Below are 72,089 nucleotides of genomic sequence, written 5' to 3'. Positions count from 1 at the left end.
TTCAGTAGGACTTATCAATTATTGCACTATTACTTATCAATTTATCCGCTGATATAGGTTTAAAAAATGTGAGTTCAAGTTACTTAATATCTAGATTAATATGTGAGTTTTTTTTTGTTAACTTAAGTTACTTTGTTTACTGTGATTTACAATAAAGACCACCTAATCCTTACATATTTTCTTTTTTTTTTAAGTGATTATTGTGATGTTCATATCTTGTTATGGTTATATTGTTTATTTTTTGAAAATAAAAAGCAACCCAATTCTCAAAATTACATATATTAGCAGAAAAATTGCCAAATTATGGTATTACTATGAATAAGTCAGAATATAGAAATTAACAATTGATGCATGAAATATTGATTCAAATTTGCAATTAAATGACCTTTTCTTAAAAACTTAAGCAAATTCATATGAACAAATAAATTGACAAGTTATAATTATGTTATTGGCAAGTCACTATGCTGCCATTAACAAGTGAAAGTACTATTAATGACAAGAGATTTCATAATTTTCATCAGTAATAATTGACTTTTAATAACAATTCTAGATCACATTATAATAAAAATGTATTAGTTTAGAAGAATTTGTGATATTATATGATGTTGTTTAGTAGTATGTAACTTAAAATCACTTTTTTTCTCAAACTTATATCAGCATATAAATTAACAACTGATGGTGCAATGAGTGACAAGTGACGAAAGGTGCATTGACAATGAAAGGTGCAGATAATGACAACTGATTATGTATCAGAATGTAATATATAATCAGCTTTCATTCACAACTTCATATAAATGTAATTACATCAATTTCACGACTCATTAAAAATAAAACATAAAATTGCATGTATCTAGTATCAAATGAACTATTTGTGTATATCATGACATTTACCAAAAAAGTTCATGCCATCACTTCTATCTACAAAAAAAATCCTTTAGCCATCATTTGTTTAGGTTCAAAGAGGCCTTTCTTTTTTGCCCATATTCTTCTTTTACCTCATGTGACTACTCACCCTTGTTCATTGTCTCTCCTTCCTTCTTTTGTAACCTCTGTCAATGAGCTAAGGGCATAAAAGCTCATCATCATTGTGTCAAAAGTGTGACAAAACCAATTAGTATACACCTGCACAACACAGTGATCAGTGACAAGTCAAGGAGCTCTATTGACAACTATCGCGGCCTATATTGACAACTTATTCTCCTATTTCGCAGTAAGGGTTTCAACCCACATCAAACTTCATCTTTTTCATCAATTCTTATTGAATCATACCAAAACAGAGTAAAATTGTCTTCAACCCACCCACAATACATCCAGAAATAGAGCCCCCATCATCACTTTACCCACTTATAATAAAACCCCAACTTAGATGACCAAGACACATCAAACAAAAGAACACAAGCATTTTTTTGCCAATGGTTGATGTTAGTGGAGTGGGCAAGATTTTCAGATGGGAGTAAGGAAGAAACATGATGAAGTTTAGGTTTTTTTTTCCTCTTTACTTTTGCAAACAGTGTCGATTTTCAGGTTGAAATAGAGCAAATTTTCAACAACTTTGGGTGCTTCTTACAAGGGCGAAGATGTCTTTTCAGCCTTTTATTAAATTGCACTAAGGTCTCTTTGGGACTTCAGATTTATTATTGGATTTTCTAGGACTTTTTTGTAGTATTTTATGTTCTATGGGACCCTAGTGTCATTTTTTCTAAAATTTATTGACAAGTGAAGAATAAGCAATGACAAATTCAGAGTAGGAAATGACAATAGGTTCAGGCTGATCATTTGTCATTAAGACATTTTAGTAATTAAATTTATTTTACAGAATTTCTTGATAATTCTCCTTTAAAACTTCTTTAAATGGAAATGTTGCTTTTCATATATTGGAAAAATCCCTAATCGCCTCTGACGGGAGCTCTATAGCTCCGTTAAACACTCTCTCTACTCTTATTTATAAGTTTCAAATTTGACAATGTATATGATCCATTTCATGAGCTTTAATTTGGGTTGGTCTTAACATTTAACATTTTTTTTTAAAATTTTACTCTTAATTATTTATTCTTTTTCTTTTGTCATACTCTCTTTTATCACATTTTTCATACATTCTCCTTCATCCTTTTTTCTATTTATTATAAGAATATATTTAAAAACAAAAATATATATAACCTATTTATTATTTTTAACTAATTATTTGTTATCTGTAAATTAGTTATTTGAGATCCTTCTATTCCATCCACTACACGACTTTAGAAATGGACTGCTTTTGATTCTAATTACGATGGCTAGCTTTGTTTAATGAAAAGACCTTCTGATCCCTAAGGCAACACTTCATGTTGAGCTGGAATTTTTAATGGTATTTTTTTTATCATGTAGGATGACTCAATGATAACTCGCAATGAATTATAAAGAGTAAGAATAAAATTGCCAAGTATGAAAGGAATAAATCATAGACTAAGCAAGTGATTTAAAAATTAAAAGATTAAGTTATATTGACTATAGTTAAGGAATGAGTTTTAATTGAGTATAAAAATTTAAAACTAAAAAAAAAAAAATTCCAATGAAATACTACCTCCAATCCTTAATATAAGAGTTAGTTGACTAATTTAAGTAGATTAAGAAAGTTTGTTGAGTTAGTTATTTGTAATAATTAGGTTTTGTCTTTCCTAAAATATCCTTGTTAATCATGTATTAGCTAAAACTACCATTTAATTGAATCTTTAACATGTGTAACTACTATAAGGACTACTTTAAAAAAATAAATAAATATGAGAGACAAAGTACTTCCTCTTTTTCTTATAAAAAAACAATTAAAACTTGGGAGAATTACGGTTAGGTTTTAATGATAGAATTTAATTACTCTAAAATTTATTAACAAGTAAAAAGTAAGCAATGCCAAGTTTAGAGTAGAGAATGACAAGTAGTTTAGAGTGATCACTTGTCACCATGGAAAAAAAAATCGGATCGGACCGGCTGGTTGAACCGGAAAACCGGTCAACCGGCCAAATGTCTGGTCTGATTTAACTTGAAAATCAGCTTTCAACCGAACCGGAACAAACCGGAATAAACCGGTAAAAATCGTGCAAATCGTTGGTTGGGCGGGTTGGCCGGTTATTATTTTTCACTTCCTTCTTCTTCTTACCGTTCACCGGACATGGATGACTCGCCGGCCGAAGACCATGAAAACTGCAATGGTAGAACCAGAGGAGATCACAGAGAGAGACAAAACTTTGTTTGGAAGCCCGCTGTGTGCCACTTTGAAGCATCAGACTTGTTTTGCTTGCAGAGGATCAGAAGAGAAGGAGAAAGATGAAACGCAGAGGAAGATCGGTAAATAAGAAGTGAGGAACACAAACCGATTTGATAGAGTGTTGCGTGTTCAAGCTTCCAAGCCTCCTCTGCTTGTTCATTGTCCAAGGAAGAAAGAAAAAATAAAAAGCTGCTTTGCGCATTACGAAGAGGGGCTACTCATGGGGTCACGTGGGAGAGAAGAAAGGGGAAGGAAAAAGGATAAGAAAATTAGAAAGCAAACAAAACAAACAATAGAATCTTTATTCAGTCAAAAGAAAAAAAAGAATAAAAAGGGAAAAAGTCATATATATAAATTATTTCAAATATAATTATCAATTCAAAGATTAAATATTATTTTTCATCATTAAAATATAAATATTTACACCTATTTTAACTAAATTATATTATTTTAATTATTACCGGTCTGACCACGGTTTGACCCGATCTGAACCATTAACCCTTAAACCAGTATCTAGACCGGTTCAGTGTCCGGTCCGGTTTTTTGTTCCTTGCTTGTCACTAGGACTTTTTAGTAATTAAATTTATTTTTTAGGATTTCTTGATAATTCTCCCTTAAAACTTCTTTAAATGGAAATGTTGCTTTTCATATATTGGAAAAATCCCTAAACACCTCTGGCAGCAGCTTCGTTAAATACTCTCTCCACTCCTATTTATAAGTTTCAAATTTGACAATGTATATGGTCCATTTGATGAGTTTTAATTTGGGTTGGTCTTAACATTTGATGTTTTTTTTTAATTTTGCCGTTAATTATTTATTATTTCTCTTTTGTCATACTCTCTTTTATCGTATTTTTTCATACATTCTCCTTCATTCTTTTTCTCATTTATTATAAGAATATATTTGAAGACAAAAATATATTTATAACATATTATTACTTTTAAATTAGTTATTTGAGATCCTTCTATTGACCACACTACTTTAGAAATTGACTGCTTTTGATTCTAATTACGGGACTGGCTTTGTTTAATGAAATGACCTTCTGATCCCTAAGGCAACACTTTATGTTGAATTAGAATTTTTAATGGTATTTTTTTTAATCATGTAGGATGACTTAATGATAACTTGTAATGAGTTATAAAGAATAAGGAAAAAAAATTGAAAACCAATAAATCATAGATTAAGCAAGTGATTTAAAAATTGAAAGATTAAGTTATACCGACTATAGTTAAGGAATGAGTTTTAATTGAGTATAAAAATTTTAAAACTAAAAAAATAATTTTCCCAATTAAACACTATCTCCGGTTTTTAATATAAGAGATAATTGACTAATTGAAATATATGAAGAAAGTTTATTGAGTTACTCTCTCTGTCTCTTATTATAAGATCTAATTTTTTGAATCGGTCTATCTCTTTTTATAAGACCATTTTTGATTTTGTCCGAGTATTTAATGTATTATTACCTATTTTGCCCATAATTTAATGCATTTAATACATTCTTTTTCTTTATTCATCTCACTATTACTCTTTCACATCTATCCATTTATATATAAGGATATATTTGGAAAAAAATGTATTTGTTACATCTTAATTGCTTTTAACTAATTATAATTGTTTTCTTAAACAATATAATTTAGTTAAAAAGATCTTATAATAAGTGACAGAGGGAGTAGTTATTTGAAATAATTAGTTGTTAGCTTTCTTAAAATATTCTTGCTAATCATGTATTAGCTAAAACTATCATTTAATAGAATCTTTAAGATGTGCAATTAGTATAAGGACTACTTTAAAAAAAAATAGATAAATATGAGAGACAAAGTGAATTGATGTCATATATTTAAAACCAAATTAAAATTCAAACTAGTTTTTATATTAAGGACCAGATATGATACTCTCTCCCGTCCTATTTATAAGCTTCAAATTGGGGGAATAGTATGGTCCATTTTATAAACTTCAATTTGGTGTTTGTCTTAACATTTAATTCACTTTTTCTAATTTTGCCCTTAATTATTCATTCTCTCTCTTTTGCCATAATATCTCTTATTATATTTTCCCACATATTCTCTTTTCTTTTTTTCCTCATTTATTATAAGGGCATATTTGGAAATAACAATATATTTCTAGTTTATTTATTGATTTTAACTAATTTTAACTAATTATTTATTATTCATAAATGAATTATTTGAAAGTTATAATAAAGGTGGGAGAGTATTACCCAAGCCCTCTCTTATCTTTTCATTTTTTCCTATGCTGAGGCTACTTAATCCGAATCAACCAAAAAGGAAAAAAGAAAAAGAACTTTTGTCGGTCATCCATTCTTTTTAGCGGTCTCTTGTCTATTTCTATGACAACATTAAAAAAATGGTAGGAAATCAATGAGAGCTGATCTGGTTGGGAAAAAATCGATTTATAACCCATAAAGTTATAAATTAGAACTCCACTATTGATGTGAGGATTTTATTGGTAGACAATCTGTAAATATTTCTGTAAGCTCTTTAAGGCTAAAAGTATACCATAGCTCTGATGAGCCATTGAAACCTAACTCAGTGAAATTTTTTTGTGAAAAAAAAAAAAAACAGCAGTGAGAGAAGCGCAGAGAGTAACAAGCAAAATAGTAGGAGTAGGAGTAAACAGCGGCTTTTTAACGAAGACCCTACGAACAACGAAAAAAATTAGAATGCCACCCTGTGAAAAAAATAATAAGAGAACAATACATTAAAATCCCAATCCAAAAAATTAATTACTAAAAAGTTTCTTGAAATCTTCAAATAACTAACTAAGAAATCCTAAGAAACTTGAGAGGGAGGAATCCACATTCCCTCATCGATTCGATGAGATACCAACTTTCTTTCTTTTCTTTTTTTAAATTTAATTTTATTAATTTTATTTGAATTTAATTGTATCTAGTACTAGTACTATAAAATATTTTTGTAGTAGCACCCAGTATTCTACATTAATGAATTTTTAGTGCATTCTAAAGAACATTTTCAGCACTTAGTATTGTAAATTAATTAATTTTTAGTGCCAATAGCACCTAATACCCAGTAAAAATTTTGTAGTCATCCGCTAAAAGTTAATTAATCTCTCTAAATTAGTCAATTGAGGCTTATATTTAAGATTATTTTAATTAAATTGACTTATAATATGGATATTGTGTAACTGTATATTTATTTGTATATATGGGATACACTATAATATCTTGACATATCTTGTCTTTGAATTAAAAGGCTTAAAAAGAAGAGGAAACACAGCCTAGTAGCCATTGGCGATGAGAAGCATTAAACCATTCTCTGGTCCATAAAATTTAATTAAGTTGACCATTATACCCTTATCATGGTTCGGTTGTTTTTTCCCCTTCCACTTTTATTTTCAAAAAGGCTCAGAATTCACCATTTCTTGTATGCATTATTCTTTTTACGATAAGAAAGGCTAATCTTATTTTTCTTCCTTGTTCATACTTTGCATCATATTGTTTTTTCTTTTCTTATTCTGTCACAATTCTTCTTCTTTGCCATCGATCATTGTTTTCAATAGAAACAAGGAGGCTGAGAATGAAGAAAGAATGAAGAAAATTTTAAACAGATAATAAAGTTACATAATACTTCCTCCAGTCTTAAATATAAGATCCATTTTATAATGTAAATTATATTACAAAATGAGTCTTATATTTAGGATCAGAGGAATAATTAATAATTTTCCATAAACCTCCCAATCACCAAACAAACAAACAAACATGGAGGTAAATTAAGTCCTATTTTATACATGCTCGTAAGTATATAGAAAGAGGTTCATTCATGGTGTTAGGAGATGATAGAAATTCTGCCCTCATTTTTGGAGTTGGGTGAGAAATCTTGGAAGTCGAAAACTTATCTATCTTCTCCAACAATTTCGGAGGCTCCCTGGGATCATATCCAGCTACAGCACTTAAACACATCCCAATGTAATCTGCTTCAAACTGTTGCCTTAAACAAGCACATCGCATTATTGCATCACAAAATGGCTATGCTACGTACATTTTTAGGAGAATTTTATCTCCAACCAAAAAAAAAAAAAGAATGAGAATTTTACCACTACCCTCACTCCTTAATACAAGAGCCATATAACTAATTTGCATATATTAAAAAAAAAATTGGTTAAATTGTTATTTGTAACAAGTCTGTGTACTGACTTTTCTAGAATACTCTCTTTAATTATAATATGTGTTGAAATTACCTTTTGGTAGGAAACTCTTTAATACTACTTTTGTTCTTTAATAAAATCCAATTGACTAATTTGGAAAGATGAAGAAAGTTATTAAATTATTTAATTATAACATATATTACATGATTTCTTTAAAATAATTATGTGCATTATTAGATTATATATTAATTTACAAGTGAGATAAATTAATTTGGAGAAAAATGATAAATATAAATATTTAAAGTAATTAATTAGTAACTTTTTTAATCTCTTCAAATTAGTCTCAAGAGCCTACTTATTCCCTTTCTAATTCTTACGAATCTCTCTCTCAAACAAAGGAGAGAATGTATTCAGCTCAACTGAGTTTTATATTAAGAATCAAAGATAGTAATATGTTCAATCAACAAGGATATTTTGAAAAAAAAATTACAAAATTAGGTGACAAAGTAAATTGAAGTCTTATATTTAAGACCAAATCTAACCTCCAACTTAATCTTTTATCAAGGAATGGATATAGTATTTCAACACATCCAAACCTAACAATAAAGTCATGGAGCCAACTAAAAGATGTCCAAAATTAATTAGTAATTGAGAGTGAATATAGCTTACTTCCAAAAGATACGCATGACCAAATCAACATAGTTATACATGAATGCATCCCGCAAGCCAATTGGATTGATTCGATTGAGTATGGTCTTCATAGCTGCAAAGCAATATGCTACTGTCAAGTTTTCAGCATAATGTCGAGCCAAGATATGCCCAGTCTAAAACAACATAACATACCAAAGATGAAGATACATAATTAATAAGGACCCAAACGACTGCAACACCATGTGTGTGTATATAGGGAAAATACTCATGAAATTTCTTATATCTATTTTGTCAAATTCTTTAATCACAATTAGCCTCATGTCCTTTTTTATTTTTTACTTGGGCTTACATTTTAATAATAATATTTTAAAACTTTTAGTATTAAGAAGCAAATTTATCCTGAAAGTTTTCACTCAAGAGCATTAGGTATCTAAAAAAATTTTAGAAGCAAATGTACTTTGAAAATTTAAAATCATTGTAATATTGCCCCATGCCAAAAAAAAATTAATGTTGATGGTCACGGTCCAAAAAGTTGATAAGAGTTTATAAAGAGAAGAATATTAAGTCAAATTATAAACCCTAGGTGAACATGCTCGTAGGTGATAACTATTTAAATAATATCTATACCTAGAACTAGTATATAAATATCAACCAAACAATTATTTTCAGAGCTACTTAACATGTGAAATTCAATTCGAATTACAATTTGTTTCTCAAAACAAGAATATTTAAATGATATATTCTTCAAAAGTAAGTTAGCACTAAACTTAGTTCATAACTTTTCATGCAATCCTAAAAATAGCATATTATAATAACATGAAATAATTATGAGAGGAAAACGGATTTATAAATAAGCTTACAAATTATAATTGAAAAAGAAATTCACATTAATAATCAAAAGAACCACATCTAAGGGTTTCAAAATCTAAACTAGAAAATCATAAAAACTTACATATGAAAAATTAAAACTCTCATTACAACTCTTATAGGTTAAACCATGGACTTAAGCCGCAACATCTGTCCTCAAGAATAAAGGAGACTAGCCACTCATGCCACTCGTGACTAGAATCAACACATCATATTGATAAAGAGAGAAAATGAAAATATAAAGATGAAAATAGAGAGAATCTGACGCTTTCTTCACTCACTCTACAACTTTCACAAGCTAATGAAAACTTTTGGGATAAACCTACGCCTTAACCCAAAATTTTAACTCAAGAATTTAACATAATAGGCATAAGTAACTTGACCTAGGTAGTATTGTTATATAACTCACGTCCAACGAGGAATGCTATCTCTGCGTCACTGGTGATATGCTCAAGCATCCAATCAAACATTACAATCTTCCCACACAGTACATAAAAAGGCATCTCCAGAACCACTCACCACGAATACCTCCCACTTTGATACATTCAAATGTGACGACGTAGTACTAAGTTGTGAACCTTATCATTGGATCTCAACCTCGTATGCATCAATCATGTCCTAAGCTATTCGTCTCACCGTATTGCTTTCAGGGTGTGTATCAGGCAATGTCTGTCTTCAAAAGACTCTTTCTTTTCCTGAAATACTTCTCTCTATTTTTCCTCAATATAGACTCAGAGAAGAGAACAAAAACGCCGTGCCCATATTCGGTTGAACCAGCTCTTACGCGGATCAAGTGAAAATGGATTCAGGGGGTGTTTGGATAAGGTAAAACCATGGTTTGTAGAATAGCTTCTGGAGAATAGATTTTGGAGAGAATAGATTTTGAAAGAATAGCTTTTCTGAAAAAGTGATTCTGATAAAGTGAGAGTGTTTGGATAATTATTGTCAAAAGTACTTTTTGATATGTAGAAATTACTAAAAAAGATATAAGTTTAAATGATAATTACATGTAAGATATATTTCATAATATATGTTTATTTGAAGTAATAAATTTGTTAATAATATATATTTTGGCAATATAATAAATAAGACATAAATAATAAAAAATTAATGTGTATATATATTAATAATATAATTAAATATGTTTTTAGGAAAATGATTTATTTTGCCAAAAAAAATATTTTTATTTCTTAAAGATGACGCCTTGTAACCGAGAGTGAAGGAATAATAATTGACGCGTTGTAACATTTCCTGGGCCCACCTCCAGCTATCAATAATTTGAAGGTAGAAGCTCCTCCGGATGGCTTTTTTCCAAACCAAGGTTTTGGAGGCCCAAACCATGGTTTCAAATTTTTTTGGAGTGTTTGGCTGATTTCTCGGACCCAAACCATGGTTTGGGGACCCAAACCATGATTTGGGGAGAAAGCCAAACACCCCCTAAATCATTTTGGGGGAAGAAAAAATGAAAGTTATCCCAATTTATTATCTACGACAACAGAAAAATAAAGCACCAATAACAGAGCACCAAAATCAGATGCAGCTTTGGACTATCATTAATCCCATAAAAACATAGCAGCAAAACTCCAAAAGCTAATGATAATGGTGATGCCCAGACTAAGGGGGTGTTTGGATGAAACCAAACCATGGTTTGAAGAATACCTTCTGGAGAATAGATTCTGGAGAGAATAAATTTTGTGAAGAATAGATTTTGTGAAAAAGTAATTTTGAGAAGTGAGAGTGTTTAGATAGTTGTTATCAAAAACACTTTTTATATATACAAATTACTAAAAAAGACATAAGTTAATATGATAATTACATAAAAGATAGATTTTATGATATATTTTAATTTGAAGAAATAAAATTGTTAATAATATATTTTTTATCAACATGATTAATAATACATAAGATAATATAATTAATGAATAATTAATATGTGTATATATATTTATAAGATATAAGATTAATATGTTTATAAAAAATTACTTGAGGGATGTTAAAGTCATATTATTGTTGAGATCTACTCTGGTAGACACAATCATACTCTCCAATTTGAGCCAGAAGCAGAATGGATTCACTTCTCCTGAAACCATAGTTTCAGATTATGGCATCAAAATTGATGCTATTTGATGACATTCTACCCAAACCATGACTTTGGGAGTCACCCAAACAGGCCCTAAGTGTAATATTGTGTACAAGATAAAAGGAAAAACAATAAAGTACACCACCTCTTTTATAGGTTGGCCAAAAAAAAAAAACGAAATAAAGAGCTAAGAAATGAAATGATGATATTATATTATATTATTTTTATTTATTTCGATTTATCCGACTGCAGCCCAAATCTTGAGCCTTCCAGCGGCGCCAATATCTCCTCCGCTCCGCGGACCAAATCCGGCATCAATCTTCGGCGAGTCCTGCCGCCGATTCCATGACCCTGACCCGATCCTCGACCACTGAAAGCGACGACCAGAATCGAAGCCCCACGGGAGCCACAGGCATGAGGCTCATAGTGCCTCTCCAAGGCGCAGTCCAAGGCAGAGGAGGCCTTCTTCTTGGTTCTGTCATCCCCCGTGCTCTCTTCTCAAACGGAACCGTTACAAAAACTCCTCGAATCCTCCATCCCCCTCTTCGTCCTCCTCTAATCTCCCGGACCTCCCTCGATCATCGTCCCGCACCAATTTGTCCAGCCGTGGATCCATTGTAGGAGAATCACAGGGCAACGAAATCAAATTATTTGACAATTCAAAGTGGTAACTCCAGAACGAATGAGAAACAAGATATACAAGAATTATCAGGGAAAATGATTCAGTCAAAGAGCATGCGTGAAGAGCAGCATTGCGTTTTGACCTTGATGGCTGCAAACACCCGTAGCTCCATAATTAAGGTGTGATTTGCTCTTAAATTTCGGACAGATTAGCTGTATCAATGTATAATTCAAACATCAGTTAACTATGACACTACTCAATTACGATTGACTTCAAAGTGCTCAGCAACATTAACAGCACTAAATTTGGAAAGTGTGGACCAGTGAATTCAATTATACTCTCACTTCCACAAAAGGAAAAGACAATCCAATCACCCAGCAACGTAGCCGACCGCCAGGTGATGAAGGGAAAAGAAGGGTAGAGGAGAGGGTGGAAGGGTAGAGGAGAGGAGGGGAAGGGTAGAGGAGATCTGAGAATCTGGGTCCTATAAAATCTGGATAACGCTCAGTGCCCAAACTCAGATCCCACGTTTTCAGAATAGCAAGGCAGCACGTTGAGGAACCCACAGCTCTAATCAATGTCGACCAAGCTAAGGTATGAGTTTTGAAAAGCCAGACAATGAACTGGAAATTGCCGATGACATTGAGAATAATTTCGTCTGGTTTCTGCAGGTTGGAGGGTAAGGTAGCCATAGTAACCGGAGGAGCCAGTGGGATCGGAAAAGAGTCGGTGCAGTTATTCGCGGAAAACGGAGCATCGGTGGTCATAGCAGACATCCAAGACGAACTGGGTCACCAACTCGCAGCTTCGTTGGCCCCACATAAAGTGAGCTACCATCACTGTGATGTGAGCGACGAGAAACAGGTGGAGCAAACTACAGCTTTCGCCGTCGACAAATACGGCCGCCTCGACGTCATGTTTAGCAACGCCGGCGTCGTAGGCTCCATGGAAGACATACTGAACCTAGACCTCAAGGCATTTGACAAAACCATGGCCATCAACGTCCGCGGCGTGGCTGCCACCATCAAGCAAGCGGCTCGAGCCATGGTGGCTCATAACATCCGTGGCTCCATCATCTGCACGGCCAGCGTGGCTGGTTGTGTGGCCGGATGCGCTCCCCATGATTACACCGCATCGAAGCATGCTCTGGTGGGCCTCGTCCGCTCTGCTTGCTGCGAGCTCGGAGCTTATGGGATCAGAGTGAACTGCGTGGCGCCATATGCTGTCGCCACCCCTCTCGTATGTGAAGCGCTTGAAAAGGGGGTAGATGAAACCGAAGCCCTTGCCGATTCTTGCGCTAACATGAAGGGTATTTCATTGAAGGCTTCCCATGTTGCTGAGGCTGCCCTCTTTCTTGCTTCGGATGAATCTGTGTATATCAGTGGACATAATCTGGTCATCGATGGAGGCTTCACTGTCATTAGTCGCTTCCCTTGATTTCTTGAGAACTTTCATGAAACGTTGGCTTTTTGCCTCTGTGATTGATGTGTTGAAGGTGTGGGAGAAGAGTGTGTGAGTGAAGTATATTTAAATAAGGTCTTTATCTCTCATTATTTCTAGAATTTGGGGTTAGCTGTCTTCCCAAAAGAGTTAATGTTTATATACATCGACTGCCCTATCATGGTCGATGCATTATATTCATCCTCCTAACCAATTGTTGTGCTTCAAATAAATCCATGCCTCATCATATAATAATTAGCCCGGAGTCTTATTTCACTCAGATTAAATCCACGCACAAATTGAAGTTTGATAGGCATGATTATTGTTTCTTTTAATACAGCCAGGTGATATTTATTAAATATTACTAACTAATTTAAATTTCAATATAATATCAACCCCTCTGTAGCAAGAGCAAGCGCTTCATCAGTTCATCCTACACCCACCCAAATCCAAAAGAGGTTGCCCATGCATTATCATACAAGGAGGGGTTTGATAATCCAAAGCACGAAATTTCAAATCATCATGAGTTTAATCTTTACAGGTACAAAAGTCATTGTAGTACAACATATATAGGAATGTCATAAACATAATTAATTGAATTGTAAGCTAATGAGAATTGATTTAAATAGTTTCAATGAGAAAAAGACTAACTATAAAATGTCAAATCTATTTATACGTAAGCATAAAAAACTATGAAAAGTCATGATATTTATAGGTCTGAGTATTACAATATAATGTTTTTGATTTTATAATTACCTAATTCATGAAAATTAAGTAATTTGATTATTTATCTATAAAAATTATGTGTCGGTTTTCTTTGAAAAATACTTCACTTTGTAATAAAGATATTTAGATGGGAGATATAAAGAGGATATGAAATATTATGAAATTAAAAAGAAAAATGTGATAAAAAAAAACTAAATACAGAGACAAAGTGACTCAAAATTCTAACGCGTAATCAAATTTCGTTTATCAATTATTAGGTCATATATATTAGAGCGAAGAAATGGTCTTTAAATTTTATGCAAAACACAAATTAAACGTTGCAGTGACATATAACTAGAAGTTTAAAAAAAAAAAAAAGATTTATAGTAAAACAATGTGCGAGGTTAATTAATATTGTGACATTGTTACTATTTATAGCAAGACCAGGTGCTTCGTCAGTTCGCTGCGCACCCACCCATTGGTCAGAACTAAAACTACCAGTCACGCACCAAGTGCTTGGCCATTATAACCCAAGCGAGCGACTTCCACAGCTTTTCTTTCTTCTTCCTCTTCTGCAAGATTAAACGCCAGGATGCCCGAAACGAGGTAATCTGAACATGACATTAGATTTCGTGTGTTTTGGCATTGTGGGAGTGGCCTTAAATTAATAGGAGCCTCATGGGTGGTGTGGAAGAAAATAAAGAAGCTGTTTCCCGAAGACAGTATGAGAGCAGATATGCATGAGAGCCTTCTGGTGATCATGAAGTAGACGCCACTGCATTGCCTTAAAAAGGTCATGTGAGCACCTCCCAGCTATGGACCAGTTGCTGGCGATGGAGACATCCTCCTAATTTGGAGTACTCTCGAAAATGGTTCCGTCATTGAAACTTAGAATTGATTTCTTGCAATTGAAGCATCACAATTTCTTTTTTAAATATTATTATTTGGATTGGTCTATTGCTCAAGTTAAATTCTGCTCGAGGTTGAATTTATTTATGTATATTGGACCTCACTGACTTGCTGCGGAATCAAGAAATACGATACTTGAACGAGATTCAACTCAACTAGTTCTTTTTAACTATCTCTTTTATATTTTTGTGACAGCACTAGAAAATGGCAGAGAAAGAAGCTCAGGGAGTAACAAGCAAAATAGTAAGAGTGAGGAGTAAACAGTAGAGGCTTTTTTAACAAGACCCTGCAAACAGTGAAAAAAGTTAAAATGCTACCCTGTAAAAAAATAATAAGAGAAAATAACATTAAAATTTCAATCAAGAAAATTAATTGCCAAAAAATTTCTTGAAGTCTTCAAATAACTAACTAAGAAATCCTAAGAACCTCGAGGGGGGAATCCAAATTCCCTCATCGATTCGATGAGATACTTAATTTGATTTTATTAATTTTATTTGAATTTAATTGTATCTAGCACTATAAAATATTTGAATTTAATTTTAGTGTATCTTGAAGAACTTTTTCAGCAGTACTCAATATTCTAAATTAACTAATTTTAGTGAAAATTTTTGTAGCACATCTGCGTGCACTAAAAATTAATTAATTAATTTAGGGCACTGGGTGTTATAAAAAATTATTTCAAGATGTTAGATACACTAAAAATTAATTATTAATTTAAGATATTGAGTGCTGTTGAAAAAATATTTTCAAATACTGAATACACTAAAAATAATGAATTTAAGACATCAAAAAAAAAATTAAGCATAAGAATATGGATGGGTGTGTTTTTGCGGGCGAGTGGATATATAATCAAAGCCTTGAGAATTTGTAATTTTTGGGAAAAATTTTGCACTCTGGCTGTGCATGAGATGTTTCTTAATTACCAATCATCAAAGTAAATAGAAATTAATATTTTACTATAATACTATTATTGATCCTTGTTATAAGATCCAGTTGACAAATGTGATAAAATTAAGGAATTACATGATCTTTCTAAAATACTTACACACACACATGTATCATTAAATTACATATCAGTTTATAAGCCCAACAAATTAGTTTTAAAAAAATGATCAATATAATATTTATTTAATTTTCTTAATTTTTTTAAATTAGTCGATTGAATCTTATATTAAAGACAGAAGTTAGTACTAAATATTTGAGATTATTTTAATTAAATTGACGTATAACTATTTAAATAATATCTATACCCAAAACTAGTATGTAATATCAACCAAATAATTATTTTCAAAATCACTTAGCATGTGAAATTCAATTCCAATTACAATTTGTTTCTCAAAAGAAGAATATTCAAACAACATATTCTTTAAAAGTAAGCTAGCGCTAAACTTAATTCATAATTACCCATGCAACCCTAAAAATAATATACTGGGATAGCATGAAATAATCATGAGAGTAAAAAAAATTTATAAATAAGCTTACAAATTATAATTTTAAAAAAATTATATTAATAATAGAAAGAACCGCATATAAGAGTTTTAAATGTGACGAACACCTCCTACTTTGATATGATCTTCCAATCAAACATCACAACGTAATCTTCCCACACGTTACATAAAAGGCATCTCCAGAACCACTCACCTCGATCACCTTCCACTTCGATACATCCAAATGTGACGACGTAGCACTAAGTTGTGAATAGCATGTTATTACTGTCAACAAACAAACAAGAAACCAGCGTCTAAGAAGCCGTGGCTTACGTTGTTGTTTCTGCACAATATAGACATAGTAAAATCTCCTAGCCTTGTTGAGAAATGGATAACATAAGTTCCTGTTGGAATTACCTCGTACAACTTGTCTCTGTGATACAAGAGAGCACTGCAATGAAATCCCAGTATGAAATTTTGCTCCGTAATTACATGCAGGAATCAACGAGTAGTGTTCAAGCTGGGAAAAGCTTTTAACAGGTAGCTAAGTTTAGGATTTGGCCATGATCCTCCAAGAACAACTTTGTAAAGAATCAAGGACAAGTTTTCCTCATATTCTTCCGTGCGACGCCATGATCGTAGAATGTAAACTGGGCAGATCGCCACATTCTTAGCTGAGATTGAACAATATGTAGTTTCTTGAAAGAAATAAAAGATGATATGCAAATGGTTTTCATGAAGTGGATATTGTGATTAGGGGAAAAAGAAGAATAGGCGTCTCAGTTAGAAAAAGGGGATCAGGGAAGTCGTCAAATTAGACAAGATATTAATTAGGAGATCTGATCTCGCCATCAATGACGGATCATAATAAGAGCTTTTTAACTGTTTTGTTTGATGGTGTCAAAAGACGGAGTTTCTTGAAATGAATTTTGAAGATGATCAGTACGGTCCAGGATATTGCAGAAGAATTGCTCAAATTCCCAGATGAGAATCATTGTAAAGCAAATTCAATAATTTTTGGGAATTGTCAATTATCTCACAGATTTTATCTCTCATGTATCCAATCACACTAGCCACCTGTCCAAACTTTTCAAAAAGAATCTTTCTGTATGGGGAGTTTTCTATTTTTCTCTCGAAGTTGAACTGTGAGAAAAACAAACATGAGAGGAAATTACCGAGACTATGCGCATTTTCATGGTAGAAAATTGTTTTCCTATATAAAATTTTTGAGAGAAAAACCTGACAGAAAACAAAAAAATGCTACAAAAAGGTTCTAGGAAATCCAGTAACAAATATGAAGTCCCAAAGGGACCTAAGTGCAATTTAATGAAAGGCTAAAAAGACATCTCTGCCCTTGTAAGAAGCACCCAAAGCTGTTGAAAATTTGCTCTATTTCAACCTGAAAATCGACACCTGTTTGCAGAAAGGAAGAGGAAAAAATACCCAAACTTCATCATGTTCTTCCTTACTCCCATCTGAAAATCTTGCTCACTCCACTAATATCAACCATTGGCAAAAACTGCTTGTGTTCTTTTGTTTGATGTGTGTTGGTCATCTAAGTTGGAGTTTTATCATACGTGGATAGAGTGATAATGGGTACTCTATTTCTGGATGTATTGTGGGTGGGTTGAAAACAATTTTGCTCTGTTTTGGTATGATTCAACAAGAATTGATGAAAAAGATGAAGTTTGATGTGGGTTGAAACCCTTATTGCCAAATAAGAGAATAAGTTGTCAATATAGGCCATGATAATTGTCAATAGAGCTCCTTGACTTGTCAGTGATCACTGTGTTGTGCAGGTGTATATTAATTGGTTTGTCACGCTTTTGACACAATGATGATGAGCTTCAATGATGATGAGCTTCCCTTAGCTCATTAGCAAAGTTTACAAAAAGGAGGAAAAACAGGCCATGAATGAGGGTGAGCAGTCACATGAGGCAAAAGAAGAATATGGGCAAAAGAAAGGCCTCTTTGAATTTTTTGTAAATATCATGATATACACAAATAGTTCATTTGATACTAGATATATGCAATTTTATGTTTATTTTCAATGAGTTTTAAAATTGGTGTAATTGCATTTATATGAAGTTGTGAAAGAAAGTTGGCTATATTACATTCTGATGCATAATCAGTTGTTATTATCTGCACCTTTCATTGTCAATGCACCTTTCATCACTTATCACTCATTGTACCATCAGTTGTCAATTTATGTGTTGATCTAAGTTTGAAAAAAAAAAGAAGGTGATTTTATGTTACACAAAGCTAAACAACGTCATATAATATCACAAATTCCCTTAAACTAATATATTTTTGTTATAATGTGATATAGAATCATTATTAAAAGCTAATTATCACTGATAAAGATTATAAAATCACATGTCACTAATGACACATTTACTTGTTAATGATTTCAGTAGGACTTATCAATTATTGCACTATTACTTATCAATTTATCCGCTGATATAGGTTTAAAAAATGTGAGTTCAAGTTACTTAATATCTAGATTAATATGTGAGTTTTTTTTTTTGTTAACTTAAGTTACTTTGTTTACTGTGATTTACAATAAAGACCACCTGATCCTTACATATTTTCTTTTTTTTTTAAGTGATTATTGTGGTGTTCATATCTTGTTATGGTTATATTGTTTATTTTTTGAAAATAAAAAGCAAACCAATTCTCAAAATTACATATATTAGCAGAAGAATTGCCAAGTTATGGTATTACTATGAATAAGTCAGAATATAGAAATTAACAATTGATGCAAGAAATATTGATTCAAATTTGCAATTAAATGGCCTTTTTTAAAAAACTTAAGCAGATTCATATGAACAAATAAATTGACAAGTTATAATTATGTGATTGGCAAGTCACTATGCTGCCATTAACAAGTGAAAGTGCTATTAATGACAAGAGATTTCATAATTTTCATCAGTAATAATTGACTTTTAATTAGCAATTCTAGATCACATTATAACAAAAATGTATTAGTTTAGAAGAATTTGTGATATTATATGATGTTGTTTAGTAGTATGTAACTTAAAATCACTTTTTTTTTTTTTCAAACTTAGGGGGTGTTTGGATATAACCAAACCATGGTTTGGAGAATAGCTTCTGGAGAATAGATTCTGGGGAGAATAGATTTTTTGAAGAATAGATTTTGTGAAAAAGTGATTCTGAGCAGTGAGAGTGTTTGGATAGTTGTTACCAGAAACACTTTTTACATGTACAAATTATTAAAAAAGGCATAAGTTAATATGATAATTACAGAAAAAATATATTTTATGATATATTTTAATTTGGAGGAATAAAATTGTTGATAATATATTTTTTATTAACATAATTAATAATACATAAGATAATATAATTAATAAATAATTAATATGTATATATATTTATAAGATATAAGATTAAATATATTTATAAAAAAATATGTTTATAAAAAAAACAACAAGATACATATCCTATAGGCTCTCACACTCTCCCTTTTTTTTCCAAAAGCAAAATTTTTTTGCTTTTTCCAAAACCATGGTTTTGACTCAAACCATGGTTTTGGTTTTTGGGTGATTTTTTCCCAAACCATGGTTTGGGTGATGGTACAAACACTTGATGGTGCAACGAGTGACAAGTGACGAAAGGTGCATTGACAATGAGAGGTGCAGATAATGACAACTGATTATGTATCAGAATGTAATATATAATCAGCTTTCATTCACAACTTCATATAAATGTAATTACATCAATTTCACGACTCATTAAAAATAAAACATAAAACTGCATGTATCTAGTATCAAATGAACTATTTGTGTATATCATGACATTTACCAAAAAGTTCATGTCATCACTTCTATCTACAAAAAAAATCCTTTTGTCATCATTTGTTTAGGTTCAAAAAGGCCTTTCTTTTTGCCCATATTCTTCTTTTACCTCATTTGACTACTCACCCTTGTTCATTGTCTCTCCTTCCTTCTTTTGTAACCTCTGTCAGTGAGCTAAGGGCATAGAAGCTCATCATCATTGTGTCAAAAGTGTGACAAAACCAATTAATATACACCTGCACAACACAGTGATCAGTGACAAGTCAAGGAGCTCTATTGACAACTATCGCGGCCTATATTAACAACTTATTCTCCTATTTCGCAGTAAGGGTTTCAACCCACATCAAACTTCATCTTTTTCATCAATTCCTGTTGAATCATACCAAAACAGAGTAAAATTGTCTTCAACCCACCCACAATACATCCAGAAATAGAGCCCCCATCATCACTCTAGCCACTTATAATAAAACCCCAACTTAGATGACCAATACACATCAAACAAAAGAACACAAGCATTTTTTTGCCAATGGTTGATGTTAGTGGAGTGGGCAAGATTTTTAGATGGGAGTAAGGAAGAAGAAACATGATGAAGTTTAGGTATTTTTTTCCTCTTCGCTTTTGCAAACAAAGTGTCGATTTTCAGGTTGAAACAGAGCAAATTTTCAACAACTTTGGGTGCTTCTTACAAGGGTGGAGATGTCTTTTCAGCCTTTTATTAAATTGCACTAAGGTCTCTTTGGGACTTCAGATTTATTATTGGATTTTCTAGGACTTTTTTGTAGCATTTTATGTTCCATGGGACCCTAGTGTCATTTTTCCTAAAATTTATTGACAAGTGAAGAATAAGCAATGACAAATTCAGAGTAGGAAATGACAATAGGTTCAGGCTGATCACTTGTCGTTAAGACATTTTAGTAATTAAATTTCTTTTATAGAATTTCTTGATAATTCTCCCTTAAAACTTCTTTAAATGGAAATGTTGCTTTTCGTATATTGGAAAAATCCCTAAACGCCTCTGACGGGAGCTCTATAGCTCCGTTAAACACTCTCTCTACTCTTATTTATAAGTTTCAAATTTGACAATGTATATGATCCGTTTGATGAGCTTTAATTTGAGTTGGTCTTAACATTTAACATTTTTTTTAAATATTACTCTTAATTATTATCTTTTTCTTTTGTCATACTCTCTTTTATCACATTTTTCATACATTCTCCTTCATCCTTTTTTCTATTTATTATAAGAATATATTTGAAAACAAAAATATATATAACCTATTTATTATTTTTAACTAATTATTTGTTATCTGTAAATTAGTTATTTGAGATCCTTCCATTCCATCCACTACACGACTTTAGAAATGGACTGCTTTTGATTCTAATTACGATGGCTAGCTTTGTTTAATGAAAAGACCTTCTGATCCCTAAGGCAACACTTCATGTTGAGCTGGAATTTTTAATGGTATTTTTTTTATCATGTAGGATGACTCAATGATAACTCGTAATGAATTATAAAGAGTAAGAATAAAATTGCCAAGTATGAAAAGGAATAAATCATAGACTAAGCAAGTGATTTAAAAATTAAAAGATTAAGTTATATTGACTATAGTTAAGGAATGAGTTTTAATTGAGTATAAAAATTTTAAAACTAAAAAAAAATTCCAGTGAAATACTACCTCCAATCCTTAATATAAGAGCTAGTTGATTAATTTAAGTAGATTAAGAAAGTTTGTTGAGTTAGTTATTTGTAATAATTAGGTGTTGTCTTTCCTAAAATATCCTTGTTAATAATGTATTAGCTAAAGCTACCATTTAATTGAATCTTTAACATGTGTAACTACTATAAGGACTACTTTAAAAAAATAAATAAATATGAGAGATAAAGTACTTCATCTTTTTCTTATAAAAAAACAATTAAAACTTGGGAGAATTACAGTTAGGTTTTAAGGATAGGATTTAATTACTCTAAAATTTATTAACAAGTAAAAAGTAAGCAATGCCAAGTTTAGAGTAGAGAATGACAAGTAGTTTAGAGTGATCACTTGTCACTAGGACTTTTTAGTAATTAAATTTATTTTTTAGGATTTCTTGATAATTCTCCCTTAAAACTTCTTTAAATGGAAATGTTGCTTTTCATATATTGGAAAAATCCCTAAACACCTCTGGCAGCAGCTTCGTTAAATACTCTCTCCACTCCTATTCATAAGTTTCAAATTTGACAATGTATATGGTCCATTTGATGAGTTTTAATTTGGGTTGGTCTTAACATTTAATGTTTTTTTTAATTTTGCCGTTAATTATTTATTCTTTCTCTTTTGTCATACTCTCTTTTATCGTATTTTTTCATACATTCTCTTTTATTCTTTTTCTCATTTATTATAAGAATATATTTGAAGATAAAAATATATTTATAACATATTATTACTTTTAAATTAGTTATTTGAGATCCTTCTATTGACCACACTACTTTAGAAATTGACTGCTTTTGATTCTAATTACGGAACTGGCTTTGTTTAATGAAATGACCTTCTGATCCCTAAGGCAACACTTTATGTTGAATTAGAATTTTTAATGGTATTTTTTTTTAATCATGTAGGATGACTTAATGATAACTTGTAATGAGTTATAAAGAATAAGAAAAAAAATTGAAAACGAATAAATCATAGATTAAGCAAGTGATTTAAAAATTGAAAGATTAAGTTATACCGACTATAGTTAAGGAATGAGTTTTAATTGAGTATAAAAATTTTAAAACTAAAAAAATAATTTTCCCAATTAAACACTATCTCCGGTTTTTAATATAAGAGATAATTGATTAATTGAAATATATGAAGAAAGTTTATTGAGTTACTCTCTCTGTCTCTTATTATAAGATCTAATTTTTTTGAATCGGTCTATCTCTTTTTATAAGACCATTTTTTATTTTGTCCGAGTATTTAATGTATTATTACTTATTTTTCCCATAATTTAATGCATTTAATACATTCTTTTTCTTTATTCATCTCACTATTACTCTTTCACATCTATCCATTTATATATAAGGATATATTTGGAAAAAAAATGTATTTGTTACATCTTAATTGCTTTTAACTAATTATAATTGTTTTCTTAAACAATATAATTTAGTTAAAAAGATCTTATAATAAGTGACGGAGGGAGTAGTTATTTGAAATAATTAGTTGTTAGCTTTCTTAAAATATCCTTGCTAATCATGTATTGGCTAAAACTATCATTTAATAGAATCTTTAAGATGTGCAATTACTATAAGGACTACTTTAGAAAAAATAGATAAATATGAGAGACAAAGTGAATTGATGTCATATATTTAAAACCAAATTAAAATTCAAACTAGTTTTTATATTAAGGACCAGATATGATACTCTCTCCCGTCCTATTTATAAGCTTCAAATTGGGGGAGTAGTATGGTCCATTTTATAAACTTCAATTTGGTATTTGTCTTAACATTTAATTCACTTTTTCTAATTTTGCCCTTAATTATTCATTCTCTCTCTTTTGCCATAATATCTCTTATTATATTTTCCCACATATTCTCTTTTCTTTTTTTCCTCATTTATTATAAGGGCATATTTGGAAATAACAATATATTTCTAGCTTATTTATTGATTTTAACTAATTTTAACTAATTATTTATTATCTATAAATTAATTATTTGAAACTTATAATAAAGGTGGGAGAGTATTACCCAAGCCCTCTCTTATCTTTTCATTTTTTCTATGCTGAGGCTACTTAATCCGAATCAACCAAAAAGAAAAAAAGAAAAAGAACTTTTGTCGGTCATCCATTCTTTTTAGGGGTCTCTTGTCTATTTCTATGACAACATTAAAAAATGATAGGAAATCAACAGAGAAGTTGATCTGGTTGCAAAGAAATCGATTTATAACCCATAAAATCATAAATTAGAACCCCACTGTTGATGTGAGGATTTTATTGGTAGATAATCTGTAAATATTTCTGTAAGCTCTTTAAGGCTAAAAGTATACCATGGCTCTGATGAGCCATTGAAACCTAACTCCTTGAAACCTTTTTGTGAAAAAAAAAAAACAGCAGTGAAAGAAGCGCAGAGTAACAAGCAAAATAGTAGGAGTAGGAGTAAACAGCGGCTTTTTAACGAAGACCCTACGAACAACGAAAAAAATTAGAATGCCACCCTGTGAAAAAAATAATAAGAGAACAATACATTAAAATCCCAATCCAAAAAATTAATTACTAAAAAGTTTCTTGAAATCTTCAAATAACTAACTAAGAAATCCTAAGAAACTTGAGAGGGAGGAATCCACATTCCCTCATCGATTCGATGAGATACCAACTTTCTTTCTTTTCTTTATTTAAATTTAATTTTATTAATTTTATTTGAATTTAATTGTATCTAGTACTAGTACTATAAAATATTTTTTTAGTAGCACCCAGTATTTTACATTAATGAATTTTTAGTGCATTCTAAAGAACATTTTCAGCACTCAGTATTGTAAATTAATTAATTTTTAGTGCCAATAGCACCTAATACCCAGTAAAAATTTTGTAGTCATCCGCTAAAAGTTAATTAATCTCTCTAAATTAGTCAATTGAAGCTTATATTTAAGATTATTTTAATTAAATTGACTTATAATATGGATATTGTGTAACTGTATATTTATTTGTATATATGGGATACACTATAATATCTTGACATATCTTGTCTTTGAATTAAAAGGCTTAAAAAGAAGAGGAAACACAGCCTAGTAGCCATTGGCGATGAGAAGCATTAAACCATTCTCTGGTCCATAAAATTTAATTAAGTTGACCATTATACCCTTATCATGGTTCGGTTGTTTTTTCCCCTTCCACTTTTATTTTCAAAAAGGCTCAGAATTCACCATTTCTTGTATGTATTATTCTTTTTACGGTAAGAAAGGCTAATCTTATTTTTCTTCCTTGTTCATACTTTGCATCATATTGTTTTTTCTTTTCTTGTTCTGTCACAATTCTTCTTCTTTGCCATCGATCATTGTTTTCAATAGAAACAAGGAGGCTGAGAATGAAGAAAATTTTAAACGGATAATAAAGTTACATAATACTTCCTCCGGTTTTAAATGTAAGACCCATTTTGTAATATAAATTATACTATAAAATAAATCTTATATTTAGGACCAGAGGAGTAATTAATAATTTTCCATAAACCTCCCAATCACCAAACAAACAAACAAACATGGAGGTAAATTAAGTCCTATTTTATACATGCTCGTAAGTATATAGAAAGAGGTTCATTCATGGTGTTAGGAGATGATAGAAATTCTGCCCTCATTTTTGGAGTTGGGTGAGAAATCTTGGAAGTCGAAAACTTATCTATCTTCTCCAACAATTTCGGAGGCTCCCTGGGATCATATCCAGCTACAGCACTTAAACACATCCCAATGTAATCTGCTTCAAACTGTTGCCTTAAACAAGCACATCGCATTATTGCATCACAAAATGGCTATGCTACGTACTTTTTTAGAAGGAGAATTTTATCTCCAACCAAAAAAAAAAAAGAATGAGAATTTTACCACTACCCTCACTCCTTAATACAAGAGCCATATAACTAATTTGCATATATTAAAAAAAAAACTGGTTAAATTGTTATTTGTAACAAATCTGTGTACTGACTTTTCTAGAATACTCTCTTTAATTATAATGTGTTGAAATTACTTTTTGGTAGGAAACTCTTTAATACTACTTTTGTTCTTTAATAAAATCCAATTGACCAATTTGAAAAGATTAAGAAAGTTATTAAATTATTTAATTATAACATATGTTACATGATCTCTTTAAAATAATTACGTGCATTATTAGATTATATATTAATTTACAAGTGAGATAAATTAGTTTGGAGAAAAATAATAAATATAAATATTTAAAGTAATTAATTAGTAACTTTTTCAATCTCTTTAAATTAGTCTCAAGAGCCTACTTATTCGCTTTCTAATTCTTACGAATCTCTCTCTCAAACAAAGGAGAGAATGTATACAGCTCAACTGAGTTTTATATTAAAAATCAAAGATAGTAATATGAAAATTACAAAATTAGGTGACAAAGTAAATTGAAGTCTTATATTTAAGACCGAATCTAACCTCCAACTTAATCTTTTATCAAGGAATGGATATAGTATTTCAACACATCCAAACCTGACAATAAAGTCATAGAGCCAACTAAAAGATGTCCAAAATTAATTAGTAATTGAGAGTGAATATAGCTTACTTCCAAAAGATACGCATGACCAAATCAACATAGTTATACATGAATGCATCCCCCAAGCCAATTGGATTGATTCGATTGAGTATGGTCTTCATAGCTGCAAAGCAATATGCTACTGTCAAGTTTTCAGCAGAATGTCGAGCCAAGATATGCCCAGTCTAAAACAACATAACATACCAAAGATGAAGATACATAATTAATAAGGACCCAAACGACTGCAACACCCTGTGTGTGTATATAGGGGAAATACTCATATGAAATTTCTTATATCTATTTTGTCAAATTCTTTAATCACAATTAGCCTCATTTCCTTTTTTATTTTTTACTTGGGCTTACATTTTAATAATAATATTTTAAAAATTTTAGTATTAAGAAGTAAATTTATCCTGAAAGTTTTCACTCAAGAACATTAGGTATCTAAAAAATTTTTTAGAAGCAAATGTACTTTGAAAATTTAAAATCATTGTAATATTGCCCCGTGCCAAAAAAAAAAAATTAATGTTGATGGTCACGGTCCAAAAAGTTAATAAGAGTTTATAAAGAGAAGAATATTAAGTCAAATTATAAACCCTAGGTGAACATGTTCGTAGGTGATAACTATTTAAATAATATCTATACCTAGAACTAGTATATAAATATCAACCAAACAATTATTTTCAGAACTACTTAACATGTGAAATTCAATTCGAATTACAATTTGTTTCTCAAAACAAGAATATTTAAATGATATATTCTTCAAAAGTAAGTTAGCACTAAACTTAGTTCATAACTTTTCATGCAACCCTAAAAATAACATTATAATAACATGAAATAATTATGAGAGGAAAACGGATTTATAAATAAGCTTACAAATTATAATTGAAAAAGAAATTCACATTAATAATCAAAAGAACCACATCTAAGGGTTTCAAAATCTAAACTAGAAAATCATAAAAACTTACATATGAAAAATTAAAACTCTCATTACAACTCTTATAGGTTAAAGCATGGATTTAAGCCGCAACATCTGTCCTCAAGAATAAAAGAGACTAGCCACTCATGCCACTCGTGACTAGAATCAACACATCATATTGATAAAGAGAGAAAATGAAAATATAAAGATGAAAATAGAGAGAATCTGACTCTTTCTTCACTCACTCTACAACTTTCACAAGCTAATGAAAACTTTTGGGATAAACCTACGCCTTAACCCAAAATTTTAACTCAAGAATTTAACATAATAGGCATAAGTAACTTGACCTAGGTAGTATTGTTATATAACTCACGTCCAACGAGGAATGCTATCTCTGCGTCACTGGTGATATGCTCAAGCATCCAATCAAACATTACAATCTTCCCACACGGTACATAAAAAGGCATCTCCAGAACCACTCACCACGAACACCTCCCACTTTGATACATTCAGATGTGACAACGTAGTACTAAGTTGTGAACCTTATCATTGGATCTCAACCTCGTATGCATCAATCATGTCCTAAGCTATTCGTCTCACCGTATTGCTTTCAGGGTGTGTATCAGGCAATGTCTGTCTTCAAAAGACTCTTTCTTTTCCTGAAATACTTCTCTCTATTTTTCCTCAATATAGACTCAGAGAAGAGAATTAAACGAGTCCGTTTGTGATAGGGAAAGATTTCCGAATGATCATAATATACCTTAACACAAAACCCTGAATAACATGTTATTACTGTCAACAAACCAACAAGAAACCAGCGTCTAAGACGTCGTGGCTTACGTTGTTGTTTCTGCACAATATAGACATAGTAAAATCTCCTAGCCCCGTTGAGAAATGGATTACATAAGTTCCTGTTGGAACTACCTCGTACACCTTGTCTCTGTGATACAAGAGAGTACTGCAATGAAATCCCAGTATGAAATTTTGCTCTGTAATTACATGCAGGAATCAATGAGTAGTGCCCAAGCTGGGAAAATCTTTTAACAGGTAGCTAGGTTTGGGATTTGGCCATGATCCTCCAAGAACAACTTCGTAAAGAATCAAGGACAAGTTTTCCTCATATTCTTTCGTGTGACGCCATGATCGTAGAATGTAAACTGAGCAGATCACCAAATTCTTATCTGAGATTGAACAATAAGTAGTTTCTTGAAAGAAATGAAAGACATTATGCAAATGGATGGTTTTCATGAAGCGGATAATGTGATTAAGGGAAAAGGAAGAATAGCCGTCTCGGGTAGAAAAAGGGATCAGGGAAGTCGTCAAATTAAACAAGATATTAGGAGATCTGATCTCGCCATCAAATACGGATCATAACGAGAGCTTTTTAACAGTTTTGTTTGACTTTTCAAAAGAAATACTATGTCCAGTCTTATATATAAGTGCTAGTTAACTAATTTGAATATATTAAATAAGTTTAGTTAGTTAGTAGGTGTTCTCTTTCATACAATATTCTTATTAATCAAGTATATTGGTTAGAACTATCATTATTAAAAAGAATAAAAAAAATGGATAAATATGAAAGACAAAGTGGATTGGGGTATTATATTTAGAATCATAATAAAAATTAAAAGAGATCATATACTAAGTACCGAAGGTAGTAGTATTTTGTTCTTGGAATTACTTTTTTGGAAAAAAATACCGACAGAAACTTTCTGAAAATTGGTACAGGACTTTCTGTTATTTTAGTTTTCTATTTTCCTCTCGAAGTTGAACTGTGAGAAAAACAAACATGAGAGGAAATTACAGAGAATATGCGCATTTTGATGTTAGAAAAATGTTTTCCTATCTACAATTTTTTGAGAGGAAAACCTGACAGAAAACAGAAGATGAATTAATATTCTAGTAAATATTCTCCAGAAAAAATTGGATAGAGAAAAATACACATTTAATCAAAGAGGAAAAACTTCACTTAGAAAATTTTAAGGAAAAAATAATATTATATTAGAGATTCTCTCATACTTTTTTGAGAGAAAATTTCCAAGAAAAATATTTGAGAGAAAAATACACACTTTGTCAGAAAGAAAACTCAGTGGGGTACTAGAGGGAGATCGCTGGTGAGTTTTGTAAAACACATTTTTTCTAATCCGTCAGATATTAGAAGGGTTAATGAAACTTTTGTAGTTCTAATTCCCAAAAAATCCACCTGAATATTTCAAAGATTTGCAGAATAAGTCTTTGTAATGTGGTTTATAAAGTGATTACCAAGATAGTAGCTAAAAAGCTTTCCTTCCTCAAGTTATCTCTCCCAGTCAGCGTGGATTTGTTCCAGAATGATATGGAACTGATAATATTATAATAGCACAAGAGGTAATTCATTCTATGCGTACAATGAAAGGGACAAGAGGCTTCATGGCCATTGCTCATCTTAGTCAAGAAAAACTGCTTAATGATGAATGGAGGCCAATCATCCTCACCAAAAATGGGCCACCTATTTCTCATCTTTTCTTTGCGGATGATATTATTATGTTTTCGGAAGATTTGTTAAAACAGGTAGAGACGATTAATCAGTGTTTGGATATCTTCTATAAATCTTCTGGTTTGAAGGTAAATTCTTCGAAAACACGCGTCTACTTTTGACCTCATATAAACCATATGCAGAAATTAGTTCATTTATGGGATCTACACAAATAGCTGATTTGGACAAGTATTTGGGTATTCCCTTTCTACATGAAAGGGCAAATAAAAATTCTTTTAAGGAGACCATTGAAAAAGTGAAGCACTGACTTAATAATTGGAAGACAAATTCTCTGTCTCTTGCTTGGAGAACGACATTAATCAGCTCTGTCTCTTCTGCAATTTCGAGCTATACAATGCAAACGGCACTGCTTCCGTTTTTTCATGTGAGACTCTTGATAAGTGTAACCGAAGCTTTCTCTGGGTCAATACAGAAGACAAGAAGAAGGTATCACTTGTTGCTTGGGATATGGTTTGTCAACCTAAAACTAAAGGGAGCCTAGGCTTGAGACATGCACAGTTACAGAACCGTGCCCATCTTATGAAACTTGGCTGGAAACTTATTCATTGTCAGGATGATTTTTGGGTCCGTGTTATTCGAGACAAATACTGCTGCGGTAATGACTTAATGCCAAAGATTGACATGGAAAGAAATGGATCTAATGTCTGGGCTGGCGATGCACTACATGCGGAGATATGGGCATGTCTGCATGGACTCAGACTTGCTTGGGATAGCGGGCACCGGCGAATTATACTGGAATCTCATTCGAGCAACGCTTTGAAGTTGATCTCTGCTCATCCAGATGAACATCACGCGGATTACGAAGTCCTCAAGGAGATTTTAGAGATGCTGTGTCGTGACTGAACAGTTAAGCTTCAACACGTGAATAGGGCATGCAATAAAGCAGCTGACTACCTGGCGAAACAAGGACTTACGACTTTTAGTGGTTTTCATGTAGTTGTCTCTGCACCTAGGGAACTTACAGCGATTTTGGATTCTGATCGTACAGAGATACGCGATGGAGGGGGCTTGATGTAAGGTTGCTTTTGTTTATTAAAAAAAATATATATATTGGAGAGAAAACTTCACTTAAAAAATTGTAAGAAGAATGCGTATGGTTTTTCTAATCATCATTTATATTGTAGTTTGATTGTCTAAGCTTATATCAAATTCAATTTTATTACTTAAATTTAAAAAATGTATTTTTTTAGTTTCTTAATCTTAACACTGTTAATCTCATGTAATAAAATAAATATTTACTTTAAAAAAGCTGTGGGTTCCAGCCTTCCAGGTGATGTAGGGAAAAGAACGGTAGGGGAGAGGGTGGAAGGGTGGAGGAGAGTATCTTGATAGGTAGAGAAGGGGAAGGGTAGAGGAGATCTGAGAATCTCGATCCTATAAAATCTGGATAACGCTGGGTGCCCAAACTCAGATCCTGGGTTTTCAGAATAGCAAGGCAGCACATCGAGGAAACCACAGCTCTAATCAATGTCGACCAAGCTAAGGTATGAGTTCTGAAATTAATCCCAGACACAAGCCTCTAATCGGCCAACCCTCTTAGACAAACTATTCTGTAAAAATGTGTATGACAAATATCATAAATGAATGTATCAGAGGGATGACTACTATCCCCATTTCATAAACAAGATCCTGAATATATATGAGATTTTACATCAAAATTAGAAAATATTGATACCAATTTATATCTATTTTTTGAGCACCTAACCATTTTCACAAGATTTTAACTTTTTTCTTTGGTTTTTAAGGGATTAAATTTTAGATTCATGTGCTTGGTTTGTAGTCCCCTGTCATGACACTGGCGAAGGGATTGCCTCGTACATTGTAACTGGGATCTTGAAGAGAAGTGCTGCGGCCTTGCCTGGAAGAGGAGTGTGCTGTGACTAAGGGGTCTAAACATTATGAGCCAGATGAAATGAGCAAAAACAAGAAATTTGGACTTGGCGAATCATTAGCTTGGATGGATTTGGAACCTCTTGCGTCTTTTGGATGTGTTTTGGAAGCTTTTTCCGTATTTTGAATGTATTGGGAACTTCTTGCTTATTCTGGATGTATTTTGAATAAAATCTGAAGAAGGTTAAATCTGTTTGGAACCATTTTAAATATGAATATGTAAAATTTATATAAAAATTCATGTGCTTGGTTTGTAGTCCCCTCTCATGAAGTGAAATTATGTAAAGCATATTTTGACAGCATCAAAACAATATGCTTCGACAGCATTACGCATTTTGATGTTACCCAAAATCAGACTGATGAAATATATTTCAATTGATTATATTTGTCTTTGTCTCACTGGGCATTACACCATTATTTGACAGCATCAGAGTATATCATACTTGCTACTACAAAACAGCTTCAAAATGGCTTACTTTCCAACATAAAACCACAAATTATTACATGAATACAATCAACAAAAGTAAAATGACAACAAATAGCCCCACTTCCATAATATAGTGCATCTTTATTCTTGGCGTGAGGCCTTGTATTGCCTTATTTTTCTCTAAAATCGTTTTCTCTTGCTCTTCAATAGCCATATGTTGCTCTTTAATTCCCCTTTATGGCTCTTTTATCATCTCTGTACAATCTATAGAATCAAATTAGTTAAGTATGAAAGATAAGGGTTCAAATATGAAAGATAGACGAGGAAGAAAAGGACGACGGTGGAGAAATATATTCCATTCATCTCCCATCAATAAACTAACAAGAGATTTTTAGATAGATTAATGTATCACCGAGAACTAAACCTTCTGAAATATTTACATGTTTAGTCATGATTGTATATGCCTTGTTTTTCTAAGACCAAATCCACCTATGAATTTTCTAAAACAGCCACACAAGTATGAAGAACACGTGAAACTACCAAACAGTACAACTGATCCATACGTTGTTCTGTTTTTGTTGTGCACTTGCGTTGGCACTAAATGCAGACAAGAAGGCTACAAAGTTTTTAAAATTCAAACCATCCATCATCTAAAGCAGCCTCTGCAACTAACCAAATCACCTATCATGTAGAAGCGTCAAGAATTGCGGAGTTCCCACAATAACTCAGGAACAGATAATAACAAATCTGCTGAAATAAATCCATTGGCGCTATGACCAAGTTGACAAAATCTTTCATACAAGGTCACCATTTCCTGCTGGGAAATTGATTTTCACACCAAAGTAGAGCTAACTCAAATAAATGCAGCTAAATTTGGGGCAAAAACAAAAAAAGGTCATCCAATTGTGTACCCTTCATCATAAAAAACTCGGCAAAAATCAAAAGAAAGTTCAAAGGAAAGTTTATACCATTCTTACAAGAACAAAAACGCCGTGCCCATATTCGGTTGAACCAGCTCTTACGTGGATCAAGTGAAAATGGATTAAATCATTTTGGGGGAAGAAAAAATGAAAGTTATCCCAATTTATTATCTGCGACAACAGAAAAATAAAGCACCAATAACAGATGCAGCTTTGGACTATCATTAATCCCATAAAAACATAGCAGCAAAACTCCAAAAGTTAATGATAATGGTGATGCCCAGACTAAAGGGGTGTTTGGATGAAACCAAACCATGGTTTGAAGAATAGCTTCTGGAGACTAGATTCTGGATAGAATAAATTCTGTGAAGAATAGATTTTGTGAAAAAGTAATTCTGAGAAATGAGAGTGTTTGGATAGTTGTTATCAAAAACACTTTTTATATATACAAATTACTAAAAAAGACATAAGTTAATATGATAATTACATAAAAGATAGATTTTATGATATATTTTAATTTGAAGGAATAAAATTGTTAATAATATATTTTTTACCAACATGATTAATACTCCCTCTGTTCCTTATTATAAGAGACATTTGATGCTTATGGCACGTTCTCATATATAAGAGACACTTAAAAATTGTCTCTACTTTTTTGTGTTGATTTCCTATTTTACCCATATTTATTATTTCCAACTCACACTCTCTCTCCCTCCCACTTCTCTTTCTTTTAATAATTTAATTATTTTCTCTCATGCTCTCTCTCCTTATTAATGAGGGCATTTTTGGAAAAAAGATTATACTTTTTACACATTAATTGTTCTTAACTAATTTTAACTATTTTTTTGATCAACGTACTTCGGTTATTTGTCTCTTATAATAAGGAACGGAGGGAGTAATACATAAGATAATATAATTAATGAATAATTAATATGTGTATATATATTTATAAGATATAAGATTAATATGTTTATAAAAAATTAATTGAGGGATGTTAAAGTCATATTATTGTTGAGATCTACTCTGATGGACACAATCATACACTCCAATTTGAGCCAGAAGCAGAATGGATTCACTTCTCATGAAACCATGGTTTCAGATTATGGCATCAAAATTGATGCTATTTGATGACATTCCACCCAAACCATGGTTTTGAGAGCCACCCAAACAGGCCCTAAGTGTAATATTGTGTACAAGATAAAAGGAAAAACAATAAAGTACACCACCTCTTTTATAGGTTGGCCAAAAAAAAAAAAACGAAATAAAGAGCTAAGAAATGAAATGATGATATTATATTATGTTATTTTTATTTATTTCGATTTATCCGACTGCAGCCCAAATCTTGAGCCTTCCAGCGGCGCCAATATCTCCTCCGCTCCGCGGACCAAATCCGGCATCAATCTTCGGCGAGTCCTGCCGCCGATTCCATGACCCTGACCCGATCCTCGACCACTGAAAGCGACGACCAGAATCGAAGCCCCACGGGAGCCACAGGCATGAGGCTTATAGTGCCTCTCCAAGGCGCAGTCCAAGGCAGAGGAGGCCTTCTTCTTGGTTCTGTCATCCCCCGTGCTCTCTTCTCAAACGGAACCGTTACAAAAACTCCTCGAATCCTCCATCCCCCTCTTCGTCCTCCTCTAATCTCCCGGACCTCCCTCGATCATCGTCCCGCACCAATTTGTCCAGCCGTGGATCCATTGTAGGAGAATCACAGGGCAACGAAATCAAATTATTTGACAATTCAAAGTGGTAACTCCAGAACGAATGAGAAACAAGATATACAAGAATTATCAGGGAAAATGATTCAGTCAAAGAGCATGCGTGAAGAGCAGCATTGCGTTTTGACCTTGATGGCTGCAAACACCCGTAGCTCCATAATTAAGGTGTGATTTGCTCTTAAATTTCGGACAGAGTAGCTGTATCAATGTATAATTCAAACATCAGTTAATTATGACACTACTCAATTACGATTGACTTCAAAGTGCGCAGCAACATTAACAGCACTAAATTTGGAAAGTATGGACCAGTGAATTCAATTATACTCTCGCTTCCACAAAAGGAAAAGACAATCCAATCACCCAGCAACGTAGCCAACCGCCAGGTGATGAAGGGAACAGAAGGGTAGAGGAGAGGGTGGAAGGGTAGAGGAGAGGAGGGGAAGGGTAGAGGAGATCTGAGAATCTGGGTCCTATAAAATCTGGATAACGCTCAGTGCCCAAACTCAGATCCCACGTTTTCAGAATAGCAAGGCAGCACGTTGAGGAACCCACAGCTCTAATCAATGTCGACCAAGCTAAGGTATGAGTTTTGAAAAGCCAGACAATGAACTGGAAATTGCCGATGACATTGAGAATAATTTCGTCTGGTTTCTGCAGGTTGGAGGGTAAGGTAGCCATAGTAACCGGAGGAGCCAGTGGGATCGGAAAAGAGTCGGTGCAGTTATTCGCGGAAAACGGAGCATCGGTGGTCATAGCAGACATCCAAGACGAACTGGGTCACCAACTCGCAGCTTCGTTGGCCCCACATAAAGTGAGCTACCATCACTGTGATGTGAGCGACGAGAAACAGGTGGAGCAAACTACAGCTTTCGCCGTCGACAAATACGGCCGCCTCGACGTCATGTTTAGCAACGCCGGCGTCGTAGGCTCCATGGAAGACATACTGAACCTAGACCTCAAGGCATTTGACAAAACCATGGCCATCAACGTCCGCGGCGTGGCTGCCACCATCAAGCAAGCGGCTCGAGCCATGGTGGCTCATAACATCCGTGGCTCCATCATCTGCACGGCCAGCGTGGCTGGTTGTGTGGCCGGATGCGCTCCCCATGATTACACCGCATCGAAGCATGCTCTGGTGGGCCTCGTCCGCTCTGCTTGCTGCGAGCTCGGAGCTTATGGGATCAGAGTGAACTGCGTGGCGCCATATGCTGTCGCCACCCCTCTCGTATGTGAAGCGCTTGAAAAGGGGGTAGATGAAACCGAAGCCCTTGCCGATTCTTGCGCTAACATGAAGGGTATTTCATTGAAGGCTTCCCATGTTGCTGAGGCTGCCCTCTTTCTTGCTTCGGATGAATCTGTGTATATCAGTGGACATAATCTGGTCATCGATGGAGGCTTCACTGTCATTAGTCGCTTCCCTTGATTTCTTGAGAACTTTCATGAAACGTTGGCTTTTTGCCTCTGTGATTGATGTGTTGAAGGTGTGGGAGAAGAGAGTGTGAGTGAAGTATATTTAAATAAGGTCTTTATGTCTCATTATTTCTAGAATTTGGGGTTAGCTGTCTTCCCAAAAGAGTTAATGTTTATATACATCGACTGTCCTATCATGGTCGATGCATTATAATCATCCTCCTAAGCAATTGTACGTTGTGCTTCAAATAAATCCGGAGTCTTATTTCACTCAGATTAAATCCACGCACAAATTGAAGTTTGATAGGCATGATTATTGTTTCTTTTAATACAGCCAGGTGATATTTATTAAACATTACTAACTAATTTAAATTTCAATATAATATCAACCCTTCTGTAGCAAGAGCAAGCGCTTCATCAGTTCATCCTACACCCACCCAAATCCAAAAGAGGTTGCCCATGCATTATCATACAAGGAGGGGTTTGATAATCCAAAGCACGAAATTTCAAATCATCATGAGTTTAATCTTTACAGGTACAAAAGTCATTGTAGTACAACATATATAGGAATGTTATAAACATAATTAATTGAATTGTAAGCTAATGAGAATTGATTTAAATAGTTTCAATGAGAAAAAAGACTAACTATAAAATGTCAAATCTATTTATACGTAAGCATAAAAAACTATGAAAAGTCATGATATTTATAGGTCTGAGTATTACAATATAATGTTTTTGATTTTATAATTACCTAATTCATGAAAATTAAGTAATTTGATTATTTATCTATAAAAATTATGTGTCGGTTTTCTTTGAAAAATACTTCACTTTGTAATAAAGATATTTAGATGGGAGATATAAAGAGGATATGAAATATTATGAAATTAAAAAGAAAAATGTGATAAAAAAAAACTAAATACAGAGACAAAGTGACTCAAAATTCTAACGCGTAATCAAATTTCGTTTATCAATTATTAGGTCATATATATTAGAGCGAAGAAATGGTCTTTAAATTTTATGCAAAACACAAATTAAACGTTGCAGTGACATATAACTAGAAGTTTAAAAAAAAAAAAGATTTATAGTAAAACAATGTGCGAGGTTAATTAATATTGTGACATTGTTACTATTTATAGCAAGACCAGGTGCTTCGTCAGTTCGCTGCGCACCCACCCATTGGTCAGAACTAAAACTACCAGTCACGCACCAAGTGCTTGGCCATTATAACCCAAGCGAGCGACTTCCACAGCTTTTCTTTCTTCTTCCTCTTCTGCAAGATTAAACGCCAGGATGCCCGAAACGAGGTAATCTGAACATGACATTAGATTTCGTGTGTTTTGGCATTGTGGGAGTGGCCTTAAATTAATAGGAGCCTTATGGGTGGTGTGGAAGAAAATAAAGAAGCTGTTTCCCGAAGACAGTATGAGAGCAGATATGCATGAGAGCCTTCTGGTGATCATGAAGTAGACGCCACTGCATTGCCTTAAAAAGGTCATGTGAGCACCTCCCAGCTATGGACCAGTTGCTGGCGATGGAGACATCCTCCTAATTTGGAGTACTCTCGAAAATGGTTCCGTCATTGAAACTTAGAATTGATTTCTTGCAATTGAAGCATCACAATTTCTTTTTTAAATATTATTATTTGGATTGGTCTATTGCTCAAGTTAAATTCTGCTCCAGGTTGAATTTATTTATGTATATTGGACCTCACTGACTTGCTGCGGAATCAAGAAATACGATACTTGAACGAGATTCAACTCAACTAGTTCTTTTTAACTATCTCTTTTATATTTTTGTGACAGCACTAGAAAATGGCAGAGAAAGAAGCTCAGGGAGTAACAAGCAAAATAGTAAGAGTGAGGAGCAAACAGTAGAGGCTTTTTTAACAAGACCCTGCAAACAGTGAAAAAAGTTAAAATGCTACACTGTAAAAAAATAATAAGAGAAATTACATTAAAATTTCAATCAAGAAAATTAATTACCAAAAAATTTCTTGAAGTCTTCAAATAACTAACTAAGAAATCCTAAGAACCTCGAGGGGGGAATCCACATTCCCTCATCGATTCGATGAGATACTTAATTTGATTTTATTAATTTTATTTGAATTTAATTGTATCTAGCACTATAAAATATTTGAATTTAATTTTAGTGTATCTTGAAGAACTTTTTCGGCAGTACTCTATATTCTAAATTAACTAATTTTAGTGAAAATTTTTGTAGCACATCTGCGTGCACTAAAAATTAATTAATTAATTTAGGGTACTGGGTGTTATAAAAAATTATTTCAAGATGTTAGATACACTAAAAATTAATTATTAATTTAAGATATTGAGTGCTGTTTGAAAATACTGAATACACTAAAAATAATGAATTTAAGACATCAAAAAAAAAAAATTAAGCATAAGAATATGGATGGGTGTGTTTTTGCGGGCGAGTGGATATATAATCAAAGCCTTGAGAATTTGTAATTTTTGGGAAAAATTTTGCGCTCTGGCTGTGCATGAGATGTTTCTTAATTACCAACCATCAAAGTAAATAGAAATTAATATTTTACTATAATACTATTATTGATCCTTGTTATAAGATCCAGTTGACAAATTTGACAAAATTAAGGAATTACATGATCTTTCTAAAATACTTACACACACACATGTATCATTAAATTACATATCAGTTTATAAGCCCAACAAATTAGTTTTAAAAAAATGATCAATATAATATTTATTTAATTTTCTTAAATTAGTCAATTAAATCTTATATTAAAGACAGAAGTTAGTGCTAAATATTTGAGATTATTTTAATTAAATTGACGTATAACTATTTAAATAATATCTATACCCAAAACTAGTATGTAATATCAACCAAATAATTATTTTCAAAATCACTTAGCATGTGAAATTCAATTCCAATTACAATTTGTTTCTCAAAAGAAGAATATTCAAACAACATATTCTTTAAAAGTAAGCTAGCGGTAAACTTAATTCATAATTACCTATGCAACCCTAAAAATAATATACTGGGATAACATGAAATAATCATGAGAGTAAAAAAAATTTATAAATAAGCTTACAAATTATAATTTTAAAAAAATTATATTAATAATAGAAAGAACCGCATATAAGAGTTTTAAATGTGACGAACACCTCCTACTTTGATATGATCTTCCAATCAAACATCACAACGTAATCTTCCCACACGTTACATAAAAGGCATCTCCAGAACCACTCACCACGATCACTTTCCACTTCGATACATCCAAATGTGACGACGTAGTACTAAGTTGTGAATAGCATGTTATTACTGTCAACAAACAAACAAGAAACCAGCGTCTAAGACGCCGTGGCTTACGTTGTTGTTTCTGCACGATATAGACATAGTAAAATCTCCTAGCCTTGTTGAGAAATGGATAACATAAGTTCCTGTTGGAATTACCATGAAATCCCAGTATGAAATTTTGCTCCGTAATTACATGCAGGAATCAACGAGTAGTGGTCAAGCTGGGAAAAGCTTTTAACAGGTAGCTAAGTTTGGGATTTGGCCATGATCCTCCAAGAACAACTTTGTAAAGAATCAAGGACAAGTTTTCCTCATATTCTTCCGTGCGACGCCATGATCGTAGAACGTAAACTGGGCAGATCGCCACATTCTTAGCTGAAATTGAACAATATGTAGTTTCTTGAAAGAAATAAAAGATGATATGCAAATGGTTTTCATGAAGTGGATATTGTGATTAGGGGAAAAAGAAGAATAGGCGTCTCAGGTAGAAAAAGGGGATCAGGGAAGTCGTCAAATTAGACAAGATATTAATTAGGAGATCTGATCTCGCCATCAATGACGGATCATAATAAGAGCTTTTTAACTGTTTTGTTTGATGGTGTCAAAATTAAAGACGGAGTTTCTTGAAATGAATTTTGAAGATGATCAGTGATATTGCAGAAGAATTGCTCAAATTCTCAGATGAGAATGTCATTGTAAAGCAAATTCAATAATTTTTGGGAATTGTCAATTATCTCACAGATTTTATCTCTCATGTATCCAATCACACTAGCCAACTGTCCAAACTTTTCAAAAAGAATCTTTCTGTATGGGGAGTTTTCTATTTTTCTCTCGAAGTTGAACTGTGAGAAAAACAAACATGAGAGGAAATTACCGAGACTATGCGCATTTTCATGGTAGAAAATTGTTTTCCTATATAAAATTTTTTGAGAGAAAAACCTGACAGAAAACAGAAAATGAATGTAATATTCTAGTCAAGATTCTCCAGAAAAAACTGGATAGAGAAAAATACACATTTAATCTACGAGAAAAAAGTTCACTTAGAAAATTTTAAGGAAAAAATAATATTATATTAGAGATTCTCTCATACTTTTTTGAGAGAAAATTTCCAAGAAAAATATTTGAGAGAAAAATACACCACTTTGTCGGAAAGAAAACTTCACTTAAAAAATTCTAAGAAAAATGCGCGTGGCTTTTCTAATCATAACAATGTAGTATCATATATATTTGATTGTCTAAGCTTATATCAAATTTCATTTTATTACTTAAATTTAAAAATTGTATTTTTAGTTACGTTCCTTAATCCTAACAATGTTATTCTCATATAATAAAATAAATATTGACTTAACAGATTCAAGTGGCGATCCTTTAAGTAAATGCTGAAAAAATGAGCTCTAAATTTTGATTTTTTTATTATAATTCAGTTAAATGTTTAATATTTGAGCATTTTAAATATTTTATCATATATCAAAATGCTGCAAAAAAATATAAATGCTTAAATTTTGAAATATAAAAATATTATAGTAAAATTTAAAATATGATTGTCAGTTTTTAATCACAAAGTTGTCTTTTACATTATTACAAAAAATACATTTAACGACATTATTTTAAGATGGCTAAAAATAAAACTACTATGAATAAAACCAGTGACATTTTTGTGAAAGGTTTTAAAATAAACCCTATCTCACGTGTTTTCGTTTTCATAGTTTCAGAACGTTGTGGTCTCCTGGTTTGTCCCACCACCCAAATTGCATTTTTTGGCAAATCCTCACCTTTTGCCTTTATTCTTGGTCCTCCGTTCACCACCTTTTTGCTTGTCGCCGTCTTTTACTGATCATACTCGCCTCTTCTAGCATTTTACTCATCTCCCACTGCGTGAATTTTCTCTTCATTCATTCTTTTTCTTTTTACTTGTTGTCCTAAATGTTTTGATTATATAAATTTGTTATATATCAAAAGGGTTGATTGGTTTTACATTTTAGACGTTTTGCATTGTTTATTTTAAGTATCTTTTATGCTTGAGAAGTTGGTTGTTGATATTTGAAATTAGAAAACTGCAATTACTTCCTATACATGGCATTAAAAACTCACTTAAGGCTTCAAAGTTGATTAATTTTTTAAGTTTGTAATTTTTTATAATTTTTTGATATTTTATTTTGAATTTTTGTCAAATTTTTGTGTTAAACTTTGATATTTACCAATGAAACATCTGTCAAGTGTTTTAGCCAATTTTTTTTTCTGTTATAAACTTTGATTGATGATAAAATGTTGTTAAAAAATTTTATAGCAAATAGATATCATCTGTGTTCCTGTTTTGAATTCAAAAGTTTTAATCTCAAGAGAGCATCTTTTATGCCTGAAGAGTTGGTTGGTAATATTTAGAATTAGAAAACTGCAATATACATGGCATTAAAAACATGTTTAAATCTTTAAAGTTGATTAGTTCTTAAGTTTGTTATTTTTTAAATAATTTTTTGATCTTTTATTTCGAATTTTTGTCAAATGTCTGTAATAAACTTTGAGATTTACCAATAAATAATCTGTCAAGTGTCTTGGGCAATTTCTTTTTTTTTTTAATGAACTTTGATCGATGATAAAGTTTTATTAAAAATTTTATGGTAAATAGATATCATTTGTATTCCCGTTTTAGATTCAGAAGTTTTAGTTTTAAGAATTCTTATTTATTGAATTGGTTTGAGATTGTTGCTTTTGTTTTGTTAGTTATAGTTATTCAAATTTATTTTGTATTTATTTTTTATATTGTTGGTTAGTCGATTGATTGATTTGTTCATTGTTTAAATAATTTGGAATTCGTCATATTTAAAGGGAAATTCTATCAAAATTTTTATAAAATTAAAAAGACATTTCCTTCATGCGCTTGGTTATTTTATAAGTTACAATATCATTTTTTTTAATCTCATGTTATACTTATGTATGTCCTAATATTTCTTATTTCAATAACAAACACTTTATCCGCGCCTGCTAGGATAGAGGACTTGAGGGCACATATGGCTCTTTGTGTCCTCAAAAGGTGCAAAAAAGTAATAAATATTGTAGAAGCGAGGTCGATCTATATGATGACTACAATAATTCAGACAAAAAAGAAATTATATTTTGCACCTTATGTGAAAAGGTAAACATATTATTTTATTTGAGACACACACAAGTTATATATACAAGATTATAATTAACATGGTTCGTATTTTGCAGCTACGATTGGACTCTCACTGTTTTTGCCCTCTTCATAACAATGTCTACTAGTTCGATTCCCTCCATGAAGCTCCACAAGACGAAATCAAAGATGTCATTGACACGTGAGTTTATGTTTATATATTTATTACTTGTAAAGTTTACAAAAACGTGCTCTAATATCATTTTTCTTTATAATTGTTGATAGGGCTTTTCATAGTTTCAACGTGGTGGCCAAGCAAAAAAATAAGCTACCATCAACATGGATTCTCCGACAAGTATGTTGTTCTGAGCTAAGTATACGTTTATAAATTTTGTTAAATAATCAAAGTTAATGTATTATAAATGTTTTTAGATAATCAAAATAAGATATTTAATTTTATATTTCATTTTGTTAGTACGGTTGTCAAATTGAGTATGTTGAATGCGGATATTATGTCATCCGCTATATGAATGACATCATTAAGACAGGGGTTACTAAGAAGTTAGACGGGGTAAATATGTTACATTGTAATTCTTCAATTTTTTTTACATTTTTGATCAAGTTGAATAATGACTGTTATTTTTAATTTACAAGTATTCTAAGATAGTGTGCCATATAACCCCAAAAAAATCAACATAATAGGGGATACTTTGTCAACAATATTGCTTGAGAGTTTTGAAAATATGAAATAGTTAAGTCATTCACATTTTAGTTCATTATTTTATTATATATATTTAGTTCAAAGATTAACTAATTAAGTTGTTGATTATTAGGTGTAGTTGATTGAACAAAAATTAAAAACATTTGTTATGTTAGTGTCAGAATTGAGTTTATGTCTTGAAATGGTTTTGTATTCTTCTACTATGTTGGTTGGAATTGGTCTACAATCGGCATTGCATGGAGGTTGTATAGGAAATTGATCATAATCTTAAAAAAAAATTAACAGATCATTTCATAGCGGTTATTTGGATAACTGCCATGAAATAAATTTTTCACGACAGTTACATATTGTAACTGCCATTCCATGGCATTTATTAATTAAACTTTCCACAATAGTTTTTAAAGTAACCACTGTACAAAGTCTTCTTCTCATGGTGGTTTTTTATTTATAATGTCGATGGAATTCATTGCGGCTCGAAACCACCATGCAAAGCCCATTTTAATAGCTGTTAAATAGCTTTTTTTTCGAGTAGTGCTAATTTGTGAAGTCAAATTTTATTTTGTTAAATGAGACAAATAGTATTAAGACTACAAGACTAAAAATACAATGTTTTATTAAACTTAAGAAACTAAATTAAAATTTGAGATAAATTTAGAGGGCTAAACATATATTTTACCCTTCAGTTTTCATTTTGTGATCAATTTTACCTTGATTTTATCAGCACTAAAGTATTTTTTTCCTAGCAGGAAAATATAGGCTTTGTTTGGTTTTTTGTTTTTATAAACAAAGAAATGAAAAAAAATTATTTGGTAATTCATTTTTAGTTAAGTGTTTTTAAAGAAAGACATAAATATGTTTTTAAAAAGGGAAAATGACATAAAAAAATTGAAAATTATAATATTTCAATTCAGGCATCTAAGAGATCAAAACTCCAGAAAAGAAAGTGATGTCTGATTTGGTATTTTACAAATGTAGGTAAATGACAAAAATGTCATTGTATCAAAAAGTTTATTAACAAATTATGAACTGACAATAACCAATATTGAACAGCAAATGACAAGAAACATACTAGTAATAACAAGTTATTTATTAATAAGTTGTGAATTAGCAATGACAAGTGTTGAATAAGCAATGATTAGTTTGATAGCTTTTTTTTAGAAAATCTGTACAAAGACATTTTAGTCACTTGACTATATTTATAAAATACCAAATCAGGCATCACTTTCTTTTTTGAGATTTTGACTTTTTAGGTGCCTGAATTGGAATATTACAATTCCCAACTTCTTTTTATATCATTTTCCCTTTTAAAAACTAAAAAATTAAAACAATTTTTAGCTGTTTTCTTATTTTTCTTTTTATATTTCTTATTTTTTGTTAGGAAAAATTGGAAAACCCTTTCTTTTCTGCTTCATGGTTTTTTCTCCATTTGAAAACTTAAATTATCATCAAAGCTTCACCCTTTGATGCCAGTATGCTTACTTTCAGATGTAATTTTTTAGAACAGTTATTCTAACCTATTTTCTTGTTTGTTGTTTTGAAAACCTGTTTTAAAAAAATTATAAAATTGTTCGGAGAAAAAAATTAAAAAACAGAAACAAACAAATCCATACTCATTTATTTTTCTTACATTCCCTTTATTAAAAACCGGAGGATGAATATATTCAGGGAGAGATCTTTGCTTAAATTTATCTGGTGCATTTGGAAGGCCAACTATAAATCTCACCCTAATTAACACCAACCCCACAAAAGAGTATTGGTCTGGTTTTTTTTTTTTTTCCTGCCAGCAGTGGTCTGGTTTAATTTAAATTAGTATGTAGTTCTATGATGACTTCATTGGCTTAATAATCTGGCGTGGGACTCATCTCCGTAGGCTTGGTCCATAATACTGTGGGAGATTTTGTGTTTTGTGCGTCGCAATAGATGGTTAACGAAGGCACCTAAGGATCAAGTTATAATGAACTTGTTTAGATATATCACTTCGGTTCTTATTATTTGTCACTTGTAAGAGTTTTTCACATACTAAGAAGAACATTAAATAAATAAAATTATTCACCTTTGCCCTTATTAAAGAGATATGAATACTAGGAAAAAATGTGATATAATAGTAATATATTTTCTCTCCTCTATTCAGGTTTACTATAATTAATAATTAATAGGGACATAATTAAAAATAAAGCATTAAAAACAATATAAGTGACAAATAAAAAGTATCTCAATCTCCATATTCAAGTGACAAATAATAAGAATAGAAGTAATAATTAAGGAAGTGTTTAATACTGTATGAGTCATATGACATTTTTTTTCCAGACTAGATCCCAAGTTTTATGAACCCAATGCATGAAAATTAATTATTCCCTTCACGGGCTCATGTTTTGTTATTAAAATTTTGTTGTTGCACCAAGCATCGACAAAATTAGATATGAAAAAAAATAGATTAAGCAAAATCAATTACCCCCCAAAAAAACACAAACACATTTTTTTTATATGTAAAAAACCAAATAATTGAAAGGGTTAACGATTGATCCAACACTTTGAGATATTTTTTTATACATGATCAACATCTCAAAGTATTTTGCAATTTATTTAGTATTTGGGGGTATTTTTTATATGTATTCAGTAGAGCTGGGAATACTAGCCAGCCTGTCATAACCTGTGGGTTATGCGGTACAGGCTGAAGCAACCCGCTTGTTGGCCCGTCATTTTTGTTTTTTAATTATCAATTTTTAAACCTTATCTTTTATTTAATTTTTCAAATTAATAAATAGTGATTCAAAATATAAAAAACAATCACAAATATAAATTATGTTTAACCATATTTAAAATAGTCAATACAAATATAAAACAATACATTACAAATATTTTACATGATTAACATTTAACATCAATTCATCGAGTGATAAATTTTACAATCTTTTCATATAAGTACAATATTTTATACAAAAAAATTATCTCTTCATAAATTAGAAGTGCATCTATCTAATTTTTCTTAAAGTTTATTGACCATGTTTTTCTAAAACACTTTTTTTGTAATAAATATATGTAGTTGTTAAAGTTTTGTTATAGATATAATATGCTTATATTTTTTTTAATATTTTTGGTTTAGATATGTAACATGAAAATTGAAATGTCAATGGGAGAATAAAATTTTCAAATACAATAACATATTATTTATGTGAAAAATTTTATTAAAAAAAGTGGCAGGTTAGGCCCCCACGAACCCGCAGGCTAGCCCCCCATAACCCACGAGTTATACGGTGAGGGCTGGAGTGGTTCGCACATTGGTGGGCTGGCAAAACGGAAACCCTAACCCGCTTCCTTATCGAGGGTTAACGAGCTATGCCGTGGGCTCCAACTAAAGCCGGGAAAACAAGCCAAGCCTGTCAGGCCAGCCCATTTAAATTGAGGGCCGAGCTTGTAATTTGGGGTTTTCAAAAGGAACTTCGACTTAAAAGGGCCAACCCTGTAGAGCTCGAAAATAAAAAGACCAGCCCTGTAGGGCCGCAGGCCGGCCCGTTTAAGCCCGCCAACAATAATTTTTTTAATTTATATTTTTTTTATCCTAACCTAAGTCTCTAACATTTTACACACTCTCCCTTTCTAAATTTCACTTTCAATTTTTCACTCGCTCTCAGCTCACACCTCAAATATTTAATGATATTAAAATAAATAAAAATATATTCTCCATATCCTAAATTAGCTTTTAAATTTGTATTTATTTGAACCAATAGTTATATATTAAAATAAACAAAATATATTCCCATATTAAAACAAAAATTTAATGATTGAACCAACACATACATATCAATTTGTATGTATGTTATAAAATTTTAATAAATAAGTTAACACTTTTTTCTATAGTGACTATATCATAATTTTTACTGTATATTAAAACAGAGTTAAACAAGTGAACTAAATAAAATCAAAGAAGACCATCCTGAACAAAAATAAAAAAGGATGATATAGTTAGCTCATTAAAAGCATACTATGGATCAATTCAAAATGTTAAGATATTTCAGACTTCCCATGAGATTGTGTAGCAAAGTGATTTTCACAATTAAAGCCTGAGAAATCATTGATATTTTTATAAGTTAAGAAGAGCTTCTTACTAGTGAAGCACAATCAAATATTCATACAATTAATATTAGTGATGATAGTATTTGTCAAATTTTTTTTTTAGTGAAAACATTTGTCTACTTTTAATGGAACTTTTAGATGTTAATGTTATTGACTTGTTATGTCTAATGGATGTTTTAGATTTTTTTATGTTGATGAACATTTAGATATGATAATATTTTATATTTGTGATTTAATTTTATTCATATTTATGTCCTTTACTAGTAATTTTATTGGTTTATTTTCAATTTTTGATTAAACATATGACAAATATGAAAAATAATTTTTTTTTAAAAACAGGCTGAAAGCCCACGAGCTGGCCCTGAGCCCATTTGCTTAAGGACCGGGTCTAAAAATTTGGGGTATTTTTGAAATTTAGGTCATGGAAGACCGGCCTTTTTAAGCCCGACAGTCCTAGAAGGCCGAGCTAACCCTTTTTTCCAGATCTAGCTCCAACCCATATTCCCTGCTTTAGTATTTAGTACCTTTAAAATATTTTATGGTTCATTTTGTATTTTCAAATATTTTTTAGATACGTCCAGTACTCTAAATGTCACATCCAATAATATGACAATTAGAAATAAGGATATTTCTAAACATTTAAATGCCAAAAAGGATAAGGAGAAATAGAAGATTTATGGTGGAAAATAATTATTATGATTTTCCAAGTCAATTATGAAAAGTTTGACTAATTAAGAAAAATTAGTCAAGAAAAATTATGAAAAAATATTTTCAAACCTCAAAAAATTAAGAAAAAATAAGGATAATATTCTTTGAGAATTATGTTAGGTTGTATAATTGATTTTATGACTGAATTACCCTTGAAAAAATTATAAAGGAATTTAAGGATGATTTAGGCTAATTTGAGGCCTTTTATTTGGAAAATTCCAAATAAATATTTGGAAGGTGAATAAAATCCCAAGAAAATTTCTATGATGCTCCAAGGAATTATAAGATATTATAAAATTAAAAGAGATCCTTAATTATCCAGGATTTTTTCTAATTATTCAGAAAAGTGAAAAAATACTAAAGAGAAGGAAAATAAATTTTCATTTTATTTAATTAATGGGAATTCGAGTTTGAGCTAAAGAGGGAATTTTGGAAAGAGAAAAATGAGAAGAATAAAGTATGGATCTAACAAAAAAATTACAGAGGCTAGAGTACTATAATTATACAAAAGAAATTAAACTCAGATTAAAAGTGTATCGATAAAGTGAAAACTAAAGTCTTGCACTTTACTTGGCTCACAAGTTGCCACTTGTCAAGCCCCTATTAGAAAGTAATTAAAGCTTTCCAAGTGTCAAGCCTTAAGTGGAGAAGAGTTTGACTTTTAGAAATTAATTATAATTGGATTTATTTAATTAAGATAGAGGTTGCAAGATTAATTAGGCAAGTGACACTTGGCCTACCATTAATGTGGGTGGTTGAGATTTTTTTTAGCATTAATGAGAGCTCATCCTCTCCCTTTTCAAGACTCTATTTTCGGCCAAGAGGAAGGAGAAGAGGAAAAGAGTGATCTTGAAGTTGAATCAAGGAGAAGCAACTTGCTTTGATCCACTGAGTCAAGATCCAAGGTTAGCAAGTTGTTTCACAGTAGTTCTTGATTGTTTTTCTTGAGATTGATGGTTGAAAAAATCAATTATTGTCCCTTCTTGTGGCTGGCTAAAATGGTTATAATATAGGGAAGGAGGTTTTGTTGTTAAACATAGTTAGAACAATATGATTTAAGGTGGTTATAAGTGGTTTAGTGTTGTTTTGAAAAGATTTCATGGTTGAATTTTAAGGGGGTATGGTTTGGTCAAGATGAGAACCCTAACCTAGGATGATTTTTTCAATGTTTTGATGCTTTCATAGTGTTCAAAATGAAAAATGGTGTAGGATAAACCTAAAGAACAAGTGTTGAAAGCATTAAAATCACAGTTGTGATTTTTGGAAAAACCTAGACCCCTCTTCGACCAACTTGGTTCTTGAGGAAGGAATTTTCTTTTCTTAAATTTAAGCCAATATTTAGATTCTACATGAAAAATCATGTAGGAAGGAACCAAGAAAGAATTTTTAGGGCTTAAGGAAACAAAACTCAAAAATTAAAAATCAAAGGTTAAAGCTTTAAAGGGCAAGGGTTTAATTGAGTTTTGTTATTGATTTTTTATATGGTTTGGTTGGTAATATTGCTGGCCTTTTTATGGTTTGTGATGTTAGGGTTTGTTAATTGTGGAGGAGGAGAAGAAGATCAAAGAAGCAAAAAGCTTTTGGATTAAGGTAGTGGGATTTAATTAGCCGCTAATGTTAACTTTGCATTGTTATTTATGGCATGAATGCTTGCTATTGTATGGTTGAACTATGATGATTGTGATATAGTTGCTCCTTGCATTTATTGCTGTGGCCTTGCATGTTGAAGTTGCCTATTATAAAAAGATTAGCTATTCTATGATAGCTAATGTGAAATGCTTTATAATGATGCATGTTGATGTTTTGGTTGCTTGAACTTGCTACTGGGATTTCATTGAAATCTCATCCCCCTTATGTAACCTAACATTTTAGAGTTGAATCACAAAAATGGAAGCCGCAAATTCAAGGAAAATTGTGGTGGTGAATCATGAGGAAACAATTATATTTTGGTTATGTAAATATATGATAATGGGATGTTGTGACCCTAAAGCAGGACGCTAACTTGGAGCTACATTTTTATTAAGTTTCTGAATGAATTCCTTCACAAAATTTGGTATGCTTAAAGTTCACTCGTAAGCTTCAAATTAATAGGTAACACGTTAAGAATGGCCAACTATACGATTTTTGGTGATTTTTCGAAGTTGAGGTCCAGAATCTACAAAAAGGGTTTTTACCAAAATGACAGAGTTGACTTTCACAAAAATTTGGCACTTTCTCATAAGGAATTAATTCCTAAGATTATTTTTCCTTGAAAGGGCATGCAAAGAGCTTTTCACAGAATTTTGAACTACTCCATTTCAATTTTTATGGATTAAGTTATGATTTTTTAAAGTTAGACCAGAAAACTAGATTTTTACCATATAAACAGTAAAAATCCTAAAATCAGTGTTTTTTTTTATATTTGTGAGTCCAAGACCATCCATTGTGGTCTAAAATGGTTCTAATTAAACTCTAAGTCACTCTAGTAGTAAAGTATAACATTTTTGGTATCAGAGCAGGGGTTCTAGCATAGGATAGAACGCTCTGCTTAGATGATATGTCAGTTAAGAAAAAAATTGACATATTTTTCAAGAAACAAGATGAAGAACACTATGGATTGGGATACTAAAATCAAGGGTTCAGTGAACTAGGAAGAGACACCCTACAGGGGTAGACCTTTGAAGAATGACAATGGAGTAGACCAAGTGAGGTCAAACTACTTCCAATCTTGAAGTAATTTCACACCATAGAAGACCTAGCTGAGGACTTTAGGGAGAGGGGCTGGTGCATTAAGCCTGATGAGAATCAGAATGCCCATGTGTACTTGTGACATCTAGAGAATATCCGGAAGCTCTACCATTATATGACTAAGGAAGATGCTACCCTAGAGATGATGGACTGGACATTAGCATTGCTTAGAGTACTCCCTAAGACCCGACTTTGGAAAAATGGTGTGAGAGACGTTTGTAATCGCATGGATAGCGCTAGCTTCAATGATCTCATAGATGCCCTTGAGATCTTTGTGAGGAATACTTTTCCTTGAAGTTAAGATGCAAAAGACTGGATCCTGACAATGACAAACAAGATCCCATTCATACCCTTATGGTAGAATGAGTTCTATCACCTGGATCAGATATTGGGATCCGATGTGGAGGAGTAGATCCAGAGCCTTGAGGGCTTCACCATTTCCCTCTTTGGGTAGTCAGTTGAACCTTCGTAACACTGATGTATGACTTGTTTTGATATAGCTAACCATAGTAGGTTAGTTTGGCATGTTTGGTTGTTATGTATGTTTCTAAGATGGCTATGTATGTTTGAACTATATTGCTGTGACTGATGATTGATACTTGAATGATGTATTATGAATGCATATGTTGTTAAATAAAATCCAACCATGTTGTTTATTTCTTGTTTCTCAGTTATGCTATCTATTTAGTTAGCATAACGGTTAGAACCCGATGAAACACTTCGCCAGAGAGACCCTCAGAACACGACGCAAAGGTCCCTCCCAATCCGCTACGGTTTATTTTGGATCTCTTAGAATAGCAACAAAGGATTATTAAAGAGGTGAGGGTGACACAAGTTCGCTATAAACAAGAAAGAGACATCGCAATAGTAGCAGCGGTAGCAAAGGCAGTGGCTAACCTCGATAGGAGGTAGCCAGAAGAAGAAATTTTTGCTGCTCAAGCATCAAAATAGCTGCCTGGACCGGCAATGCCAGCAGTAGACCTCAATAGCGATAAACCCTGACAACATCCAACAGTGGATGACCCATTTTTACAAGCACAATCCACCATCCTTTGATAGAGTGTTTGACGTCCAAGTGGTAGAGGACTGGATTAACCGATTGGAAAGATTTTCAAGGTTTTGGACTGTCTGACTGAGCAAAAAGCCCAAATGGCGATCTACAAGCTAGAAAAGGACGCCGTGGAAGAACACTGAACTTATTCTTGATACTCGGAACACAAGAGTGACATGGAAAGTGTTCCTAGTAGTTTTACGAGAAGTATTTCCCACGGTCGGTCAGGGACAAAAAGGAAGCAGAATTCCTAACCATGAAACAGAAGGATAACGAGCCATTTTATGAGTACTTAGCTAAGTTTATCCATCTCTCTCTACTCCAGTTATCTGCGTTACTGAGAGGATGAGAGGTAGACAACCGAGAAAATAGTTAGAGGACTAAAGCAGTCCTTAAGGGAGTTGATTGTTCCCAGGTAGTTTGAGCACTTCAATAAAGCAGTTGAAGCCTATTGAATTACAAAGAACAGCTTGAACCATCACCTGATGGTTAACTCTACTCCCAAGTCGAAGAAGGGAGATCGGGGTGGCACCTCTTCTAATGTAAACAGGAAGAGGGAGAGGCCATGGGACAACCGAAGGAATAAAAAGGGAGGCAAGCCCCCAAATAGCAAGGAATGCCCAACTTTCGGCAAGGATCACGGTAATAGACCGTGTATGGCCGGACAAAATGTTTACTATACCTGTGGTAAGCCTGAACACTTCTTGAGAGAATGCTTGCAAAATACAGAAAAGGCAAGGTCGTGCACCCATGGACGGGTATTTGCCATCATAGGGAAAGAAACCCGAAAGTCACCGAAGATGATCCAAGGTACGATCATTATTAACAACTCCCTAGTGATTACAATGTTTAATTTGGGTGCTAGTCATTTTCTTATCTCGTATGTTTGTTCTAAAAGACTTGGCTTGGTTATGAACACGTTACCTTATGACATGTGTGTGTCCACACCAATACACTCTGGGATAGTACATTTGATATAAGCACTAGTGCACTGCCTTAGATTTGATATGTATATCTTCTATGAAACTGATGTGGTAATTAGATTGAATTGGTTGTCGTCCCATAATGGTAAGGACAAAACCCTGATCCTACCCCCAAGAGAAATGGAGTTAAATTCAGAAGTTAAGTTGAACTTCATAACGGAAGCCCCGATAGGCAATGGTACGATGACTGAAGCTAAGTAAGACTAGCAGAGGTTAAGAGAAAAGTGTATTTCGTCATGATGAGCCAAGGGAATTGGTGGTGATGAACGAATATAAAAATGATTACCAGAGAAGGTGGTAACTTTCATCGCTGCAAACAAGGATTCTAGTCATGACGAACAAACACAATAACTCTCAGATGTTGAGATGGTAACTCAACGAGACACGATGACTCTTAGAGGTTAGAAAGAGAGAGGTAGCCACTATTTAGGGTTATCAAATTCCCCCTCAAGAGGAAGAGTAATGATGAGGAGTTGAACAAAATGGTTAAGGGTTGAGTCTATACACTACTAAGAAGGTGTAGTGGCTACTTAAGCTGGAGAAACTCTTATAACCTCGTTAGGGCAGGGGCACCATGATGGAGTAGCTATCTCAAGTCTTGGAATAGATAAATAGAAACTTGGAGATAGCAAGGTCAAGATCGATAGCCCTAGTGAAATTTCTTAAGGATCATGAAGAAGAGGACGAGACAGATAGCTGTACGGGGAACTAGCTTAGAGGTTGGCATATTCCTGTTACTTGGGATTTAGGTTGAGAGGCACCTCTTTTTCAAGGGATAAGGTCTTGGCTAGGAGTCTTCCTAGAGAAAGTGGGAATTGGTCCTCCAAATTAGAATTGACATTGCTCTAGATGGAGCAAGATACCCTATCTGGGTAGGAAAGGAAAGCAACCGAGGCAAGGCAAGCAGAGTTTACCTTACCCAATAGAAGCATGACTAGCCAAGAACGAAGCTAAGATTGGATGTACCTAAGCTTAGCAGAGAACTAGAACAAGCAGAAAGAAGAAGAACCTCATAAGTCCTTTCCCTATGACTTCCAAAAGCATATGTGAACAGAAAGAGAGGCTCCCTCTTGTAGGGATAAGATGTTCGGATGGCACCCTACAGACATAACAACCAGTAAGAGCTTGCACTCGTTGTATTGAAATGCCAGGCATTATGCATGTTAGAGTATACTCATACTGAAAAGTAAAGTAGAAGACAGAGAAGTTGCATAAGTCCTCTCTCTGTATCTTTCTAAGATAGTAAGAGACGGTAAGAGCAGCTGGAGGAGTAAGAGAACTCCTAAGGCAAATTGGCTTGGGCATCTAAGAGACAAATAGGTGGCTTGGGGAATTGATATAAGGCCTAAGAGAATGGTATTGGTTTTGAAATAGTTTTGGAGAATTATCAGTTAGGTGACTAATTGAGTGGAGGTGACTTACTTAGTTCTATGGTTTAAAGTCTCCCAGAGATCTGGTACCTCTGTGGGAAGATGAAGACCAGGGATAAGTCGAAGATATAGAAACCTCCTTTAGTTGTGAACCAGTACTGAGAGAGTACCCAGGACCTCCTTCCAAATAACCTTATCATTGATTAGACTGGGTTCAATTTCCTCCCGATTAACAGAAGAAAGCCAAAGTTAGAAGAATTAGAGCCATAAAACCTGAAAAAAGAGACATTCAGGCTAGCTCTAGATACAAGAAAAACCCCTTGTGATATAGAGACAGATTGAGTATTGACAAGCAGATCCTTAAGATGAGGTGAGAGATAAGAATGTAAGCTAAAAGGACTTGACTAAAGATAGATCATGAAGGGTCTAAGACAGCAAGTACCAGGGTTTAAGCCTATCAAAATCAGTGTCTCAGATTCCTGTCAGTACTGTTTAATTATGCGTGCTTAGGTAAGAGTAACCCAAAGAAAGGTGACCTTAGGAAGTAAGGTAAGAGAGTGTGAAAGCTAGAAATGTTAGCCATTTTTGGCAAGAATGCACCAAGTCCAGCGAAAATGGAAGATAAAGTTAAGGAAATCATTAGGCGACATAGTGTCTTAAGTAGTATTGTTTCGGACTGAGACCCGAGATTTACTTCTAGGTTTTAGAAGTCCTTACTGAAAGAAATGGACACTACTCTTAAATTCAGTACAACTTACCCTCCATAGACGGATGGGTAGACGCAGAGAACGATACAGATGTTAGAAGATATGCTAGGCGTACATGTACTTGATTTCAACGGTAATTAGGGTATGTACTTACTGTTAGCCGAATTCGTTTAAGATGATAGTTTCCATTCAAGTATCTGAATGCCGCCACACGAAGCACTCTACGGGAGGAAGCATAGATCTCCCTTATGCTGAGTAAAGCTCAATGAAAGAAATATGTATGGTCCTGTTAGAGTGGATCAGACGTCCTAGCAAATTAAGGTTTAGTAAAGACTCTTAACAATTCAAGGTAGACAGAAGAGCTACGCAGATACTAGAAGGAGACCGTTAGAGTTGATATTGAGGACCATGTTTTCCCTCAAAGTGTCACCAGTGACAAAAGTTGATCGATCCCTAAAGATTAAGAAATTGAGTCCAAAGTATGTTGGACCGGTTCAAATTTTGTCCAAGATTGGACCAGTAGCTTACAAGTGGCCCTTCTCCCGAATTTTAGTCAAATTCATGATGTCTTCCATGTCTCCCAATTGAAGAAGTACCATCCAGACCTGACACATGTCATAAGCTATGATGACATTGTATTTTAAGACAACCTGTCTTTTGAGACGAATTAGAGTGAATCATTGATCAAAAGGTCAAACAGCTAAGGAATAAGAAAATTATGCTGGTCAAAGTAGTCTAGGAAGAAGCTATATGGGAGACAGAGACTGAAATGAAGGGAAAGTGTCCCGAGCGTTTCTATTAAGATACGCTTTAAATTTTGAGGACGAAATTTATTTAGGAGAGGAGAAATGCCACATCCAATAATATGGCAATTAGGAATAAGGATATTTCTAAACATTTAAGGGCCAAAAAGGATAAGGAGAAATAGAAGATTTATGGTGGAAAATAATTATTATGATTTTCCAAGTTAATTATGAAAAGTTTGACTAATTAAGAAAAATTGGTCAAGAATAATTATGGAAAAATATTTCCAAGCGTCAAAAAATTAAGAAAAAATAAGGATAATATTCTTTGAGAATTATATGAGGTTTTATAATTGGTTTTATAACCAAATTACCCTTGAAAAAATTACAAAGGAATTTAAGGGTGATTTAGGCTAATTTGAGGCCTTTTATTTGAAAAATTCCAAATAAATATTTGGAAGGAGAATAAAATCCCAAAAAAAACACCTATGATGCCCCAAGGAATTATAAGAGATTATAAAATTAAAAAGATACCCTCAATTATTTAGGATTTTTCCTAATTATTCATAAAAAGTAAAAAAATCACTAAAGAGAAGGAAATTAATTTTTCTTTTTATTTAATTAATGGGAATTTGAGTTTGAGCTAAAGAGGAAATTTTGGAAAGAGAAAAATGAGAAGACTAAATTATGGATCTTTCAAAAAAAATTACAGAGGTCAAAGTACTATAATTATACAAAAGAAATTAAACTCGGAATAAAAGTACACCGATAAAGTGAAAACTAGAGTTTTATAGTTTACTTAACTCACAAGTTGCCACTTGTCAAGCCCCTATTAGAAGGTAATTGAAATTTTCCAAGTGTCAAGCCTTAAGTGGAGAAGAGTTTGACTTTTAGAAATTAATTATAATTGGATTTATTTAATTAAGAGAGAGGTTGCAAGATTAATTAGGCAAGTGACACTTGGCCTACCATTAATATGGGTGGTTAAGATATTTTTTTAGCATTAATGAGAGCTTATCCTCTCCCTTTTCAAGACTCTATTTTCGGCCAAGAGGAAGGAGAAGAGGAAAGAGGGATCTTGAAGTTGAATCAAGGAGAAGTAACCTGCTTTGATCTACTAAGCCAAAATCCAAGGTTAGCAAGTTGTTTCATAGTAGTTCTTGGTTGTTTTCCTTGAGATTGATGGTTGGAAAAATCAATTCTTGTCCCTTCTTGTGGCTGGCCAAAATGGTTATATTATAGGAAAGGAGGTTTTGTTGTTAAACATAGTTAGAACACTATGATTTAAGGTGGTTACAAGTGGTTTGGTGTTGTTTTGAAAAGACTTCATGGTTGAATTTTAAGGGGGTATGGTTCGGCCAAGATGAGAGCCCTAACCTAGGATGAGTTTTTCAATGTTTTAATGCTTTCATAGTGTTCAAAATGAAAAATAGTGTAGGATAAATCTAAAGAACAAGTGTTGGAAGCATTAAAATCACAGTTGTGATTTTTGGAAAAACCTATACCCCAATTCAGCCAACTTGGCTCTTGAGGAAGGAATTTTATTTTCTTAAATCCAAGCCCATATTTGGATTCTACATGAAAAATCATGTAAGAAGGAACTAAGAAAGAATTTTTAGGGCTCAAGGAAACAAAGCTTAAAAATTAAAGATCAAAGGTTAAAGTTTTAAAGGGCAAGGGTTTAATTGAGTTTTGTTATTGATTTTTGATATGGTTTGATTGGTAATATTGCTGCCCCTTTTATGGTTTGTGATGTTAAGGTTTGTTAATTATGGAGGAGAAGAAGAAGATCAAAGAAGCAAAAAGCTTTTGGATTAAAGTAGTGGGATTTAATTAGCCACTAATGTTAACTTTGCATTGTTATTCATGACATGAATGCTTGTTATTGTATGGTTGAACTATGATGATTGTGATATGATTGCTCCTTGCATTTGTTGTCATGGCCTTGCATGTTGAGGTTGCCTATTATAAAAAGATTAGTTATCCTATGATAGCTAATGTGAAATGCTTTATAATGGTGCAAGTTGATGTTTTGGTTGATTGATCTTACTACTAGGATTTCATTGAAATCTCATTCCCCATATATAACCTAACATTTTAGGGTTGAATCACAAAAATAGAAACTGCAAATTCAAGGAAAAATGTGGTGGTGAACCATGAGGAAACAATTATATTTTTGGTTATGTAAATGTATAATGATGGGATGCTGTGACCCTAAGCAGGACGCTAACTTGGAGCTACGTTTTTATTAAGTTTCCGAACGAATTTCTTCACGAAATTTGGTATGCTTAAAGTTCACATCATAAGCTTCAAATTAATGGATAGCACGTTAAAAATAGCTAGCTATACGATTTTTGGTGATTTTTCAAAGTTAAGGTCCAAAATCTGAAAAAAGGATTTTTACTAAAAAGACAGAGTTGACTTTCATAAAGATCTGGCACTTTTTCATACAGAATTAATTTCTAAGATTATTTTTTCTTGAAAATGAATTCAAAGAGCTTTTCACAGAATTTTGAACCACTCCATTTTAATTTTTTTTGGATTAAGTTATGATTTTTCAAAGTTATATCAGAAAACTGGATTTTTACCACATGAATGGTAAAAATCCGAAAATCAATGTTTTTTGGATATTTTTGAACCCAAGGCCATCCAATATGGTTTAAAATGGTTCTAATTGAACTCTAAGTCACTTTAGTAGTAAGGTGTAACACTAAATACTCTCACACTACACCCTAACTTAGGGTGTTATATTCAGAAAAATATTTTAAAATACCAGATGAATTGTTGAAGTGTTAAATGCACTTGAAAAAGTATTTAAATTGTTGAAAGAAACTTAAACTTAACTAAAACCAAGTAAGGTTGGGTTTGGTTTGACCTTTCTTTTTTTTTTTTTTAATTTCAATTCTTGTGTGTTTGAACATAATCAAACTACTCAAAACGATAGCCTTTTATTTCTAATATTTTTCTCCAATCATTATTCTTCTTGTATTTTTAGGTGAATCAGCATCCTTATTGTCCTTGTTGCAGGTCAATCTATTTTAATATAAGGCCTAAACCCAAATAATTGACGCATGGGTCAATTCATAGCTTAAGCTTTTTTTGGTACAATATTTCAAGTTTTAACACAATGGTTTTTTTCCTTATTAAATGTTAGAACCTTCTTTTTTAGCCAACCTCATTAGTAATATTATCTCGGATTTTTAATATAAAAAAAATAACTAATTTTGAAAAGATTAAAAAAATTAATTAAGTTAATTATTAGTAACAAATGTGTGTTAAGTTTCCTAAATTATCTGAAATTTTACTTGGGTGGAAATACATTACAATAAATAAGGATATTTTTTAGAATACATTATAAATAGAAAAAACAAAGTGAATTAATATTTTATATTTAGGACTCCCAACTAGTTCTTATATTTAGAACATGAGGTATGACAACTTAAAGAATAATGTCATCATTTGAGATATATTTTGCGATTTAAATAAATTGATACTTGGATATGCAAATATTACAAATCTGGATGTTAATGGAACATTTTCGCATATATAGAAAAGAGGCTTTTTTTCATATTTTAGGAAAACTAATTCAGAAAAACATTGTTAAATTGATTTTTAAAATAAAATATCTTTAACATGGAGTTGATAACGTCTAAGTTTATAAATATCAATTTTTATTTGAGTAAAATATATTGATCACCCTTCTATTTCACTTCAAATACACAAACTTTCCATCTATTTTGAGAACGTGTATAAATCTCCTTTAAAATTAAAATGTATGTTATAGAAACTTTTTTTTATATTTAAGATTCCATTGCTATTCATCCAAACTGTTAGTTGACTATTAAGTTCGACTTTAAATTTTTTTGGACCAAAATATCATTTTTTAACTTAATAATTATTTAGACATTCGTTCTTTATAAAATCAAAAAAATAATTGTAACACATATATTTTTAAAATTTCTAATATGTTATAAAATTTATTAATTCTGATCCAAATCATAAAATTTTATAATTTTAATATTTTATCATATTTATTGGAAATTATTTAATTTGATTTCTTTTATATTCTAAAAAGATATTTCAAATACATAGCTTTTGTTTATCATAAATCTAAATAATATAAGTTTGAAAGATTTTATAAATTATCTAAATTTATAATTCAAAACTTTTAAACGCTTTTTTACTACGAAAATTTATAAACGTATGTACTCAAGTATATATGCTCATTGAAAAAATTAGTTTAATTTTTAATCAAGTCTTTTATATTTATATTAACTGAATAAAATTCTTATAACTGTAAAAATATAATTTAGAAATTTATTAAAATGAGGGGTAAAATAGTAAATAAAATTTATTTCAATATAAATTTTAATTAAAAATAATATTTTTAGAATCTTTTTAGAATACCTGCCGGTATTAACTAATTGAACTAAACTGTATGTTTTTAAAATGGAAAAAAAGTATGTGTAATTAATGTAAACTAGAAGGATAGTCAGAATATTATATTTTTTTATTTTGACCAATAAATATAAATTTAAATTGAAGTTATCCAGAATTACACTCCCCAAACCCCCCCAGGCCAAAAAAACACACACACCCCACTCTGGCATAACGCAGAATAAGCCAAGTCAAATCAAACTGATTAATCCCAACCAATCTGTTTTAACCTGAAAAATTAGAGTTTGGTGCCATTGGTTTGATTCTTTATCTAATCATCCTTTGCTGAAAGGAGGATTGGGAAAAAAATAAGAAGAAAATACCCTCACTTAAAAAATAATAATAATAAACTTTCTTTTTTTTTCCCGTCAAATTTTTTTTTCAAAGCACATAATTATTCTCTCTTTGACCACTTTTGAATAGTTGGTTATCGTTTTTTGTAAAATTATAAGGATGAATGTTATTGACATGAGACTATAAATATGAATAAACTTACGACCTTGCACTTAAAGTGGAGCTAGCTTTTATGCCGCGGAACTAACTAGTGACAACAATTGATCGTCATTACTACTAAATTAAATTTGCCCAAAAAAGTTACCATTGAAAAGAATGATACTCCTCCCATCTTTTGTATAAGAGATACTTTTTGAGCATAACTTGTTTCTATTTATAATTGTATTATAAATTAGATCTTAGCATCAGAGATAATGTTTTCTACATATTTATTAGCTCTAATTAATTTTAACTGATTTTTTAATTAATGTGCATTGTCTCCTATAAACAGATATCAAAAGGGTATATGTAACTAACTAATAAAATGGGAGAGAAAAATCAAAACCACAAATTCTTCACAGAGCATAGGAATGGTGTGGTCAAATGCGGTGGTATTATTAAGGATCATCACTATATTGAAAATCGAGCTGCATATCGGCCAAGTATTTGATCAGTTAATTTGCTCATGAGGTGGAAAAATTTGACTCAGGATGACCTGGACCAATCTGGTTAATTTGATCAGTTTGTTGGGTTTCGAGTTGCTTCTTTCTTTCTTTAAAGCTATTTTGATGAAAAACTTTTTTCTTTTCTTTTTTTTTAAATTACATTTGATAATTATTATTTAGTGATTGAACAATTGTGAAGAGGAATATTTTGTTATCATATATCTGATATTTTGCCAGGATAAATAATTAGTGGTTTGGTAGCATGATATTATAATATCAATTTGTCAAAGGAATTGTGTAGAACGTTGAAATTATAAATATTTGATTATTTCATTAGTAATTCAAGGTATTGAAGTGATATTTAGTCTTTAGATGGTATAATAAAATTTTAATTTTTTTTAATTATGCACCAGTTTGACTCCCAAGTTGATTCTATCTAATTTACTGACTCTTGACTTACTTTCTCAATCAGTATTAATCAGTCTGGTTTTCAATACTTTCAAAATCATAAGGGAAAAAAAAAACTTAGTAACGTTTAATACACAAAATGAAAATCCTTTAATGCCTAAACTTTTGAGTCTTTGAGCATGCCTTATTAGTCTTACAAGGGCATGGGATGGGAAATATAGATGAGTTTGCTTGAGAAATGATTATTTGGATGCAATTAAGCTTATATGGAATGGAAATCACAATCTTAATGATAATTGAAATGTAATTTACAAAAGCCATGACATGCTTAAACTGATTGGTTGATTAATATTGAACATGTTAGAAGAGAGAGGAACTTTTGAAGTTGAAATACTAGTCTAGCATGGTTTGGGGATACCTCAATTTCACTTAATTCCTTTGCATGATTTTTTTAATTTCATTCTGCTTTCTTTCACTATTAAAATAAACAAATAAATAATGGAGGAAGAGGAAGAGCAAATATAAGAGCCCAAGTTTCTTTAAATGCATATATATATATATATATATATATATATTCAATTAACTCACTAAAATTAATAAACGAAATAAACACGTTGGCAGAAAAGAAAAGGAAATACGTGGCCAAAAAAAAACGAAATATATTTTTATTTATTTCGATTTATCCGAAGGAAAAATCAAGCGTTCACGAAGAAAGGAGCGCCGGGATAGAACAAAAAGAAGCACACAGGTTGGTGAGTGTGACCTCATCAGCCCACCGCTGTCCAAATCTTGAGCCTTCCAGCGGCGCCAGTATCTCCTCCGCTTCACGGACCAAATCCGGCATCAATCTCCGGTGGGTCCTGCCGCCGATTCCATGACCCTGACCCGATCCTCGACCACTGAAACCGACGAGCAGAATCGAAGCGCCGCGGGAGCCACAGGCATGAGGCTCATAGTGCCGCTCCAAGGCGTCGTCCAAGGCAGAGGAGGCCTTCTTCTTGGTTCTCTCATCCCCTGTGCTCTCTTCTACTTCCTCCAACTCTATCTCAAACGGAACCGTTCCAAAAATTCCTCGAATCCTCCGTCCCCCTCTTCGTCCTCCTCTAATCTCCCGGACCTCCCTCGATCATCGTCCCGCACCAATTTGTCCAGCCGTGGATCCATTGGTCAGGTTCGGGTGTCCTCCCTCGCGAATATGATTGCGAAGCCTGATTCTTCGCCATATTACATTGGTCTGGATAGAGTGTCTCTGGATCCGTACGATCCGCTGAACAACCCTGATGGGATAATTCAGCTCGGATTGTCTGATAATAAGGTTAGTTTCTGTTTTGCTTCTTCCGTGAGTTTATCACACGGACTTAGTTTTTTTTTTTCCTTTTTCTTTTTGGGGCCTTGAGCTAACCTGGAGCTTTCGTTTATGGTAGTTGTGTTTGGATTTAATTGAGAAGTGGTTGTCAGCAAACGTGAAGGAATCCCTTATTGGAACCGATGATGTCAATTTGAGTATCAATGGGATTGCAATGTACCAGCCATTTGATGGGTTAGAGGAAATGAAAATGGTAAAATACATTTTGTTAGTAGTTGAGTTTTACAGTGCCGTTTTGATTCCGGAATACACTTGGAAAATACTTGCATGTCGAAACTAATATTTGTAGTTTCCTCCTTTTAATTCTGAAAACCTATTCAATGTCAATGTCCATATTTATTATTGTTTTTTTTAAAACAATTATGTCAAGTGTCAACTTGTTCTGGATTGCGGATTGTATAGTTCAGTTTTCCTTTTTGACTGTATGCCGATATCTACTTCCTAATGGATAGTTGCCTTTGCTGGTAATGCCCTTCCGTGTTGTTATTCCGCTTTCACTTCAATAATTGCGAATTTGCATTATTAACTTTAGGTTAACTTCATTCTCAAACGCTGAATTAGAAACTTGAACTTGTGAAGCGTATATGCTTACTGGCTACCATTTTGCATAGCATAGATGTCTACAGCTTGCTGCAGAAAAGAGGCATTTTGCTTCATGTACTAAAGTCATTTGCTCCATCCTTATGCTCTCGACCTTGTTTATTTGATTGTATTTGATAGCTATATTGCAATTCATCTAGGCTTGTGCCATTGTTGTATCTGATACATTTAATTTTTATTTATTTATTTTCACTTAATTTGCAGGCCTTGTCAAATTTTATGTCTCAGGTATTGGGAGGGTCTGTGAACTTTGACCCATCCAATATTGTATTGACATCTGGTGCTACTCCTGCCATTGAAATACTATCTTTCTGCTTGGCTGATCATGGAAATGCTTTCCTTGTCCCCACACCTTACTATCCAGGGTAATTGATGGTGTGAAAACTTTTCAAGCATCTAATTCTTCTTACTTGTGTAGTTCTAGAAGCTGACCTAGAAGGAAATATGCAGTTTTGACAGGGATGTCAGATGGCGAACAGGAGTGGAGCTGATTCCTGTTTTTTGTCGTAGTACGGACAATTTCAATTTAAGTATCACTGCTCTCGAACAAGCATATAGTCAAGCAAGAAAACGAGGAGTTAAAGTTCGTGGAATTCTCTTTTCTAATCCATCTAACCCCGTTGGCAACCTGCTATCAGAGGACATGCTTTACAGTCTTCTAGAATTTGCCCAGGAGAAAAATATTCATATAGTTTCTGATGAAATATATGCAGGCTCCGTGTATGGGAGTGAAAAGTTTGTGAGTATTGCTGAACTTCTTGATTTAGAATATATAGACAAGAGCCGGGTTCATATAATATATGGCCTGTCAAAGGACTTCGCTCTTCCTGGTTTTAGAGTTGGGGCTATATATTCATTTAACAAGAGTGTTTTGGCTGCTGCTAAGAAGATGACTAGATTTTGCTCAGTATCTGCTCCAACCCAGCGGCTTGTTGTTTCAATGCTTTCAGATCAAAGATTTGTTCAGGAGTACATCGACACCAACCAGAAGAGAATCAGAGAAATTCACAAAGAATTTGAGGCTGGTTTGAGTAAACTAGGAATCAAGTGTGCTAAGAGTAGTGCTGGTGTGTACTGTTGGGCTGATATGAGTGAATTAATCCGCCCGTACAGTGAGAAAGGGGAACTTGACTTATGGGAGAAGTTTCTAAGTGTTGCCAAGATCAGTATAACTCCGGGTTCAGCTTGTCATTGCATAGAACCAGGATGGTTTCGTATTTGTTTTACTACTTTTGCTTTGGAGGATGTTCCTTTAATTATTGAACGGATCAGGAGAGTTGTTGAAACTTGTAAATCTTCTGGCTGATATCTTGTGATTTTGTTGGCCTCTTCGGTGATTCCTGATGTTACTCTCTTATGCGGCCGCTTCAGGAAAAATTTTATAGTCTGTACAATTCTAGCTATAGAGGGAAGTTGTTTTGATTGGTCCTGGTTTTGTTAATTTGTCCCACCGCAAGTAAATGCAAATTCTGAAATGGTAAAAGCCATAATTCTTTTGACAATTGGGTTGATTTTAAATCATTGAGCTTGCTACTATTTACAATATGAAGCATCTAAAATCGTTATCCGATATGATCTTCCGGTCTATTCATGCCTGAAAAGAATCAGATTGCTTTGAGCCTTAACTTTGCACCAATGTTTTCAAAACCAAGCCAAGTAGGGGATGTTTGGGAACTCCGGGGCACTTGAAAAAATATTTTTACATAAGTTTTCTTCACATATTTATTTCATACTTAATAAAATTATTTTCAAAAGGTTAATTCAAATACCCCTTAATGGTTGTGTCATAGTATGATTAGTTTTAATTCAATTAATATAATTTAAAACTATGTAGCATAAAAATATTTTAAATAACATTTATATGTATATCCTTGTTATACATGCTAAATTTATAATTAATCACATCAATACTATAATGAAAGTTGTTCATTAGGTGCAATTTTATCATTTTATTTTTCATATGCACCCAGCACTCTAATTTTTTTAATGGTATGATTTTACTCATGATCTTTTTATTTTGAATGTAATTTTACCTTTGATCTTATTTCTCAAGTGAACCAAAATAAAAAGATCAAAAGTAAAATTACATTCAAAATAAAAAGATCGTGGGTAAAATTGCATTATTAAAAAGATTGGGGTGCTAGGAGAACCTGAAAAATAATGTCATGGGGTAAAATTACTTCTTTACCCCATCAAAAATCATCACATATAGTATACATTTCCATAATTAGCCAAATATATATGACACATAATTCTAACAGGTTTTCCACCAATTTTCATTGGTTCACTTTTAGCTAATCTAGGGATGTTTCATACTAGATGTATGGTCGGTTCTCAATCTAATTAGTTAAATCAGCCAGTCTAGTCTAATTCTGACAACAGCTAGATCATATATACTAATTAGTCTAATTACTTTTTATGTTAAAATACATATAGTATTTTTAGTTCTAAATATAAGAGATAGTTTATGGTGTAATTTACACTGCAAACTACTTTTTTATATTTAAGACCGAATGTGATATATATTAATTTAATAGTTAGATCATATTAGTATATTAGTTCGAAAGCTAAATAATATTCTGTTGCACTCACTTTCAAAGAAGTTTACCCATTTGCTCCATTTAATTATTATTAAGAGGTTAAATTGTTTATACATGAGAAGGACATAATGATGATAGAATCGAGTGTGTTGATGCCGGATTCCAAACCCCAAAAAGGGTCAGAAGTGAATCAGGTATCCTAAACAAGAGGCACAAACTTTGTACACTCAGTAGTGTGGGTCCACGGAAGTGGATAATATTAGTGGCTGGAGAACTGTGACCCCAAACATTTTGGACATGTGGGCTCCAAATGAATGGACTATCAGAAATTTCACATCCGATGCTAAAACTAGATGGTTATTGTTACAAAAAGATGGTTTCGATTTATTTTGTTTTGATTTATGATTTAAATATTTTAGTTCAATAAAAATATATAATAAAAATAATACTTTTATATTCTACTTTTAAGATAATATTTCTATGAGAAAGAAAATGTAATAAACTTTTAACTTCAAAAAATGCCAAATTTTATAATTAAGCCATCTAAGTTAAATATATTAAAAACAGACGGCCTGGATTTCATCTCATAAATGGGCATATGATGCTCATCTCTAACTATTTCAAGCAAACACCTTTTAAAATTAATGGGCTTTAATTGTTCTCTTTATGAATGGGGAAGGTATGTATATTTGATCTAAATCATTCAACTTATACATCATTCAAAATTTTTCCAAAAAAAAAAATTAAAATTAAGAACTAGTAGAATTTAGACCTTAAATTAAATTGAACATTGATTCTCTAGAAGCTTAAACACGAGACACTCGTAAATCCAAAGTAAACTGTCATACATTCACTATACCTCAAATATATGTAAAAGATATATTTATACATTATGCTCTTACAATTACTAAAAAAATACCATTCCCTTTTTCCATTTTTTTAATAATAAGGGTATGAAATGAAAGTTTAACAAAAGACGGAAAACCTAAGATAACACTGCTTATGACTATTCCTATTCTTAATACAAGAGATAAATAATTAATCTGGGAAGATTAAAAAAATTAGTTAAATTATTTATTTATAACAAATGTGTGTTGACTTTTCTAAATTATCCTATTTAGTGATGTATATTAGAACTACTTCTTCATGGAAACCCTTACCATCAATAGGAATATTTTGGAGAAAACATTATAAATTTAGGAGACAAAGTCGATTAAAATCTTATATTTATAATCAAATACAATCCCTCTAATTAGTTATTATATTTAGAATCGGAGGTAGAATTAAAATTATGAACTAGAAAAGGCTTCCAGCTGAAGGAGGCTTCCCTAAGAACCATGTCTTGGGAATTCATTTGTTCTGCCTCTTGAGCAAGATAGCGTAGGGTACCATTTATGTGATCATTAGTCACCATTCATTTTGTCCTTAGCCAGTGCCTTATTTTTTTTTTTTTTTCTTTTTTAACGAAAATAACAAACAAGTCTATTGGAAAAACTACACAAAAGAAGAGGAAAAAGCTTAGCTCAGAACATCAAGCTCCTAGCTCATGTCAGCTTTAAGAAGATATGTGTACGTTCTATAAGAGGGGTTTCAAAATCAACGCGAGTAATCAACTATCTGAAGTCACGATCATATTAAATTTTTTGTATGTATTGATCAATAAAGTATGGAAGAGTGGATGTCTTTGAATATGAAGATTGCCTAAAGAAAGGAGACTTCCTACGAGTTTTTATCATATCACTTGTGACTTTTATGACTTATTTACAATCTTCATAGCTTACTTAAATTATGTGTGTTGATTTTTTCAAAAAATACAACCATTTGATATTTTTTGGAATTAGGGTTGATTTTTTAAAATAAACTCCAATCCAAAAAAATGTCTATTTATTTATTCTTTCAAAAATAAGTGTCACTTTTTATATTGCACATGCCCACGTATGGCCCAGAAAGCCTCATTTTCAGACCTCATAAGAAATTTACCTTTTAGAGCTCATCTTGGAAACTAATCTAAAAAAATAACTTTCAAAATCAGTTATGTCTGTGCTCTAGAAAGTACTTGACTTTCTATACCGTTCTTATTTAGATTGATTTCATATAAGGTCTAAAAAACTGTTTTTAACCGGTCTAAAAAGCTTCTTTTTCTTTTTTTTTTGCACGAGTTAAAGTATCCAATTATAACTTTATAAGTGATGATGCTTCCAATCTCAGGGCACAAATGTGAGAGAACTTCACCCCTCAAAGAGAATGTCAAGATTTTTACTCAAGGGAGTGTCTTTGGGTAAAAAGGGCTCTAAGCCTTCATAACAAAGTCCAACCTTCATGCAAGCCCAACAAAGTTCTAAACCATTGAAACTTAATCCGTCGAAGTAGTAGGCATGATGCTCAACTTCTAACCCAAGCCTTAATCTAGTTTCCACCACTATCTTCCATGAGACCTCACAGCTACATCAAGACGAACCCAACCTTAAGTACATTTAAGGTAGACTCAATATAATTGTAGCATAAGGCACACATTTTTTGTTTATATGTGACTTTAACATAAGACCTAAAAGCAAAACCACGTCACACAAAATCCAAGAATCTAAACGCAAAATAGAGTACCGATGCTACCCGCCAGTCAAGACACTGCCACCATGCAAGAAACTACGGAGCAACAAGATGATTATATGCATATATTGAACCAGAAGAAGTACAGAACGAAAGCCATCTAAATAAGCCACTAAGGACCAGTAAGGTCAAAGATGGCACCTCTTCAGGTATTGAAAAGTTCTCTGGAAAAGCAAGCCAGAGACAAAGCTTAGCATGAAACCAGTTTGCTTCGGAGGCGTAACAAGAATGATTTGATTGATCACTTCTCTATGGAAATATTGTTCCCTTTTCTTAGTATCATCCCAACCTCCTATTCGAGACTCATTCATGTGAGACTCGATCTCCATTGTGGCCATGGTGAATGAGCGGTTCCTTTAATGGAGTCCATCTATCAAAACCAAAAGGAAAATTATTACCGTTACCCACTTTAACCCACAAACAGTTTTTGTTGGTGATGAGGCCCTATCAAAGTTTCGTGATATATAAACTAAATTTTGGCCCTTTGAGATTCTTCACTCTCAACCCTCCCTCTTTTATATATATCCTTCTTGGCACATTCACAAGAAATCAAGTGCTGTTTTTTTTTTCCCCCTCTTGTTGCGCAAAATTCTAGACAACTTACGGGAGAAGTTTGATTGCACATTGTAACTAGGCATGGCAGACAGCACTAAAAGTTTGATTGGAAAAGTACTTCCTACAAGGTGAAGATCTTTCCTTTTCCAACTTGTAAGTCGAGTTGATGTTTTCTGCATCCCCAAATGGAGCGTATCTAAGAATCCTTATACTTAAATGTCTGACTGAATATTTTATTAGCACATGATAACCGAAGGCAATCCAGATGCAGTTATTGATTCCATATCAATTAAACATGTCTATTAGTTTGTGTTTGGGCATTCAGTGAGTCATTAACATTAATATCATTAGTTTCTTGTTACAACACATCAATTAAAATTAATCTACATGGACCCAAATTCACATGGACAAATAATTGGCAAGGTAGCAGTATGGGAAAGACTAATTGATAGAGCCTTCTGCACCTGTGATTGGCTCTCCCTTATGTCCTGCTTCCTATGTTGTTAACTCTAGTATTGCTGCTTTGGGATTCTTGTATGATTGCCAGAACAGTTTTTGGGAACAAAAAGCAAAGTTGAAATGGAAGGAAGAAGGGGAACGCAACACTAAGTACTTCCATGCCATAGCATTTAAGGGGAAAGCTAAGAACTTCAAAACCTGCCTTAAAAAGAGAGGATGGAACTTGGAAGATTTGTCAAGCTGCCTCTCTAATTTCTCATCTCCTTCAGGCTCATGATTATATTTTCTTCGAGTGTGATCTACAATCTATCTCGTGTGAAGGAGGTCCTAGATATATATAGCAGATGACCTGGATAGTTAGCTGACAAAAGCAAATCATCTACTATGTTCGTTTCTTTTTCTTTTCTTTTCTTTTTTCTACGAATCATCTATTATCTTCAGTCCTATTTGGGTTCACCATGACAAATATCATATGGGTAATTTGCTAGGAGTCAGAATAGCAGAAGAATTGGGAAAATACTTGGGCACCTGGATTGATGTTATGGGAAATAAGTCAAAAGCGGAATAAACTCTTGGAGAATGAAATTACTCTCTCAAGCTTCAAGGTTAACTCCAGCTGCAATCATATAAATATATATATATATATATATATATCTCATGTTAAGCTCCCAAAATTTCCATTCTGTTATTGATTCTGCATGCATAGATTTGTTTTGGGGAGACTCAAGAAAAAAGCAGCATCCATCTCAAGAATAATTTTGCTTCTCTCTCCAGTGGAAGAGGGTGGCTTGGGCATCAAACCTGCGACTCTTGTAAATAAAACACTGTAAGCTGTGCAAGTTTTGGCGCATCATCAATGCTGATCCTTCATCAATTCATTTCAGTTCTCTGGGAGTTAAGTATATCGATTTGAAAGGAATTTTTTTCTTGTGCGCATTCAATTACTTCAAAACTGCAATGGAGGATTGGGACCGATTCACATATCCCTCTGAACCACTCTCTTTGGCCTCGTCACAATCAGGCGCCATCTCTTTTGCGGATTTAAATAGTCAGTAAGCAGTAGAAACCTCCTGCATTAATTTATTCAAATGTGGGAGGTTCTTTGAATTTTCGAAATAGTAAATAACAAAATTAATGCAGTAAATAATCATACACTTCATTATTTATTATTCTAGTTTTACTATTTATTACTGTTATTTTGCTATTTAGTATTAACTACTGTTATTTCACGGAGAATACTCATACTGCTGACTCGTTTATAAATTATAAATGAGATCTTATATTTTGAGAATCGAAATTAGTATTTATTAAATTTAACTCCCTATTGACTATTTTAATTTTGTTATTTATTACTTTTGTTTTAAAAATTTAAAAAATATAAAAGTAATTTCACTGACACCAGCAATAAGGCTTCAACGTTGAATTTCTGATTATTGACAATCAACAAGATCACTCACTGAAACTCCAATAACCGATGCTTAGGAGTATTTAAATAAAAGGTTAATTTATAAATTTGTCCAAAAATTTATATTCAAGAATGTTGAGTACGTCAAAGTTATTTTGGGTTGGTGGACCTAAAAATTTAAAATTATAACAATGTTGTTAAAAAAAAATTATTAACTGTTAAGATATTAACATTGACAGTTAACATTTTTAATAAAAAAAAAAAACAAACAAAACAAATTTACAGCTCAACCCTTAAATAAAAATGAGAGGCAATAATGTTTTTCCCAATATCTTAAAATTCCATTCAAAATTACATGGACTACTAAAATTCAAATTCTTTCAAAATTTCAGTAGTATTTTAATGCCATTTTCCGAAAAAATGATAAACATTACTTACAGCTCCGAAGAGAGAACCTTGTTAACACGATAAAATTCAACAATGACATCCTTTAATTTCTCAAAATATATTGTAATATTCACCACCAATCATCTACGAATTTGTAAAACTACACTGAATTCAAAGGAAGTTAGACAGATTGGAGTCTGGAAAAGGTTCATTGGTAAAGTTTATAACATCAGTTTTTCCCTATCATACAATTCATCTAGATCCCTCAATACCAAGCCCTCTGAACAATGACATTAGCAATAGCAGGAGCGCATTATAGTTAAGAAAACTGGACCTAACGCAACAAGTATATTAAATATAAATAAATAATAAATATCAAAATTGCCATATACAATGAAAGATTGCAAAAACTAATCTGCTGAGGTATAGTCTCATTTCCTTTTGAACTTCTTGGATGATTTTCCATCTTTGAGACCTAAATATTTTTCAATATCTTCCTCTTCATTATCTCCTTCACCCTTCCTTCTCCTCTTCCCTCCATTCTCCTTCATTTTCTGCATCAGAAAATAAATAGTTTAGCAAAGTCATTACACAGTTATGTAAAGCAAATCATGCTCACTAGCTTACTAATTTCCTCATAATGAGATGTTAACAAACAATATGATAAGATAGTTCAAATCCAAGCTAAATCTTCCAAAGACGACTTGGGTCCATTTAGTTATATTCACTACAAGTAATTCTCCAATCAAATATCACCACTAGAGCTTTTTCTCAAACCAATACTTAAATATAACGGGCTATTATTATATTTATGAAAAAATCCAAGTGTTAAAATTTGATTGGAGAATTGGTTGTAAGGACAATATTATAATCTTAAAAACAAGAACATCCCAATTGTCTAATAATCGATATTCTCCTTAAACTCATTAAATCATCTACCATTGCTGATAATCTTTTGGCCTCGCTGACACGCTCTTCCAGAAGCAGAACCTCTTCTTCCTGCGCAGGATACTCTGGTAAC

The 72,089-nt window shown here is 32.4% G+C and overlaps 4 protein-coding genes across 6 annotated transcripts in view; 3 read left to right on the top strand and 1 right to left on the bottom strand.

Moving 5' to 3' along the window:
* The first annotated feature begins 12,121 nt into the window (after nt 1-12,121).
* Nucleotides 12,122-31,656, top strand: LOC114753217 (short-chain dehydrogenase reductase 3b-like). Of its 3 annotated transcripts, none has more exons than XM_028941880.1 (2): nt 12,122-12,171; nt 12,249-13,245. In XM_028941880.1, the coding sequence occupies exons 1-2, from the start codon at nt 12,155-12,157 to the stop codon at nt 13,012-13,014; spliced, it is 783 nt and encodes a 260-aa protein (XP_028797713.1). In that variant the 5' UTR covers nt 12,122-12,154; the 3' UTR covers nt 13,015-13,245. The 3 variants fall into 3 exon arrangements, 1 of the variants encoding a protein (XP_028797713.1); XR_003740979.1 differs by lacking the exon at nt 12,249-13,245 and adding an exon at nt 31,310-31,656 and having other exon boundaries at nt 12,135-12,171; XR_003740978.1 differs by lacking the exons at nt 12,122-12,171; nt 12,249-13,245 and adding exons at nt 30,928-31,013; nt 31,310-31,656.
* Nucleotides 31,657-35,088: 3,432 nt separating this feature from the next.
* On the top strand, nt 35,089-36,092 carry LOC114753215 (short-chain dehydrogenase reductase 3b). The gene has a single exon (XM_028941878.1). The coding sequence runs from the start codon at nt 35,089-35,091 to the stop codon at nt 35,905-35,907; it is 819 nt and encodes a 272-aa protein (XP_028797711.1). The 3' UTR covers nt 35,908-36,092.
* Nucleotides 36,093-61,890: 25,798 nt separating this feature from the next.
* LOC114753214 (probable aminotransferase ACS12) lies at nt 61,891-64,617 on the top strand. Its single transcript, XM_028941877.1, has 4 exons — nt 61,891-62,464; nt 62,574-62,708; nt 63,320-63,480; nt 63,566-64,617. Exons 1-4 carry the CDS (start codon nt 62,024-62,026, stop codon nt 64,419-64,421), a joined length of 1,593 nt encoding a protein of 530 aa, XP_028797710.1. The 5' UTR covers nt 61,891-62,023; the 3' UTR covers nt 64,422-64,617.
* Nucleotides 64,618-71,234: 6,617 nt separating this feature from the next.
* LOC114753213 (DEAD-box ATP-dependent RNA helicase 10-like) overlaps nt 71,235-72,089 on the bottom strand; it is a 7,217-nt gene continuing 6,362 nt past the window's right edge. The window contains 2 exon segments of the mRNA XM_028941876.1: nt 71,235-71,622; nt 72,008-72,089. The exon segment at nt 72,008-72,089 is cut by the window's right edge and continues 7 nt beyond it. Of these exon segments, the coding sequence (XP_028797709.1) occupies nt 71,500-71,622; nt 72,008-72,089 (205 nt within the window). The 3' untranslated portion in view covers nt 71,235-71,499.

This window comes from Neltuma alba, unplaced genomic scaffold, assembly GCF_004799145.2.
Source record: "Neltuma alba isolate B1F8T4 unplaced genomic scaffold, ASM479914v2 tig00007784_pilon, whole genome shotgun sequence".
NCBI lineage: Eukaryota > Viridiplantae > Streptophyta > Magnoliopsida > Fabales > Fabaceae > Neltuma > Neltuma alba.
This window is presented reverse-complemented; position numbering and strand designations above follow the sequence as displayed.

What these genes read in the sequence shown, in the direction of transcription:
- LOC114753215 (XM_028941878.1), top strand. Translation starts at nt 35,089, where the DNA reads ATGAACTGGAAATTGCCGATGACATTGAGAATAATTTCGTCTGGTTTC.
- LOC114753214 (XM_028941877.1), top strand. Translation starts at nt 62,024, where the DNA reads ATGACCCTGACCCGATCCTCGACCACTGAAACCGACGAGCAGAATCGA. An exon ending in GGTTAGAGGAAATGAAAATG is followed by an intron (nt 62,709 to 63,319) that starts GTAAAATACATT and finishes CTTAATTTGCAG; the next exon opens with GCCTTGTCAAATTTTATGTC. An exon ending in CCCACACCTTACTATCCAGG is followed by an intron (nt 63,481 to 63,565) that starts GTAATTGATGGT and finishes GGAAATATGCAG; the next exon opens with TTTTGACAGGGATGTCAGAT.